Here is a 61,801-nt window from a genome sequence, read left to right as displayed (position 1 = left end):
AATGGGATTTTATTATTTTGAATGTGGTTTGTTAGGTGACTTAGTCGCTTGAAAAATGGTTAAGTCTAGGAATTTGAATTGGATTTTATTATTTTGAATGTCGTTTATTAGGTGAATTAGTCGCTTGAAAATGGTTAAGTCTAGGAACTTTGGATGAGATTTTTTATTTTGAATGTTGTTTTGTTTTGAGACTTAGTTGGTTGAAAATGGTTAAGTTTAGGGAGTTTAAAGGAGATTTCTTTGTTTTGAATATTGTTTTGTTTTGAGACATAGTTAGTTGAAAATGGTAAAGTCTAGGGACTTTAAAAGGGATTTTTTGTTTTGAATGTTGTTTTATTTTGAGACTTAGTTGGTTGAAAATGGTTAAGTTTAGGGACTTTAAATGGGATTTCTCTATTTTGAATGTGGTTTTGTTTTGACACTTAGTTGGTTGAAAATGGTTAAGTGTAGGGACTTTAAAGGGGATTTCTTTTTTTAAAATGTGGTTTTGTTTTAAGACTTGGTTGAAAATGGTTAAGTGTAGGGACTTTGAAAGGGATTTTTTGTTTTGATTGTTGTTTTGTTTTGAGACTTAGTTGGTTAAAAATGGTTAAGTGTAGGGACTTTAAATAGGATTTCTTTGTTTGGAATGTGGTTTTGTTTTGACACTTAGTTGGTTGATACTTTAAAAGGGATTTTTTGTTTTGAATGTGATTTTGTTTTGAGACTTAGTTGGTTGAAAATGGTTAACTGTAGGGACTTTAAGAGGGATTTTTTGTTTTAAATGTTGTTTTGTTTTGAGACTTAGTTGGTTGAAAAAGGTTAAGTGTAGGGACTTTAAAAGAGATTTTTTTGTTTTGAATGTTGTTTTGTTTTGATTGTGTAGATGGAACCTGATTATAGCTGGATATATCACCGGAACAATAATAATAGAATGGGTATTAGGGAGGAATTTGTTGAAGGTGTCAAAAGATTTGTTGAACATGCTAAGACACTTGATGTTTGGACATATTTTGGGGTTATTCAGTGTCCTTGTATTAGATGTGATGGTATAAATCTTCTAAGTGAAGAAGATGTAAAGGAACATCTTTATAGAAAGGGGTTTCACGAGAACTTTTTAAGATTGCGTGGTATTCATGGTGAAATTGCGCAAAATAACTTTGTTGTTGGAGAAAGTAGTAGGTCTGCAGGGCATAATGAATATCAAGATACTAGGATGACAGAAATAGTGCACGATACATTTCGGATGCAACAAGGGCTTGACTTTAGGGAAAATGTTGAAGATGTTCCTAATAGTGAAGTGCGCAATTTCTTTGAAGAATTGCAGGCTGCTAGTCATTCTTTTTTCACGGGTGTTCGCACTTTCATTTGTCTGTTGCTGTTAGATTATTTAGTATTAAATTTGACTTGAATATTGCGGAAGGAGGAATGGACTCAATTATAGACTTTACTAGAGAGTTAGTTTAGCCTGGCTTGGAGGTTCCTGATTCTTTTTATAAGGCAAAAAGATTGGTGTCAAAGTTAGGTCTCTCCTCGGTTAGAATCGATTGTTGTGAAAATGGCTTCATGTTATACTTTAAGGGAGATGCTAACCAAGAGTTCTATAAGTTTTGTCAGCACCCTAGATATAAGCGTGGTTCTACTGGGAAGCAAATTGTTATTAAGGCAATGCATTATTTACCTCTTCTACCAAGGTTGAAGAGGTTGTATAATTCCTACAGCTCAGTTTCTCATATGAGATGGCATAGTAAAAATAGAAGGCCCCCTGGTGTTATGTGCCATCCATCTGATGGATAGGCTTGAAAGCATTTTAATGCAACATATCCAGATTTTGCAGTTGAGCCATGAAATATTCGATTAGGATTATATGCGGATGGGTTATCTCCTTTTTTAGTTGGTGGTGCGCTATATTCATGTTGGTCTGTATTTATCACTTCTTATAAGGTTCCTCCTAAAATATTGATGACTAGTCCCTATATATTTTTGAATTGTGTTATTCCTGGCCTGTGTAATCCAAAAAGCGAAATAGATGTGTACTTGCAACTTTTGATAGATGAACTTCAGATTTTATGGCATGAGGGGGTTGAAATATTGGACATCTCTCTTAAATAGAATTTTAATCTGTGTGCATAACTAATGTGGACTATTAATGATTTTCCTGCTTATGGAATGTTGTCAGGGTGGATGACCAATGGAAAACTGGCCTGTCCATACTGCATGGAAAAAATAAAATCTTTCAAATTGAGATATGGCAGGAAAAATTCATGGTTTGATTGTCATCGTTGTTTTTTGCCACCTGATCATTAATTTAGGAGACTCAAGAATGCCTTCAGAAGGAATAGAAGGGAACATGATGGTCCACCTCCAATGTTGTCTGGTCATGACATCTGGGAAATAGTTCAGGATTTTCCTAAAGCCAACGAGGAACGATTGTACAGGCTTGATGGATATGACAATTCACATAACTGGACTAAGCAAAGTATATTTTAAGCGTTATATTATTGGCCAGATAATTTACATAGAAATAATGTTGATGCCATGCATACGGAGAAGAACTACTTTGACAACTTGTTCAACACAGTTATGGATGTCACCGACAAAATAAAGGATAATCCTAAGGCCAGACTTAACTTACCAGAATACTGCAACCGCAGAGAATTATACTTACAACAGTGGTCCAATGGCAATGTTCTTAAGACCAAGGCTAATTTTACATTCAAATTAGACCAAAAGCATCAAATATGTGAGTGGATTCAAAGTTTGAAGATACCCAATGGATATGCCTTAAATTTGGGAAAGAGGGTTGATATGACACAAGGAATCTTGCATGAAATGAAAAGCCATGATTGTCATGTTTTCATAGAGCAATTACTTCCAATTTCTTTTATTGGTTTACCTGAAAATATATGGAAACCAATAGCAGAGATTAGTTTGTTCTTCAAAGGCTTATGTGCCACCATATTAACAGAAGAAAATCTGGCGCGAATGAAAAGTAATATTGTTGTTATCACCAACGAGCTGGAGAAGATTTTCCCGCCAGCGTTATTTGATATGATGGCACATTTTTCCATTCACCTTGTGCACGAAGCTCGAGTAGGCCATCCAGTTCAAACTAGGTGGATGTATTCATTTGAACGGTAAGCATATGCAACATATTTAAATGCATACATATCTTTTTTAAATATATTAAACATCTAACCTTAAGATTGTATAGGGCAATTGAAAAATTAAAAAGGGGTCCCAAAAACAAATATAGGGTGGAAGGCTCTATAGTTGAGGCATATCTTGCAAGAAAAACTTCTCAATTTTGTTCATACTACTTTTTTGATGAAGTTGCTTGTTCAAGAAACCGATCGAATCGTCATCAGGACGATATGAATGAGCCTCATTTGCAATTGATATCAATTTTTAATCAATTTAGTTGTAAGTCTAAAAAAACCATACCTCATTGGCTCACTCCCACGAAGCGAAAATCAGCAACTTTGTATATCTTGCTGAATTGCTCCGAAATTGAGCCCTTTCTGAAGTAAGGAGATTCAAATTTTAACATATCTTGTTTGTTTACTCATTCCCTTACAGAAACTAATTGTGTATCCCATATTGGATGTTCAATTCATTTAACACTCAATTTCACGAAAATCAAATATATGTATCCTTTGCATCATGGTTTAAAAATGAGGTTCGTCAGTGTATTAATGTTTTTACAAAGTTTAAACATTTACATATTCCTCAACTAAAATATATATATATGTATGATATTTTTAGGTACACCATTCACCAAATACAGCCGCATATGATAATCTCTTGGGAGATATTTCTTTGAGTCCAGTCGAAGCTAATGCAATGTCCTAATACAAAGTAAATGAGTTTAATTTTTCCACCGAACAACACTCTAGGTCAAGAAAAACAAACAATAGTGGTGTTTGGGTTAAGGGTGATGATGATGTTGATTACTTTGGCATCATACACGAGATCTTAGAACTGGAGTATGCAGGTTTCCCAATAAAAAAATTATTCTATTTCGATGTAAGTGGTTTGATCCAAGCACAGCAGGCACAAGAGTACATAAGGAGCATAATATCATTGAAGTAAAGCACAATAGGTCGTATCCTATTTACAATCCATTTGTTCTAGCGCAAAATGCTAAACAAGTGTTTTATGCTCCTTATCCATTGTACAATGACAAGTGTGATTGGTGGGCTGTAATCAAAATAAGGCCTATAGGGTGGGTAAAAGTTGAGAATGTGCTGGAGACTGCGTATCAAAATGAAATGCGGATTGATTACCAGCTAGTGGATGTTCAATTAGTGGATGGTTTGAATCACCCAAAAATTATTTTTGAAGAAGTTAATATTGTAGAACAAGAGGCTGAGTGGGTAGGAGATGATACAAATATTTTCAAATTTTACTGGTGGGATGATACAAATACCTATAGCGTTTTGTCACGTAGGATCGGAGGTCATATTTGTGCAGTTTTGAATAGTTAAAGATCATATTTGTGCACTGTCAAAGTTTAAGGTCAAAGTTATAATTTGGTGTCAAGTTTAGGGTCATTTTTATGTATTAACTCTAAAATATACCAAAAATCAATCCACATCCATCTGTAGACCACAGTTTTGTGCGCCATCCCTTCTCTGTGATAAACAATTCACACAAATCATAATCCAAAGCTCTGAGATAATTAAATTTTTCCACAATTCTAATTGAGCAAGAAAATAAATTGCTCTTGGAAATTAATTTTTTTTCATAATCTTTCAATTTTCAACTTAATTAGGATGTCGGTAGAAGATAAATGTATTGTGTTCTAGTTAATGCTCTTGAAAATAAATCATTTCTTGCTCGGTTAAAAATGATCTTTCTTTTCACATAGTTGTTTAGTATAAAAGAATTAGTGTTATGTCAATTCAAAAAATTTTGAAGTGGATAATTATTGTGCTTCAAGTGCTAAAAATTCATCTAGTAATCATGTTGTTAGGACCAAAAATGAAGCATTAAATAGCTTCATGCCTTCATTTACCATGGAAGAAGTTAAATTTTTGGAAAATTAAAAATGGTGGTTGGAAATAGAGAAGAATGTGAAGAAAATAAAATACAAATCATTTAAATAAGTTTGTCACGCGCTTTAAGTGAGTGTATCTTTGTTATGTCAGCAAAAGATGTCAAAATGACATAACGAGATAGTAATTTAGATGTTTAAAATGAACAAAGATTAATTGAGGTACCAAACTGAAACTTCAATTTTAGGGGCCTAACAATGTGTTTGGCCCATAAGATCACTTATTTATAAAAAAATAAAAAAAATAAACCAAAAATATTACTTTTAGAAATAGAGGATGTATTTTCTTTTTCAAGTACTAATTTTTTAGCTTACTATTTAATGACACTACTTTAATTAATAGACATCCACGTTAGTATTTTGATCTTTGTATTAAGTCAATTACCTAACCAATTCCTTCCTCCATGGGCTAGAGGCAACCCTCCTGAAAGAGTTCAACCATGTCCTCACCCTAGAGACTAAGTTCTGGAAACTCAAGTCCAGAATCTCCTGGCTGTTAGAAGGGGACTCAAACTCTAGATTCTTCTATAGTTTCACTCTCAATAGAAGGAGAAGAAATAAAATCAACTCCCTCATTGATAATAGTGGCAATTGGAACTACCGTCATATTGACATTGAACAAATGGTGTCCTCCTATTATGCCTACCTCTACACTACTGGTCATACCCTAGGTTATCTTGCTACCCAGCTCAACCCTTCTACTAAGGGTAGTATCAACCCTCTCAACCATGAAGCCCTTCAATCCATCCCTTCCATGGAAGAAGTCAAAAGGGCTATCTTTTTCTTCAAACCCAACAAGGCCCCTGGTCCTGATGGTCTACACCTATTCCTTTACCAGAAATTCTGGGACACTATGGGTCCCTCCCTATTCAAATTTTATCAAGAAACCTTCACCTCCTGCTCTATTGACCCTCAAGTGAACTCTACATACCTTTGCATCATCTCTAAATGTAGGAATGCCACCTTCCTTAAGAACTTTAGGCCCATAGGGCTCTGCAATACCCATTATAAGCTCATAACCAAGATCATAACCTCCAAGCTAAAGCCCCCTGGCAAAGATCATTGGCCCTTTGCAGGCCAGCTTCATGGCCAACAGGATAGCCTCTAATAATGCCATCATTGTGCAAGAATATGTTAGTCAGTTCTCCAAAATGAAGGGTAAGAAGGCCAACATGCTCCTCAAAATTGACCTAGAGAAAGCCTTTGATAGACCAGAGTGGTCCTTTATCAGGCAAGCCCTAGTTTTCTTTAATTTCCCCCTAACCTTATCAAGTTCATTCTCTCTTGTATCTCTTCTTCATCCATCTCTATTCTTGTTAATGAAGGGAAAACAAGCATCTTCACTCCCTTAAAGGGCATTAGACAGGGAGACCCCACGTCTCCCTACCTATTCATTCTCTGCATGGAAATGCTTTCTAGAAGAATTAACCATGAAGTTGACATTCTTAGTTGGACACTTATTTCCATCTCCAAAAGGAGGCACCCTGTCTTCCATCTCTTCTTTGCTGATAACCTCACTCTTTTTGCAAAAACTGACCTAAAGAACTGTCACACCATCAATAGAATCCTTCACAGTCTCGTCTCTTATTCTAGGCAAAGGATCAACCTTTCTAAATCTAAGATCATTTTCTCTGCTAACTGTACTCTTGAAGATCAGGGGAACCTCGACAACACTTTGGGCATCCACCCTTTCTCTAATTTTGGTAAATACCTGGCTTCCCCATCTTTCATAAAAACCCTGAAAAGGGGGACTTTCAATTTCTTATTGATAATCTGAATAACAAGCTTGCTGGTTGGAAAACAAAGTTCCTCAACATGACAGGCAGGACAACCCTAGCTAAATCATCCTTGGCTAGCATTCCTAATCATGTTATGCAGTACATACACCTTCCCAACTCCATTCATAAATTCATTAACAAATCCCAAAGAAACTTCATTTGGGGCACCACTTATGCCAAGAGAAAAATGCACCTACTGGGATGGGACACTATCACTCTTCCCAAAAGAGATGGGGGATAGGTATGCAAAGTGCTAACATCAAGAACAAAGCTCTTCTTTGTAGCTTGGGTTGGAGAATGTAATCTGACCCCCACTCTCCTTTGGACCAGTATTCTCCTATCTAAATACAAATCTAGGGAAAATACCAGTGTGGGCTCCATAACTTGGAAAGGTATCACTAATGGCTGGAAGATATGCAGGGATGCCCTCTTCTGGGCCATCAAAGATGGCACAAAGGTGAATGGTTGGGCGATAGATGGATCCCTGGAATGCCCTCTCTTTCTTCCATTATCCAAGGGCCTATCCCATCACTCCATAATCATACTAAAGTCAAGGATATCTAGAGGAAAGGTAGATGGGACTTCATCCCTCTTCCCTTCCACATCCCTCCTAGTACTATCCACATCATAAAAAGTGTCTTTCTGCAAAGCCCCAACCTTAAGTAAGACACCCATGTTTGGAGACTTATTGGAGATGACACTTTTTCCTATAAAAGTACTTACCACCACATCAACAGCTTAGAAAAACATCCCTCCACTACTCACCAATTCTACAACTGGATCTAGAAGCTTAGAATTCCTAACAAGATCAAGACCTTCATGTGGCTCTTGCACCACAACAGCCTTCCCACTAATCATACTCTTGCTAAAAGAGGTCTGAACATCAAATCCTCCTGTCATAGCTACAATAATAGTTAGGAGGACCAATACCACACCCTCTTTGGATGCAATGTTCCCAAAACCTTTTGGCACCATCTCATCCAAAAATACAAAGGAGCCCTTCATCTAAATATCCACATGTTTGATACTAATAATTGGCACTCTACTTGGAAAACCCTTAGTAAAGAGGATTTTGACCTAAATACCTCCTAGAGCACCTTGTTCCCCTTCTGCTTCTGGCATCTATGGAAGGTCAGCAATGGTAAGAACATTCCAAATACTAACTCTCAAACTTGCTTCAGCATACCCCATGCTAAAGCAGTAAAATACTACCATCTAGGGGATTTTAGAAACCTTCACCCTAGGACCTGCATCACCATTAAATGGCAACCCCCCACGTCAAACCCCTACAAGCTCAACACTAAGGGGTCCTATCTTGGGAACCCAGGTAGGGGAGGGATAAGAGGGATCATTAGAAATAGTAAAGGGGATTAGGTGGTAGGTTTCAACATAAGCTTCACCCATGCCACCAACAATCTCAGGGAACTCTTAGCCCTTAAAGAAGGCCTCAACCTGGCCATGGACCAAAACTTAAAGACCTTGGATATCTGCATGGACTCTCTAGAAGTGATTAACATGTTGCACTATGAAAACTTGCTATATAACTCTATTATATTTGAATGCAAATCTCTACCAGAGAAGTTGGGGAATCCTCCAGTGCACTACTCATATCGGGAGCAGAATAGAGTAGCAGACTCAATAGCGAAGCTAGGCTCAAAGCAAGACCTGTTTGACAACTGTCATATTTTTGCTACTCTTCCAATTAGTATAGGAGTAATTTTTTGGAAAGACTTCAAGGGGAAATCGTTCTCCCGAGTTGTATCTAGTAATGATAGCTTTAACCAAAACACTCATATTTTTGTACCTGATTAGGTCTTGCTTTGTAACTAGCATTTATTTACATTAATGCACACCCACTTCTTCACCAAAAAAAAAAAGAGTCAATTACTCTTTTATAAAATGAATTCGAGTAAACATCGAAGGATGTGGCCTATAAAGTGGATTTAGAATTTGAGATCTTATATTCAAATTTTAATAAAGATAAAAAAAGTTATGTGTTTTTTTAATCTGTCTTAATCTTAATGGATAAAGTTAGTTGATATCTGTTACTAATAGAAGATGATAGATATCTCATAAATTTAATCGAGATAGGTAAAAAATAACCCAAACACTGTAATTATAAAAATAAAATAAAATGAATTAGAGTTGAAATAACATGCACTACTGATGTAAAGTCATATTTATGTAGAATTACTAGTATTATTTAAAAGTTATTCCCTCCGTTTAAAAAAAAATGACCTACTTTTCTTTTTAGTTTGTTTAAAAAAAATGACTCCTTTTCTTTTTTGTCAATACTTTAATTTCAACTTTCCACATGACATGTTTAGGCCCACAAGATTAAAGGACATTTTGGTACATTTGACACAACCTTAATTTAAGACCACAAGATTCAAAAGTTTTCTTTATTTTTTTAAATTTTGTACGAAGTCAAAGTAGGTCATTCTTTTTTAAACGGAGGGAGTACTAATTATAAGTGGACTTTACTCCCTTCATTTGATTTTATTTGTCACATTGATATACCTATTAATAAAATCAATTAATAACATGATTATTTTACCATATTACCCTTATTAAATGATGTTTCTATTGTATCTTAAAGTTAATTTGAATAAAATAATTAATGTTAAGGATAAAATAGGAAAACAAAAGGTATCTTCTCTTGATATATTAAAAATGACAAGTAAAAACAGAAATTCAATTAGAAAATTTATCAAAATTTATGACAAGTGAAAACGAACAAAGCGAATATTTAATACTAGTCGTGATTGGTTTACTTTGAATTCAGTTACTCCTATCCATTTCAATGGTATATTTATTTTTTTATTTTATTTTAAAATAAGTGGTATTTGATACTCACTTCATTTGTTCATTATATTTAAAATAAATATTTATTTTTATTTATTTATTTAAAAAATTAAGAAATAATATATCATTATATATATATTTATCATTATTATTATTATTATTATTATTATTATTATTGTTATTATTATTATTATTATTAAGTACTAGTTATTTCTAATTTATTTTTTTGATGGGTCATATAACTTATATACCAACATGGGTTGTGGTGTAGTGGATGGGGCTATTCCACCCTTAATCAGAGGTCGAGGGTTCGACCCTGAGTATGGAAAAAACTCTGTTGGGAGCGCTGTCACCTTAATGAGCCCTGCAACGCGCGATCCGGATTAGTCGGGGCCCCAATGTCTGCACCAGACACAGGATGAAAAACTAAACAAAAAAAACTTATATAATTAGGGGGTGATAAAATTATCATTTTATTTATTTCTTTTTAAGTAGTGTGACAAATCAAATACGAACAAGTTAATTACATAAATGGAGAGAAGATAATCAAAAAGATATTAATGATATTTTATTTATTTTAATCTTATTTAAATAAAAAAGTATACACAACAAACAATTACATCTTTTTTAAAGTACTTATTAAAAATAAATTAGTAAAAATATATTTTACTTTAGAAGAATAAATAGTTTTTTAAGGGGTGTACCCGAATTAAAATCACCACTTATCTAGAGCAAGTAAGATTTATTACTATTCTATGAGTGTATTCTTAGTACTTCCTCAGTTTATTTTTACTTGTCATTTATTTCTAAAATGAGTTTCTATTTTTATTTGTCACTTAACATATCAAGAAAAGATTAAAAAAATATATATTATTTTATTATTAGTATTAATTAATTAATCTCAATAATTTAAAATATGACAAGTAAAATAAGAAGGAAGCTAGTGAGTACTCCTTCCGTTTCGTTTTAGTTGGCCCTATTTCTATAAATATTTGTTTCAATTTAGTTGTCCCTTTTGATGAAATTAAGAGTATTTTGTTATGTTTTTCTAATACTATCCTCAATATTAAATGACTAAACAAAATACATTTACTCAAATTTATATTTTTAAAGCATAATTAATAAGATTAATTTGATAAAATAATCCCCTAATAAATATTTTCTTATGAAGAGTGTTAAATAAAAAAATAACAATTATTTTAAAAGCGACGAAGTATATTGAATAAGTAAAAATGAATTAAGGAGCACGAGGAAGAATATCAATTTGGGGAAGGTAAAAAATTGTGTTATGGTTACTTTGTAGGAGTATACCAGCTGTAGTATTTACTTTGTATTTAATGCCCGTGGCAACGCGTAAATTCTTCTTTATGAATGCAACCGCAACACAATGTCATTATAAATACAAGCTCAATTCCACAGTCCCACTGCATACATTCTCTTCTGCTAAACCACCTTGTCCTCGGCCAAAAGAAAAAATCTACATCACTTTGCCTTGTTTTCATATCATTGAGAAAAAAATGGAAGATGCCATGAGGAGACTTAATCAAGAATCTGATCTCCCTGTTCAAAACAGCAAAAACTCTAGTACCCTTACTAAGAGATCTTCCTGTGCCACAAACAAAAGACCAGTCAAAGACAGTACTAGTGGTTCCTCCGCGGTGAGGTACCGCGGAGTTCGTCGTCGTCCCTGGGGACGTTACGCCGCGGAGATTCGTGACCCTCAGTCTAAAGAAAGGAGGTGGCTTGGTACTTTTGATACCGCGGAGGAAGCTGCTTGTGCTTATGATTGTGCTGCTAGAGCTATGCGTGGTGTTAAAGCTCGAACTAATTTTGTCTACCCGACTTGTCCTTCTCCTACTCAACCAACTTCTACTAATGATTTTCTTAATATTCCTTCTTTTAACTATATTAAGTCATCATCTTCATCTCATCAGTATTTGGGTTCAACTCTTAAGGACTTGTCGAATAGACCCTTTTTTCACTCCTCGAGTCCTTATGGTTCTACGGTTAGGGGTTTCAATAGTACGATTGGTTCAATGTGTCAGAAAAGCAATGAGTCATTGAACATGCTTCTCTTTCGCGAACTCCTTAGTTCTAATTCTTATTCTACCAACAATGCTTGTTCAACCATTGGTAATTTGAACGTGACAAGTACTAGCATGCCTAATTTGTACGAACAGGCGCTTCCGAATTTCATGTTCAAACGGAATGTCACTAGTGGCCCCTCTCTTATGCCCACTAGCGATACTGTTATTCCCAGCTCCTCTGTTATGACTACTCATGTGCCCAAATTTGAAAACATTATTCATAGTACTGTCAACACTACTACTGCTGCCATAGATGATTCTGTAGGCATGGAATTTTTTCCATCTGAGCCATCTGATTCTGGATTACTAGAAGAGGCCTTAAATGGGTTTTTCCCAAAGCCCAAGCCCATTAAGTCTCAGCTAATATTGCCTAATTACTCTAGTACTAATGTTTCTACTAAAGGTGAACGTTTGTCTAATATTTTCCCTCATCAGCAACAACATCAGATTAATGAAGGTTTAAACAGTGATTTTGGATTCTTATCACAAACAACGTCGTCACCAGCGTCATCTTTTCCAGTGTATAATCAAGATTATTTACCAGCAAATCTTCAGGTGTCACCAGGAGACAACATGATGGGAGACATATTTCAGTATCCAGACCTTCTCAGTATATTTTCAGCTAAGCTACAAAATGCTTGAACTTTTTACTGCATGTTGCAGGACTCTTATCTATGCTAACGTACTGATTTGTATTTTATGGTTCTTAATTAGTAGTTATTTGCTTGGAAGAAAGTGTTTAGTATCGACTTGCTAGTGTTATCTGGATTATGCTGTTTCTGGTTTAAAGAATTAGGGTTATGAAAAAAAAAAAAAGGAAGAAAACTAGCTGTTTAATTCTACAACTCTCAAGTTGTATGCTTAGTTATTTGAATGTAAGGGTTCCAAAATATAGCAGTGTTATTTTGTTTTTATCGTTGTGACATGGAACATTCTCTAGTAGTTGCAGACTTTGAATCAATTGATACCAACATTTTCTATTTTCTTTTAAGTTGCGCTTGTTTCCGCTTCAATATTTTATGATTGTAAGATTTATTAATGGAATATTTGCTTGTTTCATTGTTTGGTGGTGAGCAAATAGACGTGTCACGTAGGGTTTGCTTAGATATTGAGTACTTACGCTCTTGGGAGTTCCATTGTGTTGACTTTCATTTTCCAAATATTATACTTTATGCTTGTTTCCTTTTTTGTACAACAATACTAGTTTTCTATTCCTTTGGCTTTTGGTGTGTGTCAATCTTGCCTTGGTTTGCCCGCATAAAAAGACAGAAAAAAGAAGAGCGAGTCACCTATTTGAAAAAACAAAAAGTAATTACTCTCTTGGTTTACAGAATAATAAAGGATTCAGAGTAAATATCAAATTTTCTAAATTTTATTTCAGCTTGTAAATTAATTCCTTAATCTTTTCAAAGTAAAATATGCAAAACTTAACAATAAAAGAAGTATTGGGGTTGAACAATGAGTTGTTGGGATCTCTCTAACAAATCATTTCATTATCTATCGAAAGATAGAATCCACTATTACACCCCTATTTGTCAAGTATATTAGAATTTTTTTTTCTTTTTATTTATTTCTTTTAATTTAGAGTGGGATTTAATTATTTTTCTCAATTTTATAATTGAGAAATAGTAACCTTTTATAAAATTAATTGAAATATTAGTAAATAAAATGATCCTTTTAGCTGATCATTAATAAGAATAATTTAGTAAGCTACATACTTGAATAATGCTTTTCCAAAACAATGCAAAATACTCAGTAAAAGAAATAGTTTGATGTACTAAAACTCTCACTATGTGTATGTTTTGTCATAAGAATCTATTATGCGCAACCTCATCGAACTACATAAAAAAAAATCAAAAGAGAGCAACAAATCAAAATTCTTTTTCTGACAAGAGTGGTTTGCTCAAAGATTAAACACCCATCACTTTCAATTTTGAGATTGTGATTTCGAATCATCAAGATAGCAACAACGTGGTAGCTCCTGTTGAGGAATTAAAAAAAAAATGGAAATGACCAACGTTCTTTTTCTTGATGATCAGCTTTTTGCAACGGGGGTTTGCACCCGAGAGGTGTGAATGTGATTAGTGTTAGCACTAATAGTGTTAGTACTATTTTCATAAATAAACAAGAAACAAGGACTGAATTCAAATAATCTCATTTATTCTCGACATTAAATGCGAATAATAGCTCTGGACCATCAAAAATTAATTAATTAATAATTATATCCTCCATTCGCTTTTATTTATCATAATTTAACTTGGAACACCATTAGGAGAAATAATTAATAACATGATTATTTTATCATAATATTTCTATTAAATGATGTTTACATTGTGTGTTAAAATTAATTTGAAAAAAAAAACAATTAATAGTAAGGGTAAACTAGGAAAAAAGAAGTTTTTTTTTTACATGTCAAAAATGACAAGTAAAAATAAAAATACCATTAGAAAAATTGCGACAAGTAAAAGCGAACGGAGTAGCTTTATTGAGAAGATTTGACTAAATGGATACTTTGAAAACTTATTTTGAAAAATAGACACCAATTTCTTTTTGAATTAATTTTCTAAGGTTTGGGAAGAAAAAATAGAAAAGGTGTGGGGTATGGATTAAAGTGTAAAATACGAAACGTTATTGACACCCTCAAATCCTTTTTAAATACTTTTCACACCCCACCTTTCTATAAAATATCAAAAATATTTTGTCTCTCCTCACTGTCACTCACAAAACCATAGATATTTCTCCTTCCTTTCCCCCCCAACCTCTATTTTCAATTTCTATCTTCTTTAAAATTCTAAGATCTTTCATCTTATGGGATTTTTTTTTTGCTTTTTTTCAGTTTTGGTTTATGGTGATTGGGTTGATTTTGGGAGAATTTTTTTCTTTTTTAAAGAAACGGGGGTTGATTTTACTGATTTTTTTTATTTTTAAGATGGTATTTATTTGATTGTTGATGAATATTTGATGGATTATGTTTGTCCTTATCGATTGCATGTGGTGAAATTTTTTCGCAAACTTAATCGACTAATGGACCAAGAAATTCAGATTTTCTTCAAATTCTTCTTTAATGTAATGATGTTTTAGATGCATGTTCTTGTGGGGGATAGTTTCATCATACTTTTTTGTTGTTCTATTAATAGACCGTTCGGTTGACTAGATATTTATTTGATTTGGATGGAAAGATTTAAAAAAAATAAAAAGTAAAGCTTGATTTTACTGAAAATCTGTGTTTTAAAGTTCATGAATTATGACTGTCATTGTCGATTGTATTGTAAAATTTTTTTTCGAATTTCATCGGTTAGTGTGTCAGAAATCTGGACAAGAAGGACAAGTTCATTTATGATCCTTGACTTAATAGACTGTAGTCGTCTTTTTCTTACCTGATTTTCGTGCAGTACTTGATATCACTTTTTCGACGACAATCGAAATAATGCAACGGATTAAATGAGAAAGGGAGATATTGTTATTGTTGAATCAAAATGAGAAAGAGAGGAATATATGAATATGGAGGAACTCAAAAAAGTCCCTTTCATTTATATAATAGAGCTACCAAAAAAGTGACCGTTGAAAAGGTCTAACGAATCTTTATATCTTCTATAATCGATTATTAAGGTTTACTATAAACCCTATCATTGTGTAGCCTGAAAGAGTTGTAATTTTAAATAATGTACAGTTGAAGCTTCTTAAAATTGCCGAAGTAAAAAAAGATTGAAGAAATACTAGACTATGCAAATTATTTATTATATACTGACGTCGTTGTTGATTTCTACACATGATTGATAGATTATCAAATTTTTGAGAAGTCAATTATTCACCAACTCATAGGTCCATGATCAACTATCTGAATATATGGACATCTTAAAATAATGATAAAAAAAATTAAATTAAATAACATAAAGTATGACAAGTAACACCTTTCAAACATTGTAAAGCAATTTAGATATATCAATTGTGACACCAAATTACTTTTGACCATGATCAAGTGATATTTAAGGCATGTTATAGTCGTAAATCTATAAGGTGAGACTAAAAAAAAGGAATATAAAATAAAATAAAATAAATAAGCACCATTCAAGCAATGAAAAACAACTAGATATCATCAAATGAGATTAGGCGTGTCTAATGAGTATAAAGAAGAGTGATGACTGTGATTGTGGGTATTCATGGGACAAGTAGTAGTTGAGAACAAGTAGTCCTTCTGAATGCAGACGTTTGTTATGAGTAATTGATTGTTACTATCATTGCTCTTTCTTATACTCATTTGATCTAGTGTTCAATTATTTTATACTCTCATATGATGATATTTAGTTACTTTTCATTGCTTGAATGATGTTATTTTATTTTATTTATCATCTCTTTAGTCTCACTTACTTTCCACTAGACTCAATTGGTCGATACATGACTGTTAATTTAGTCTGGTATAGATAAATATATTTATTTATAATATATGCACAATATCTTCATAGGTCGAGCATCAATCACCTAATTCTATTGACAAGTAAGACGAGACTAAAATGGGAGACGAAACTAAAATGGGAGAAATAAAATAAACTAAAATAAAATAAATAAACATCATTCAAACAATGAAAAGTGACTAAATATCATTATATGAGAGTACAAAATAATTGAACACTCGATCAAATGAGTATAAGAAAGAGTAATGATAGCAACAACTAATTACTTAGAACAAACGTCTACATTGAGAAAAACTACTTGTTCTCAAACACTACTTGTCTCATGAACACCCACAAGTCACAACCATCACTCTTTCTTATGCTCATTAGATACATCTAATCTCATTTGATGATATCTAGATGTTTTGTACTGCGTGAATGGTGCTTGTTTATTTTTTTTTTTAGTCTCATCTCACAGATTTACAACTATAGCATGTCTTAAATATCACTTGATCTTGTTCAAAAATGATTTGGTGTCTCAATTGATGTATTTAAATTGCGTTACAATGTTTGAAAGGTGTTAATTGTCATACTTTAATTTTGTTATTATTTTAACGTATTCATATATTCAGATGGTTGATCATAGACCTCTGAGTTAGTGAATAATCGACTTCTAAAAAAATTAATAATGTATCTATCATGCATAGAAATCAACAACGACGTCAGTATATAATAAATTTTTTGTCCTTGAATATTTGTCCTACACAAAGATCGGTGCCATCCGAGAAAGGGTGATTTGCTTGTGGTCTGGACTGTCCCTCCTCACCTCCTCCATACTCCTCTTCTTTGAAATTATTCAGAATTATCCAATTCATGATCATTCATGCACTCGTATTCTATTGACCTATCATCCATTGTTAGGGGTGAGGATGGAGATGGGGGTGGGAATGATATAGAAGCTTCTTCCCGGGATTTTTCAACAATTTTAACCCACAATATAGGCCTGAAATTATCGAAATCAATGCAAAACATATACAATTCCAAGTGGCTATAATTCCTTATGAACGTTGGATAGATTATTTTCGCTCGTTCATCAAGTAACTAATGACCACATCGCTTGGATCGCAACTTATTTCTCAGCTTTCCATTACGCTTTTAAATATATCGGCGTACGAACCATTACAATGAAGGGCAATCAATGCTATCTCCTTAGACGTAGTTTTCAAAATCCAACATTTAGGAGTCTCCTTCCATTAGCTAAAAAATTTACCTCCAACAATTACGTATTCTATAATAGATATGATATACCTCGATGATAGTATTTAATAGACCCAAACAGTGGTTTATGATCCTAGACTTAATAGACTATAGTCGTCTTCTTCTTACATGATTTTCGTACAATACGTGACCTCGCATTTTTTAATGACCACCAAAATAATGCAACAGATTACAACTTAGAAACAACCTAAGGAGTGTTGGAATGTTACTATTGAGCCTAGAATCGATTTCAAAATGTGGAAATAATTTTAAGCTTTTTAAATGAAAATAAATAAAAATATAGGGCTAAAAATATGAGAAAATGGCTTAAAACAATGGAGGTAATGTCACTTACCGATGGATGCTGTAAAAATTGATGAAAAATGATTGAAAAATGGCCGAAATATTGCGAAAAAATTGACAAATAGTGATTGATAGTGGAGCTTGGTTGAGAATCTTGAACTTTTTATTTTTTTAATTAAATATCTAATATTATATTTTTGGACATGAAATAAAATGTAGTTTCTAAAAAACAGGGGCTGAAATGGGAGTGGGACTAAAGTGCACGTTTTAAACTTGTATGTTAGGATTGACACTTTTTTTAGTGGATCCATTAGGGTGTCTATTTTCTCAATTTTTCAACACTTGTGTCTATTTGTCAAAATAAGTTGTCAAAGTGTCCTTTTATCAAATTGTCCCAGCTTTATCCGACACAAAGTATGCACACGCTCAGAATGCATCAACCGCTAATTAAGTCACAAATCTAGACCATAATACATAATAATCTTCTATAATCAATTGACATGTATATTTTAATATGTAGTAAGAAAAATCTAAATGCATTATATCAAAATGTATATTTTAATACATCCTATGTCTCAATTCAACTAATATATATTTTTTTTAATCAGTTCTAAGAAAGAATTGACACTTTTTGTTTGATTAATATTTTATAACATTATCAATATTTTAGTCATGTTGAATTTCATTTATTTGTCAAAAAGTCTACAAAGGATTACTCTTCTATTTAAGATTTATTTTTTAAAGATAATTTAAAACATTGTGAATTAGGGTAGAAGGTTAGGATGAGTGTGTGGATCGCGGTAAGGTGTTAGGAGATCGATTGGGTAGCCGGTCAGTAATCCTAGACTTGTGTCCTTGAGTAGGGGTCTTTAGTCAGGTGAGTTTGGACGGGGTGAGTGAGTGTTTGTTACTAGGACTGTGTCCTTGAGGAGGAGCCTCTGGTTGTGAATGTAGGTTTCTACTAGGTGGTGTCCTAGTGCTTATTTCTTATTTCAAATTGCTCGTACTTCTCTTTTTCGTACTTCTCTGATAATTATATGTATTATATCTTGTTTCTGTATGCCATCTTTTCCTGTTACATGTTTCTTTACGAGCTTGGTGTACTATTCTCCGTCTTGAGCTGGGGGTCTATCGAAAACAGCCTCTCTACTTCTTCGGATGTAGTGGTATGGACTACGTATATCTTACCCTCTCCAGACCTCACTTTGTAGGAATACACTAGACCTGTTGTTGTTGTTGTTGTTAAAACATTGCGAAGTTTTTCCATATATCTCAAATTCAATGCCTAATAAAAATGTTATAAATTAAAATAAAGGGAGACGTAGGTCATAGGAGGATGTGCAAATACTCATATATGTTTCATAAAAGATAAAAAAGTGAAATTAATTTTGGCCACATATTTAATTGCATAAAGTAACTATTACTATACTATAGTAAGATAAGAAAAAAATACTCATAAATATTGAATAGTTGTTCATCTATCAAACAAAATAAATGATTCCTCCATAATTTCAAAACCTCACATGATACATATTATTACGAAGATTTGCACTTCATATGATTTATGAAAACATAATTATTTATTAAAGCACCATTAAAATTATTTTAAACAACTTATTTAAAATGTAATATTAACTATCTCATGTTAAATTACTACAATATATATCATATTAACTTTTATTAATTCTTTTGATTCTCTTTATTTGAGGTAGTAAATTTCCACATTGGGTAGACAAATCACTTAAAAAGAAATTTCTTACTTAGTATATTAAATTGGTTTCTTATTTTTAACGTATATAAGATAAGATATAAAGACAATCCTTTAGCATTATGATTCATTAGAATATTCATCCAGTAGGTCCTTATTTTCATTTGTTAGACACTCATAAAACAAATTTAAATGTATTTAAAATCAATTTATGTATGAAATCCTTTATTGCTTCATATGATTTTATATAAAATTTAACAAATAGATATTTATAATTTTTATCTATTCTCTTGTATAATTTTAAAATAAAATAGAAAAAGAAAAATATTACAATTAGTTGTTTAATCTAAGAGAATGTGTTTGACTTGATATTAAAACAATCATTAGAGTAAATATTTTAATGTTAATTATGAAACCTTAAATAAGTTGTAAGCTATTATTGAATTTTATAAAAATAATATAGCGTGATTTCTACTTACATTACTATTGTGTTTATTCAAAAATATTAATGATCATTTTTTTATGAAAAATTAATTGAATAGCTATAATATATTTAAAATTGTAATATTAAACCCATAAACGGGCCCTTCATTATCTAGTTGATAAGAAAAGGATAAATACAATTACGACCAGAATTTCTTTAAAGGAAACTAATTCTAGATTTAATTTACAAAGTCTTGGCTTTTCTACAATTACGACGAGAAAGTTTTTTTAAAGGAAACTAATTCTAAATTTAATTTACAAAGTCTTGGCTTTTCTAGCTGCATCCTACTGTATCTGTAAGACATTCAATTTGGAAGACAAATCGTACCAAATTTATATGTGTGTCGACGAACAAATTAATGACATAATTTAACACGAGCCCAATGTGAAGAAAATGACATAATTAAAAGCGATTAACTAGTAAGTGCAGTCCATATATATAAGCTTTTCATTTTATAATTTGATTATTATTTTAAGTAAAATTTAAATAAATCTCAACAAGTTTACCTTTAATTATTCTTTATCACTATTTTTTGGTAACTTACAAATAATTCCTTATTTTATAATTTTCAAATATATAATTAGTATTCGGATACATAATTTTGAAGTTGAAATAAATAATTTTGAACTTAAAAATGTAACAGTTAATTACTCCATTTTGCTCAGACACATAATTAGCACCCGGATACATAATTTTAAAGTTGAGATACATAATTTTGATTACTCAGATACATTCATTTATGCTACTATTTGGTCGAGATACATAATACATTAACTAGACCAAAAGAAGATACATAATTAAATTTATGTATCTAAAAATTTATGTGTTTGTAGATGTATTCGAATGTTTTAAAAAAAGAATTTAGGTAATTAATAAAAAAGATAGAAATTTTATGTAATTTAGTAAAGATAAGTTGTAGTGTTACTTAATTTTTCCTTATTTAAAAAAAAGCTGAAATTGGGAATAAATGGATAAGAAAATTAGAGGAGATTATAAAGTAGGAACTGAATGAATAAAGATTTTCACTAGTTTTAAAGACTTGATTGATCTTTGGGATTGAATTTGGCTAGGAAATTCCCTCATAAACACTAAAATCTCATTACACCAAAAAATATTCAGATCGCCAACGAAATTGAGCTTATGACAATACCCTCTGTTTGGTATTAACATTAGTTCAAGTAATTTTATTTTAATAGTAAAAAGCAAAAAAAGAAAATACAATCACTTAATCATAGTTAATTACTAATAGAGTTTAAATTTGAGTTGATTCCACTAATGACCATTGAACATATTATCTCATAAAGCTATTTATTTATTGAAAAAATTGAAATCAAGAAGAAAAATATTATTTTGAGATATTAACTGATTATATATAGGAAAAATCAACTCATTTCTATAGTTATTACTATTTGCTAGTGCAATTAAGTTTTACGCCAAGAACTCATCTTTATTTGTAGGTTATCTTACAAATTTCACATTCTTTTTTCATATATATTACGTTTCATGCATTTATGATTTGCTATAAAAATCAAAATGTATAAATTTTTACCTCAAACATCTATTGTTGTTTTTTGGGTATAAAATTTGTATTAATAACAAGAACTTCAAACACAAGTTCAAACAAGTTATGAACTATTAAAATATAATTTCAAGAACTTCAAACACAAGTTCAATCAATTTATGAACTATTAAAATGAAGTTCAAACTATTTTCTAGAAAATAATAAAGCCACCGTTTAGAAAAAAGATGAAGACAGAAAGAATCAAGTTTATGTCCATAAGAAATTTATTCCCCTCAAATATCTGAGGTTAATGGAATATATCCTTCCACAATAAAATGATTCACTTCAGCAAGTAGTGGTACCTCAAATTTACTAAACTTCGAATACACTCAACGATTCATAAATCACACTTGAGATCTTAGGAAGAATAAGATATTTTTCACTTTAAATTTTTGTGCTTTTATCTGAGGAAACATTGATGTATTTATAATCAAAATATGGTGCTTTAGAAAGAAAGCAATGGTTCTTGAAAAGACACACTGTTTAAAATCATCATGTCACCTCGGAACCACCTATGATCGCAGATGGATCACACGCGGTCATAGGTCAACTTTTAGCTCAAACCAGAATGTTCTGGATTGACATGCGTTGGTTCATGTATCTGCAGGTCGCTAGGTGCGCCCGCAATATTAAAACATCATTAATTATTAATTTTCAAATGAATTTTGTTCAAAAAGGAAACCTCTCTCTCGATCATTTTTCATATTCAAATTTGAATCAAAATTCAAAGTCTAAGACGAGCCAAACGAGTAACAACGACGACAATGCGAAGCTTGTCTTGTTCTTGCCTCACGATTCATGTAAAGGCATGCTTCTATATTTAGCATGAAGAAGTTCCTTTCTCCCACCAATGTGAGAGAACATTTCTTTCATAAAGCGAGTACTCATTTTCAATTCCCTCCATTTTTATTCACATTTCATCACTTAAAACCCAAAAATTCACCACATGATTGGGTAATGACTATTTCATCAAAAAATATATGAACAAGTGTGTGATCTACAAGCAAAGACTAATTCCATCTAGATAAGTATGTTTCCATTGAACTTACCGTTGTGAAATTGAGTCGGACGCACTCAGTAAATCGGTAGATATGATATCTTTGAGCCGTCGAACTTTAATGTACATCTAGACAACACAAGTCACAGAATCAACCTTTTATCATTTATGGTTCTTACGACTTTGTTCTTTTAAGTCATGAACACGACCTGATTTCATGAGAGCTTAGAGAATAGGCCTTTACTATCAATATCCTAAAAATGGCTTCCACTTCACCCTCACATAAATGATTCTTAAACTTTAATCTTATATATCAAACTATTTGGTCAAAGCTTCTAAATTAGAAATCATTAAAAATATTCAAATCATAAGCATTATTTTTATTTTCTGAACATTGTCTTCATCATGAGAATGAATTGAGTTAATTGACAATGTTGAATCATCAATCACAATTTTATTTGATCTTCTTGAATCTAACTCTTGGAAACTCCAGTCCAATAGGTAGAGTTACCGCTATGATGATTTGTCCTAGACTGTAAATTTATTTTCTCCGATGATCTCTCAATTTCCTCTTTAGTTAGGGCTTTTTTAAGTAGATCTGACACATTATTCTTTAACTTCACATAGTCAATCGTGATAATTCCATTAGAGAGTAGTTCTCTAACGATTTTATATCTTTGTATTATAAGATGAGATTTGCCTTTATACATCATACTTCCTGCACTACTTATTTCCACTTGACAATTACAATATATGCAGACTTGTGCCAAAAGTTTGGGGTCAATAAGAAATATACAAGTTACACTACCCAAATAAGTAAGCATCTAGCAATACAACCCATGTACCCTTACAACAAAGGAGTCCCACTCACTTATATAAATTAATGCATGTCAATGCTAGGACGGTCAAGAGACACTCACACCCATAAAAGAAGCTCCAATTAGTGTATGTCAAATATCATAGACTTGCCCTTATTTTTTTTACCTTAGCTTTTAGAAAGTCAAGTTAGGATCACTATATGACTTTTCTCGACTCGTAATGTAGGCTTGGGGATGGTATGATATATATGGACATTTTAAGTGACTAAGACTCCTTAGCGCTACAATAACTTTGGGGTCTCACTTATTAACCATTTTCACTTTATTTTCGCCCTTATTTCTCTCTTTTTATTTTAAAGAATATTCAGGCAGGGTGTGGTTTCTATTATTCATTCTTTTTATTTTTCTTTTCTTACATACCCAACCCTACTTTCTTTCTTTCTTTCTTTCTTTTATTTTTCCTTCTTCATACCCACTAACATCACACACCCCTATGATAGACACCCTTAACTTAGGCGATTTGCGTAAGTTGAGGTGCACAAGTTCCAAGGAGAACCAAACCAAAATAGGTTCATTGTAACACATATGGAAAGGTGAAAGGTATAGCAAGAAAAATAGGCATTTGGGCTCAAAATTGGGAAAGGGATATAATTCACACATGGAAGGTTAGGTAGGTTAAAAGTGGACTAAAATTAAAAATGAACTATGATGCTTTCCTAACCAACTATCCTACGACTTAGGCAAGATTAATCGGGCAAGTTCTGAATTTAAAACACAAAGAAAACTAAGTAGCATCTCACACACACATAGCACAGAGTCAATATTACAAGATACAACCTATCTGGTTTATACAATTGTTAGCAAGTGATTATCATGTCCCTAATTCTAATGCCATAGAAAAATCCACAATATTCACACATATATATGCCACAGTTCAAAAACAGACAATTGGAAAGGTATTATCATTTATCTAAAAAATTAACCAAAACATGTCAACTATCCTAGATACTTATTTTTCTCCAAGTTAAACACAAAACATCATGAAACAAAATACAGTATGCCTAAACATGCCGATTCTACTCAGAATAAGACTATAGGGAAAAGAAGCACAATAATTAAAACCCCAAGAGGACATCAAGACCCACCAGTAGCCCCACCATATTCTCGGTTAGGCGTTATACTTTCCTAATTAACTATCTTTCAACCTAAGCAAGACTAACCGGACAAGTTCTGAATTCAACACACAAAGGGAACTAAGTAGCATCTCACACACACATGGCAGAGAGTCAATATTACAAGCTACTACCTATCCGGTTCATGCAACTGTGAGCAAGTGATGGTCATATCCCTAATTCTAATGCCATACCAAGATTAACAATAATCACACACATATATACATGCACACAGTTCAAAAACAGACAATTGGAGAGGTATTATTATTTATCTAAAAAAATAACAAAAATATGTCAATTGCCCTAGATATTTATTTTTCTCCATGTTAAATACAAAACATCACAAAATAAAATACAATACACCTGAATATATCGGTTCTACTAGGAACAAGACTCAAGGGAAAAAAGACACGTTAACAATAACCCCAAGAGGACATTAAGGACTACAAGTAGCCCCACCCCAAATTTTAAATCATGCATTGTCACCAATGCATCAAACCTCTACAAATAAAGAGTGTTAGGAACATACCTATGGCACCGTAGGTACGGAGATCTGACATTAATCACGTAACATGAATACAAACAACAAAATACCTTGGATTGCTTCTCAAGCAGCGCCTGATTTAACGTCGCGGGATAACGAGACTTGGTTGGGTACTTAGACTTCCCTGATAAGCCCATGGGTACCTTAATTACTCAGACTTTATCAAGGTAGCTCAATAGTTGGCCCTCAATTTTCTCTTTCTACTTTGAACTTATAAACTGGACCCCTAATTATTCTTCTGATTTCTCATTTTGCTCATAGGGTGGAGGTAAAAAAAATAAAGGATACAAGAAATAAATGTGGCATATTGTACTTTTTGTCCTTTACGCGAGGAGTGTAGTTCTTAAGTGGGGGTCAGTCGTGCCCCCGGGATGGGATTTTGTGCAACTTAAGTAGGGGTATTCTGGATATTTCCCCATTTACCCTTATAAGGTCCCATGAATTCTAACCTACTTGGGAGGTTATTTACCCTATTATTCCATTCATTAACACTTAGAAACTCTTCTAAAAAACTCTATAATTCACACAAAAGGTTTTGGGCAGAGAAAGCTAGGGTTTTAACTAGAGGATTAATTTAGGGCTTGTTTTTTTTTTTCATTATTAGCTTGATTTAAGGCATGTTATCTTTCCTCATTGTTAATTCTAACTAGAAGAATATTTTTTATGAATGTTTTCATGACTTCATTGATTGTATGATTTTGGTTTTCAAATATGAATTGGGGGTTTTGATATTAAATGGTTGGGTATGGTTTTCCATGGTTTTAATTATGCTTTATGTGAATTAATAGAGGTTTTGGATGATTGGATTGCATGAGAATGGTTTAATGATAATTGAAATTGGTTTTGGTTATATTATGCCCCCAATGTGTTTGACAAAATGCCTATAATAATATTTTCATTGCATTAAGTATTTTAATGGAACTCTTGCTTGTTTTAAACTTGGTAAAGAAATTATGCATGGTTTAAATGGATTGGAAATGTAAATGGATAAATGGTTCTACTTATGGGGTACATGAAATCCCCGAAGTGCTTAAATTTGGTAAACGAAAGGGCACTTTAAAGTCCCCTTAAACCTATATATGGTTGGCTATGGATAGTACATGCAAGTATGGTCGGTATGGTGATACCACCAATAAATGGCCTTGGTTAATAAATGGTAAATGGATTATTTGGTTTCTTGGTAATAGTTTTAATTTGTAAATAATTGCACGATGTGTAGTAAAGCCGTGGAAGGTGGAGGTCCGAGAGGGGGAGGGACAAAAATTGAAAACTCATATTTGCCGATGTGAGGATGGTCTTGGTGATCGTGTGCATGATGTCACACTGTATTTTGGGGATGTACTAGTCATCCCAAGTTTTCTTCCCTGGTTCTGTGGCTTCACGCACTATGGCATTTTCAGCAGGGGGAACTGAACCATTATAGCCCAAGGGTGGTTTAGGAAATCAAAGCTACACAGCCTAGGTAAAGATTTTAAAGGCATGCTAAACCCGGTCCCCTTTCCCAGTATGGTTGTATATATGTATGGTTGTGTGCATATCGATGGTTTTACTTGGTTTTATAAATGGCATTATTTTATCCTTATCCTGATATTATGCTAGCGTTCACCCATTAACCCGTCTAGTGGAGTTTGTATAACCACGCCATACAGGAACCAACTGTTATACTCCTCTTATATAATGATTGACCTGGGGATCAGTATTTGGACTGAAGTGGTGAGCTTCCATCCTTTCAGAAGGATCCATTTCATGTGTGGATACATCTAGAAACTTGATTTTATTTTGGATATTGGTTTTGGCCATGGTTAGGGGTATGTCCCAATCGAGTTTTATTACTCTTTTGGTTAGAGTCTTTATGGAACTACTACGGGTTGGAATGGGCAGGATCGATATAGGTGTCAGCCTTAGCATTAGTATTGGTATTGAGGTTGGCATCATCAGACATAATTTTACACTGTTCTATTATCTTTCATTTTCGAATTAGTTATAATATGTTTTGGAACATCTTTGGTTATGGCCTGGTTTATGGCCCTTGTTTTGGTATTGGTTTAGTATAGTTGGATTGTTGGTATAGGATGGTTAGCCTCGGTTGGGTCAGTCATGATTGTGATACTATCTCAGAGTTTTCATATAAGCTGTTACACTATCTTGTTAAATGCTCGAAATTCAACCAACTCAGGGAAGACGACTGAAGGTTGGGTTGGGTAACGGGGGTGGTTTTTGGTCCTGGTAGGACTTGGGATGCCCATTACGACAAGGCGCCCGATCAGGTCGCGTTAATTGCATTGTTGTCTTTGTGATTTATTTCTTTTCTTTGATTTAGTGGGATCATATTCCATAATATTTGCTCCACTTATTTCAAAATTCCCTCAAGACCACTTTTCTACTGCCTGTTGTTCTCTTCAAACCTTAACCTCACATGAGATCTTTAATAGATATCTTCTTGTGCTTATACTTAAAGTAGTATTTGAAGTATTTAAACAAATGTGGTAACTTTTTGATTATTGAAGCCACTTGAAAAGCCTCATTCACGATCAAATCTACATCAAAGATTATGTGAGTATCAAGAACAAACTTAGTTTGTTCAATAAAGGTATTATCTAAGATTACACCTTCATAACGCCCAAACTACCCCTCCTTAGAAGGATAAAGTGGTCGCTGTCAAAATATAGTAACCCAACTAGGTTGAGGTCGATCCCATAGGGAATAGGACAAAAATCTGTCTCGAACATCCGTAATTGCCCATAATTTTTCCCATAATTAGACAAAATCACCTTTTTCATACTTTACATAAAATTATCATTCAAAACATGATTTCCTACAAAACACTCCAAAAATACCTCAAATCCAACAAAATAGCCCTAAGACCATGCATATTCTCATAGTTTTAAGCATCATAAATGCTATATTTCTATAGCACATCATGCCCCTCAACTTAGAATATTGCATGTCCTCAGGTAACATAACACAATAGAAAAATACGACGATGCTTAGCCAAGAGAAGCCTAAGATACCTATGGCAGTCAATCATCATTTTAGGTCAAAATCCTTACCCTATCTAAGTTTAATATTTTAAAACCCAACTGTGTGTATTAATGAAACACAACAATGTGACAGAAAGAAATCAAGCTATGGTATTACATTAGCAATCAACAATCATGCATATATGCAAGTTACATAACCAAAACAAGTAAGCGGCTAGTAATAAAACCCATGTGACCTCAAACAAAGGTGTCCCACTCACTCATATGAAATTATGCATGTCAAAGCAGGGACGGTCAAGAGAAACTCACACTCACAAAATAAGTTCCAATCAGTGTATGTCAAATGCCATAGACTTGCCCTTATTTTCTTTACCTTAGCTTTCAGACAGTCAAGTTAGGATCACTATAGGACTTTTCTCTGCTTGTAATGTAGGCATAGGGATGGTATGATACTTATGAACATTTAAAGTGACTAAGACTCCTTGACACTACACTAACTTTGGGGTCTTACTTATTAACCATTTTTTACTTTATTTCCGCCCTTATTTCTCTCTTTTTATTTTAGAGAACATTCAGGATGGGTGTAGTTTCTTTTATTCATTCTTTTTTTTCTTTTCTTCCATACCCAACCCTACTTTCTTTCTTTCTTTTATTTTCTCCTTTTTTCACACCCACTATACATCATGTACCCCTATGATAGCCACCCTTAACTTAGGTGATTTGCCTGAGTTAAGGTGCATAATGTCCAAGGAGGACCAGACCAAAATAGGTTCATTGTAACACATATGGAAAGGTTAAAGGTGTAACAAGAAAAATAGGCATTCGGGCTCAAAATTGGGATCAAGGGATAAATTTACATATGGAAGGTCATATAGGCTAAAAGTTGACTAAAATTAAAAATAACCTATGATCCTTTCCTAACCAACTATCCTACGACTTAGGCAAGATTAATCGGGTGAGTTCTAGATTTAGCACACAAAGAAAACTAAGTAGCATCTCAACACTCATGACACAAAGTTAATATCACAAGATAATACCAATTTGGTTCATGCAATTTTTAGCAAGTGATTATCGTCTTCCTAATTCTAATGTCATAGCAAGATCCATAATAGTCATATATATAGACATGCACACAGTTCAAAAAAGAGACAATTGGAGAGTCATTATCATTTATCTCAAATATCAACAAAAACATGTCAACTATCCTAGATACTTATTTTTCTCCAAGTTAAATACAAAAGATCATAAAATAAAACAAATATGCCTAAACATGTCGGATCTACTAGGAACAAGACTCTAAGGGAAAAGTGGTACGATAACAAAAACCCCAAGAGAACATCGATACCCACAATTTACCCTACCCCAACTTGAAATCATGAATTGTTCCTAATGCATCAAGCCTCTATAAAATAAGAGATTTAGGAACATACCAGTGGCACCATAGGTGCGTAGATCTAATGTCAGTTAGGTAACACGAATATAAAAAATAAAATACCTTGGGTTGCCTCTCAAGAAGTGCTTAATTTCACATCGCGGGAGGACGAGACTTGGTTGGGTACTCAAACTTCCCTAACAAGCCCATGGGTACCTTGATTACTCAGACTTTATCAAAGTATACCAATAGTTGGCCTTCACTTTTCTCTTTCCACTTTGAACCTATGGACTACACTTCTAATTATTTTTTAATTTCCCATTATGCTTATTGGGCGGAGGTATAAAAATAAATGATCCAAGAACTAGATTTGGCATGTTGTACTTTTTGGTCCTTACGTGAGAAATGTAGTTCTTTTATTCTAACTCAGTGAATTGAAGAATATAAACATATATTTTCTCTTCCTTTTACTCTTCTTTAGGCTTGGATGGCTCGATCAAAATCTGATTACCCTAACATAATGTGAAAAAATTCTTCAAATAAGGTCCAACTCACTCCAACTCAGGATTTACAGTCTTCTTTACATCCCCAAATAACTTTAGTATGCTCTCCTTAAGAGTGACGCTATCCATAAGAGAATGAGCAATTTTAGACTCCTTTAATTTCATCTTCTTAAGTTGGATTTTTAGAATTCTTTTAGTCTCACACCACGCATAAATAGTTTGCTGGGCGTTACATGTAGCAACTTTTGCATCCAACTCAACTTGTTAGCGGTAGATATCCAAGACAAACCTATCAACCTTTTGAATATGATCTTATCTTTCTTTTTTCAAGAGTGCTAATGTGTCAAGCATGCTCTCATTATATTCCAATAATATTTTTATCACATTGCTACTGTAATGCACCATATAAAAAGGATTAAGATCAATAAATAAGGAGTCATCAACATTTCATACTTTCTCTAGCCAGGTTGTCATCTCAAGAAAAGTAGGTCAACAAAACAAACAAAACAAACAAAACAAAAGAAAATAAAACCCAATAACTCTAATAACTTCAATAAAAAATTTTGATACTGTATTCCCCAACAAAAGTGCTAAAATTTAATAACACCCAGATTATACCTTCTTATAAGGATAAAGCGGTTGCTATTAAAATATAGTAACCCAACTAAGTTAGGGTCGATGCCATAGACCATACCACTACCTCAGGTGAAGTAGAGAGGTTGTTTCAGATAGACCACCAGCTTAGGACCAATAGCAGCCATAATTGCTCCTATAAGTTGCCAAAATCACTTTTTTTATCTTTTTCATAAAAGTAGCATCCAAAACATGATTCTTTGCAAAACATATCAAAAACACCTCAAATCCAACAAAATATCCTTAAGTACATGCATATTCTCATGGTATTAAGCATCAGAAGTGCTAATTTCTATAGCACATCATACCTTCAGCAAAAAGATCATGGATTATAACTTGTAACTCTTAGACTTGGGTAACTACAACTTTACTATCTACCATCTTAAAGTACAAAATCTTTTAATAATAAACTTTTTCATTCCAACATCCTCTATTTTATACTTTTTTTCTAGAGCAGTCCAAATTTTCTTTGAGGTCTTCATATTACAATACACATTGTACAAGTCATCTTGTAGGTATCCACTAAGGTATCCAAGTCATAAGCAAGGATATAAGTCATATAGAGAAGTCGTAATCATAAAAACACCTAAGCTATAACCCAAAAGCTAGAGTCTCAGAAGTATACGAGTTGAAAGTCTGAGTACAACTCGTTTAGGGAAGTCGTACACAAACCAGTATTTAGATCTTGGAAAGATCAAAGTCCCAGGTTAATATGAGTGAAGGACACGAGTCGTACAGAAAGGTATGAATCGTAAGAAAAAGTTGTATGCCGAACCAAAAGTTGAAGCCTTGGGAGAACAGACACTGGAATGGATATAAGAAGGCAGGGTACGACTCGTATAATGCCGGTACGAGTGAAGACTATGTCGTACCGACTATCGACTTAACTTTACCTTTCCTTTTTTTATTAAGATTTTTATGTTATTTTGAGATATTATAAATACCCTAGGGTTTGTCTTTTATTATGTTACACATTCTTATCATAGGATACAACACTTTATAATACCTTTACTGTTATTCTTGTGATTTTAGGTTTTTATTCAATTCAAGACTTTGGAGTTTATTCACCTTATTTCTTGTGCAACTAATTATATGTGTTCTTTATTGAAAATGATGGTTTCTTACACACACATGAGCAGCTAATCTCCTTTACTTGGGTTGTGGGAACCTTTGAAGATTAGATACATAAAAGGGAGTGTGATACTCAACTGTCCTAGGGTTTATGCAAGCATCTTAATCTTCTTCACGATAAATAATCTCAAGTATCTGCAATATCTTGGGATAGCCTGTATTTTTATCCATCCCTAATAAGGAGTTTGTGATTGGGAAAAGATGTTAAGACTGTGATTTGGTATCCTTCTACCTCCATCTTTTAGTCCCCATATCCCATCTAATCACCAGAGACCTAATAAGAAAAGGTGAACTGTGGTTGTTGCAAGGGGCAAGAAGGTGATGCCGTGAGACCAAATAAGTAAAGGGTGAGATTTATCTTCGTTCATAATAAGCGACTGGTAATACATATCTTATAGATTTTGCATGCAAAATAATAGAATAGTTGGGTTGATCATGAGAAAATTATGAAGTTAAGAAGCCAAAGGGAACATAAACCTAGTGTTTATCTACTATTGTCCACAACTCAAAAGAATTAAAGATTTGGTTACTATCTGTAATTGATACTAAAACCCCCCATTTACTTTTCTGTACACCTCGTGGACTACATCAAGTCAAATAACTAATTAGTATTCCCTTGGAATTTGACCCCAACCTAGTTGGGTTATTATATTTACAAGCAACCACATTATGCTTGTAATTGGAGTGTAGTTTTAGGCAACATCTAATTTTGGTGTTTCTACTGAGGAAGATAGTTTGAGTAGTAAATTGAATTGGTGAAGTTTTCAATTTTTATTTTCTATTCTTAATATGGCATACGCCGGTGTATTCCAAGTCCTAGGAGTAGAGGCAATCCGTTAGTCCTATTTGATCTAAAGCCAGAGAGAATCCTTCAAACACCGAGAATGATATTCAAAAAAGTTCTTGATGAGGTTCAAGACCCCTCACCTATGGATCCAAATGCAACACTCTCGTGTGATCCATTAGATCCACTGAATATTGTAGATATATAGACTTAACACCTTTTGGAGCTAGAACGAAGAAAGTTCGAAGAGGCTAGAATTGCTGCAGAGGCTGAGTTAGCTCAACAGGGTGGATTAGTCAGGCCTAGACAGGTTATTGATCATGGATTTCAGAGAGACAAAGCTCCATTTATTCCTGCATATCAATACTTAGACCCATATAAGGAAGATGAAAAAGATATGGGCGATGTTGAGCCTACTGAGTCTGGAACCATTGTTCCTCCTGTGTTAGCCCCTAATATGAAGTTTGATATTACTAGTGCTATGATCTAATTATTTAATTTGAAGGGTGTATTTTCAGGTTAAGCTAAGGATGATGGAAATATGCACCTTGCAAAGTTTCTTGGGATCTGCATATCCTACACTATTTTAGGGGTTTATCAGGAAGCATTGAGATTGAGGTTGATCCTATTCTCATTGACCGGTGAAGCTTCACTATGGTTATGGGAACTTCCAAGAGAATCTATCACTACTTGGCACTAGTTGAAGAAATAGTTTTTAAGCAGATTTTCCCTTCTGTACGAATGCTATAGTTGAAGGATGAGATTTATAATTTTAGATAGTTACCTGTAGAATCTATGTATGAGGCACAATTTTGATTTAAGAAGAAGCTGAGCATGGTACCAAATCGCAGAATCAGAGGGCCTAACTTGTCAAAAATCTTTTATAAATAACTAAATAATAGTTCGAGTGCTATGGCAGATACTATTTTAGAAGGAGCATTTATGCATCTTCGATGGGATGCTACACAAGAAATACTAGATGATATTGCGGTGACTAATAGAGGCTGACACGTAAGAGATTCAGAATATATCGGTGGTATATATGCTATTGGAGTAATAAATACTTATGGAGCAGGTAATGATATGGTAGCACAAGAGAGTGCTCAGCTTCGTATAGATATTGGGTTACTGATGAAACAATGTGTTAATGAGTGCTGAAAAAGTGAATGCAATAGTAGCACAGAGGTCTACTTCTAAACCATTTGAGATTGAATCTGAAGAGGAGGCAAAATATCTTGATCGTAGATTGGTGGATTTCCTAGCCCAAGGGCAAGGGAATCAATGATGGAACTATTATAATGACAGACACATAGACAAGAGTAGAGAGAGATATGGTGATTAGTGGCGTTAACATAACTATAAAGAGATGAGTGACAAGTACATTCCACTAGGTCGTCGTGAAACAGAGTCTAGAATGGAGGCATTTTTTTTAAACTGGTAAAAGGGCAAGAAAGTCAAGAGAGATGCCTGAAGGATATCAAAGAAGATTTATCAGTTTTGAACAAGAAAGTATAGTCATATGCGACAACAATCAAGTAGTTGGAGCAATAATTTGGTCAGATGTTGTCCATATTAAATTAGAGATTGCATGACACTCTTCCAAGAAACACAGTAGTGAATCCAAGAAATGATAATCACTGTCATGCCATTACCATTCGAAGTGGTAAGGTCATTACAGACCCACATGTACCCTCTTTTGATGAGTAGACGAATGATGAAGAGCCTATTAATATAGAGAATAGTAGCATGCATGATGTAGGAGAAGAGGAGGTTTTAGAGACTGTATTAAAGCCTCTTCCTAAACCTTATTCTCCTTATCAACAAAGGCTACAAAAGAAATAAGAAAATGGTAAGTAGCAGAAGTTTTTATCTATGCTAAAAGAATTGTCACTCAACATATCGCTTGTAGAGGCATTGAAACAAATGCCTGGGTATGCAAAATTTATAAAGGGTTTGATCACCAAAAAGAGAGCAGTCAGGTATGATCCAGAGGATAATGTTCATCATTGTAGTGCTTTAGCTAGTAGATCGTGAGTAGAGAAGAAGAATAATCCTGGTACTTTCACTATACCTTGTACCATTGGATCTTTCAACTTTGCTCGTGCTTTATGTGATCTGGGTGCTAGTATCAAATTTATGCCATTTGCAATATTCAAGCAGCTGGGGGTTAGGATCTCCAACACCTACCACCATGGGACTAGTGATGGCAAACAAGGCGATGAAAAAGCTAGTTGGTATTTTATATGATGTATTGGTGAAGTGGCTTCTTTATTTTTATTTTTGATGATTTGTGATCTTATATTGTGAGTGGACTTCTAAGTCCTAATTATTCAGGGAAGATCATTTTTGGCCACAGGCAAAATATTGATTGATTTAGAGCCGGGGCATCTGATGCTGAGATTAATGATGAACAAGTAATATTCAATGTATGTAAATGCATGAGACAGCCTGATGAGTTGAGAGTGATATCTAATATTAATGTGTATGATAGAGAGACAGATTCATTCCATGATGTTAATGTAGTTACTCTTTGGGATAATGGTTCTGATGCAATTGTTCCTATTGAAGAGAGACTAGGTGTTGAAGCACTTGCAGTTGTGATCATGAATTTTAATTCTAATAGTATTGAGAAATATAAGGATATAGTGGGTGCACAACATATAAAAGGGTTCTTATGAGTTTGCCAAAAAGAAGCTTGATTTAGATCTGAAAAAGAGAATGATTCCACCTGCTCGTCCATCCATTGAGGGGCCACCTATGTTAGAGTTGAAGGCCTTCTCATCTCACTTGTGGTGTGCCTTTTTGGGGGCTAATAATACTTTGCCTATTATTATTGCAGCTGATTTGAGATAGTTAGAAGTAGATACATTATTGTTAGTATTACAGATATTTAAAAGGGCCATCAATGGTCCATTACAGATATTGTGGGTTTTTCACCTGGTTTATGTACTCACAAAATAAAGCTTGAACTAGATTGTGTTCCATCTATTTAACATCAGTGTCGACTCAATTCTCCTATGTAGGAGGTAGTGAAGAAAGAAATAATCAAGTAGTTGGATGTTAGTGTGGTATATCCCATTGCTGATAGCAAGTGGGTCAGTCTGGTATAATGCATTCCAAATAAAGGTAAATAATTGTTGTGCCTAATGAAAACAATGAGTTAGTGCATATAAGTCCAGTCACTGGATGGAAAATATGCATATAATACAAAAAATTGAATGTATGGACTCAAAAGGACCATTTTCCCATGCCTTTCATGGATAAGATATTAGACAGGTTGCAGACAGAGGATGATACTATTTTTTTGATAGGTACTCAAGCTACAATTAGATTAATATTGCACCTTAGGACCAAGAGAGGACGACTTTCACATGTCCTTATGGGACTTTAACATTCAAATTCATGCCGTTCGGGCTATGCTATGCTCTAACTATGTTTGAGAGATTTATGATGTCAATTTTCTCTGATATGGTAGAAGACACTATCGAAGTATTCATGGATTATTTTTAGTTGTTGGTGATTCTTTTGAAGACTGCCTAAAGCACTTGGTAAATGCACTGCAAAGATGTGAAGAATGCGACTTGGTACTTAATTGGGAAAAATTCCATTTTAGGGTTAAATAAGGAATTGTGCTTGGGCATAAGATTTCAAAGAGAGGCATAGAGGTTGATTGAGTGAAGCTTGAGGTAATTGAAAAATTACCCTACTCAATTTCTATAAAGGGGTTTCGAAGCTTCATAGGGCATGCAGGATTTTACAGGCAATTTATCAAGGACTTCTCAAAGATTGCTAATTTTCTTTGCAAGCTTCTAGAGAAGGAGGTAAAATTTAATTTTGATGATGCATGTAAAAAGGATTTTGAAAACTTAAAGGAGAAATTAGTGACTGCTGCAATCATTGTGTCTCTTGATTGGTCTTTACCTTTTGCGATTATATGTGATGCTAGTGGATTAACCTTAGGGGCTGTACTAAGGCACTAAATCCTACTCAAAAGAACTATATCAAGATGGAGCAAGAGTTATTGGCAGTGGTTTTCACCTTTGAAAAGTTTAGATCTTATTTAATTGGGACAAAGGTGATTGTGCGACCTGATCATGCAATATTGAGGTACCTGATGGCTAAAAGATGCAAAGACTAGGCTTATTAGGTGGGTGCTTTTGTTGAAAGAATCTGACTTTGAGGTAAACGATAAAAAAGGCACAAAAAATCAAGTTGCAGATCATTTGTCTAGACTGGAGGAGGAAGCTATGCAAAAGATTGCAGAGGGATTAAAGATTGATGACAGTTTTCTAGACGAGCATATATTAGCAGCTTCCCAAGATTTAATTCCATGGTTTGCAGATTATGCAAATTACTTAGCCAGTGATCTAGTTCTAGAAGATCTTTCCTATCACTAAGAAAGAAATTCATGCATGAGGTAAGTAAATTTTTTGGGTTGAACCTTATTTATTTAGGATTTGTGCAGATGGAATCATTCATCGGTGCATACCTAAGGTGGAGATGATGAGCGTACTCAAGGCTTGTTATTCTTCACCAGTTGGGTGTCATCGTAGAGGAATCCACACCGCTTAAAAATTGTTTAATGTGGCTATTATTTGCCAACTATATACAAGGAGGCTCATAACTATGCTTCTGCAAGTAACCAGTATCAGCCGCAAGGAACTATTACTAGAAGGCATGAACTTCTTATGACTCCTATTTTCTAAGTAGAATTATTTGATGTATGGGGCATAGATTTCATGGGACCATTTTTGAATTCATGTGGCATGAAGTATATACTTTTGGCAGTTTACTATGTCTCAAAGTGGGTGGAAGCAATTGCACATCCTAATAATGAAGCATGTAGTGTCACTGCATTACTGAGAAATAGTATTTTTCTCAATTTTGCATGCCACGGGCTATTATTAGTGATGGAGGGTCACATTTTTACAATAATCTATTCAAGAGTCTGCTTGAAAAATACGAAGTGCAACATAGGGTGGCAACACCTTATACCACAGAGTAGTGGATAAGTTGAAGTGTCCAATAGAGGAATCAGGTCCATATTGGTGAAGACTATGAATGCCAATAGGACTAATTGGGCAAAATATTAGATGATTCTTTGTGGGCTTACCGCACGGCTTATAAAACCCCCATAGGTGCTTTACCTTAACAGCTAGTGTATGGCAAGGCTTTCCACTTTCTAATTGATCTTGAGTATAAGGCACTATAGGTGTTGAAGAAGCTAAATCTAGATTGGCAGAATGCAGCTAAATAAAGGTTGAAAGAGATCAATGAGTTGGATGAATTCCGACTCTGTGCATATGAAAGTTCAGCACTTTACAAATAGAAGATAAAGTTGCACCACGATCGCAAGATTGAGAAGCGAGTATTCGAAAAGGGTGATCAGGTGCTTCTTTACCAGTTTAAACTTTATTTGTTTCCAGGTAAGTTAAAGTTAAGGTGGTATGGTCCATTCAAAGTTATAAAGGTTTAACCCTGTGGTTCTTTAGAATTAAAGAAGGATGGTGAAGCCCCATTCAAGGTAAACGAACAAAGAGTAAGCACTATGTGGAGAATATTGAATAAGTGGAAGAAGTTTCCGAATATGAACATGATAAAGACTGAGTAATCAAGGAAACTGCATCATACCTTAATGTTAAATCAAGCGCTACATGAGAGGCAACCCATGAGGCTAGTTGGTGAAATCCAAGTATCCAACTTAGCCACGTTATGTCACGACGTTAAATCAAGAGTTTCATGGGAGGAAATCCATGTTCTTGTACTTATTCATTTATAGGATAATATGTTTGTTCAGTGTGTAGGAACAAGGAAGGCAGAAACTAACAGAGAAGGTAAAGAGTGTTTTTGGTCATACGGACTCTTTACGAGTCGTATCTGGATGGTACTACTCGTGAGTAGGAGTCGTACAGACCTGGGAGGAAAATCAAAATTAGACAAATTTTCTAGAATATATACGATTCTTAGAACAAGTTGTAACCTCAGGGTACGACTCATTACCTTGAGTTGTATTCAGCCCAGAACCCAGGTAAGGTTCCAGGTCTATACGAGTTAAAGAAATTACCCATAATCCAGGGTACAAGTCATATACACAACTCGTACCAATGCTTACTAGGTCAATTCGTGGGTCGATCTGCCCCAGATCTTTAATTAAAAGGCAAAGGGACACCCGACAGGCACCCGATAGACAAGAACTCAGATCCTTTTCAAATTTTACCCTAATTTCAAGCTTTAATCCACAAAATCACTTGTAATTAACTTGATTAAACTACCATCAACTTTAAATTTCTCATTCTTCTTGATTTAAACTCGAATTTGGGATAAAATAGAATTTGAAAGTAAGAGTTCAATATCTTCAAAGACCAAGTAAGTTCTTAAACCTATTCTCCTTATTTTTCAAGTCTAAACGAGTAGTGGTTGATACTATAAACTTGTTTTGAGTAGGAGTTATACAAATGCTGAATTGTTAGTAACCTAGCTTAACTGTTCATGTTGAAATTAGAAATTAGGGTAGAACTAGGTTTTGGGAAATAGATTTGGTATATTTGTGTGGACTAAAATGATTGATATATTTGGAAATAGTGGTGGGAATTTTGGAAAATTAATTTAGAGTCAAACTTTAAAGTTGGACTTTTATGTTTCAGTGGATGCGAGGCCTCTTACAACTCGTACCCACTGGTATGAGAGTCGTAATAGGACTCGTACCTACTGACAACATGGATGTCTAACATATTTAAGGTTTTGGAATGGATATGACTTGACCATACGACTCGTACACTCTTAGTCGTACCCATCCGGGAGGATGTAAGTTAGAATAAATATTTCTGATTTACTTATAAGTGTTGGTAATTAGTCATACCTTTTTGGTACAAATGGTTAGGAGGAGTCATAAGATAACCATTGAACAAATATCATACACTATATAAGATACGACTCATTCATATGAGTCGTACCCAGTAGGTACGATTGGTACCCACCACTCGTACCCTAACCAGAACAAGTAAACTGAACTTTAGTTTTAAATTTTTGTTTTCTTTTCTTTACTTATTTACTAATGATGGTATATTTGCAGGAACCATGCCTCCGAAAAATGCGTCCTCATCTAAACAAGCCAAAAAGGTAACTAAGCAAACACCAATTGCAAGTGCAGAATCCAACAATTCCGAGTTTGAGGTTTCCACTGCTAGTAGGAGAGAATTATATGAGGAAACCATCGCATGAAAAACAACAAAAAAAGGTAAAGCAACTGAGAAAGCAAAAGGCAAGAAGGTTGTGGCCCAAGAGTCAGAATCACCACTAAAAGGACCGAGGAGAAAGAATCCTATTATTTCTTCTCCAACACACCGCAGCCTACTGACGATGATGAGGATGATGATGTTGAATCCAGTTCAGCAGAGGCTATGACTGATTAAGCTCAGGGGTAAGAAAAGGTAGATGTGACCCCGATAGACCGACAGAATCCCCAACTTGCACTGACCACTGAACTGATGCCCATCATTGAATGATGGGGGTACCCCGATATGGAGGATACATTCAACAGTGGGTTTTTCTGACTTCCAGATGGTAAAATAAGAAGAGTACTATATCCAGAGCGAAGATTGACTATCACTGGAATGAATGAATTACCTGTTTTTGAGGAGTACTTCCGACAATACGGATTTGAGTAGATGATGTGAGCACCCTAAAGATATAGTGAGGACCTTGTCTGTGAATTTTACATTGCATACAAAGGTGATCTTTAGAGGCGATACCTACAGGGATAACTGTGGAAGGGTGGTGAGCCTATCACTTCCCTAATAATTCGTGGTGTATAGGTTGATATTTCCTCTCAGACCATTGGAAGATTCTTGTACGGACCAGAGTATCAGGCTCTGGTCAACACTAGTGAGATGGACTACAGAATGGAAGAGATGAGAAAGATAACTTATAGAATGCTAGGGTCTAAGGATAAAATGGTAATTTTTTAGTAGATAGCAGAGCGTATATCCTCGAATGGGCAAAATGTTGTTTGGGTTGTTAGAGGCTCCGAGGTGGTCTCACAGAAGATAAAGAAGAGTATCCTCAACTTTGAGGGTAAGGATTAGTGGATACTAGCCCAACACCGATTGTGTCCAACTACTGGTGATGATGTTCTGAGCATAGTCTGGGTGGCTATGATAGCTAGTTTCATGGCCGTCTATGGTTAGACGTGGCTGAATTCTTATCTCGGGAGATACGAGATTATGTTGTTGGGGGTGAGAAGGCATCATTGGCCTACCCTTATATTATTACACAGTTATGTCTGGTCGTGGAAGTGTTGGAACTCTCTAGTATGGATGAGATACTTGAGGACACAAAGAAATTTGACTTCAACCTAATTAGAGATGCGACCAACCCTTTAGCCCGACAGGCGAGACAAGCAATAGATACTTTGGCAGGGTTGTTTTCTCAGGATGGGTAGAATGATACTGCAGCTGCAGCGGAGGTTATCGAGGAAGAATCACAAATAAAGGGCTCCCATACTGACTCAGCGGGCACTTAGAGTGCCCCACCACTAGTCTAGTCGATGCCATCTAGACCTCAAGGTATGCAATTTGGTGTTATGCTTATTTTGCAGTCACTTTGGAATCAGGTCATGACACACTAGCCTTGCTGAAGGTTAAGGTCGGGCATATGGAAGGAGGCGTGGAGACTTGGATTGATGCACAGTTTGAGAGCCAAGATAGATGGGTCCAAGGTCACTTGGATGCTTTTGAGTCAAGGATCACTCTACAGCTGAGTGGTGGGCAGATACCCAATGTCGCTAAAATTCAGATCTGAGTTTGCAGAAATTAAGAAAATGGTCGTGGAGCTTTATGAGAGATTGGTGGTTGTTGAGCCAGTTGTTGAGACAGTGATTCCTACTGTCCATATGCCTAAAATTTGTCCAGTCCCAGCAGATGCACCAATTGAGGAGACTAAAGAACAAAGAAAAGATAATAATAGAAAGAGAAATAAAGACAACGCAGCTAAGAAGAGGGTCAGAACTGAGAGCATTCCAGATAAGCGGTATCAAGAGTCACGTGTCTGCGAGATAGCCATGGGAGATGGTGGATCAAGAGCTTCATTTGATGATACTGTGGGGGTTTATGTTGTGCCCTCATCTATTATTGATTTATTCTTGGTTGATGGGACAGTAGCTGAAGAGAGTGGGACCCAATCTGAGGGCCAACATGCTGATATTAATGAGCCGACACCTTGAGCGCCTATTATGACTTTTATCCTTACACTATTTTTTTTTTCATACTGGGGATAATGCAATGATTTTTAGTTGGGGTAGGGGTTATTCAAAAATATCTGCGGGCAGCTAAGATAGGAAAAAAATCAGTGCGTGTATGGCAACAGATTATTTTTTATTGAGGATTTTGAAAAATTACATTTGTAATGAAAGATTTTGTTTTTGATTTCTGATGTTGAATTTTGATGTGTGGTTTTTGAAACACCACTGATTTGAAATGAATATGATGGAATTTGTGGTTAATAGAATTCTGTTGAAAAATTAACCCCTCTGAAAAAAGTTTTTTTATGACTGTGTGATGAGCATAATTATGTAAAACTGTTGTGAATCTGGAAATGGCATTAGGATTAGGGATAGAAAACTAGGGACAAATAGTTGGATAGCTAGATGTGTAGTACTTGGTAATGTAGCCCTATGCAAGTGCGTGTGAGGTATACTGAGTTCCTGGTGTGTCAGAATCTACCCGGTTGCTATTACCTAGGTCTAGGATAGTAAAGTAAGAAGTGATCATAGGACCTTTTTGTGTTAGTTCACCTGAGCGTAAAATTCCCGAACCAAATAAATGAATCCCTTTGATCAAAATATTTGAGCCTTGATAGACTAATTTGTTGTTTACACCACTTTCACCTTTCCTTTGACCTTATAATGAACCTATTTGGACATTATAGGGGAGCATAAGAGAAAACGAGTATGAAGAAAGTGTGTAGAAGGACAATAAGTGAAACTTGAGAAGGTGTGGTGAAAAGAAAAGAGCAATGAAAAGCAAAAGAAAAAGAAAGGAAAAATAAAAGTTATAAAACCACACCTGACTATCTTGATACGTTGAACATTATTATCAGAGGATACAACACTTTACAATACTTTTACAATTATTCTTAAGATTTTGGATTTTTATTCAATACAAGACTTTGGAGTTTATTAATCTTATTTCTTGTGCAATTAATTATATGTGTTCTTCATTGATAATCATGGTTTCTCGCACAAATATGAGCAGCTAATCTCCTTGACTTGGGTTGTGGGAACCCTGGCGAATTAGCTACGTAAAGGGAGTGTGATACTCAATTGTTCTAGGGTTTATGCATGTATCTTAATCTTCTTCACGATAATTAATCTCAAGTAGCTGTAGTATCTTGGGATAGCCTGTATTTGCCTTCATCCCTAATAAGGAGTTTGTGATTGGGAAAAGAAGTTAAGATAGTGATTTAGGATCCTTCTACCTCCATATTTTAGTCCCTATGTCCTATCTAATCACTTGAAACTTAATAAGTAAAGGTGAACTGAGGTTGTAGCAAGGGGCAATAAGGCGACACCCTGAGACCTAATAAGTAAAGGGTGAGATTTATCTTTGTACTTAATAAATGGCTGGTAATACATATCTTGTAAACTTTGTATGCAGAACAATATAATAGTTGGGTTGATCATGAGAAAATTACGAAGTTAAGAAGCCAGGGGGAACACAAGCCTAATGTTCTTCTACTATTGTCCATAACTCAAAAACACTCAAGATTTTGTTACTACCTACGATTGATACTTAAACCTCCATTTACTTTCCTGTACTGCTTATGGATTACATCAAGTCAAACAACTGGGTTATTATATTTTCAATCGACCGTATTATGCTTCTATTTGGTGTGTAGTTTTGGGCTACATCATTGAGTGCTCTAAGTGTTAGTTACTATGAAGCCTTCTTTTTTGAAGTTTTTACTGACAATTCAGAAATGCTTTCCGTGATGAACCTTTGAAGACTCAAAGTAGTCAAATAAAAGAACATCTTCTCCTTCTAATGTTTAAACTCAACACTAGCAAATTTTCTTAATTGTTCCACAACTATCATGGCAGGAGAAGCATTTGAACGATTTGAAGTAGCAATGTTTATTGTTCAACATATGCTATTCCATCAAACTTGATTTTCAATTTTATTTTGTTGTCACAGAGATACAACCAATTTAGTATCACAAATACTAATAACAAAGTTTTAAACTTTAAACAACTTGTTTCTAGTTTGACGATGCAATTTTTATATTCTTTAAATCGTCAATCGAATGAATATTTGACTCGTGATGAAGTTTTTATATCTTCAAATCACTATCAAGTTCAAACTGAGTAGATAGCCAAAAGGCTTTAATCTTTAGAAACTAAAATACATATTATGGTAAATTCTGTAAGAATGTTGTTTTCTGGGTACAAAATCTATATTAATAACAAGAACTTCAAACAAAAGTCAAACAAGTTATGAACTATCAAAATAAAGTTTCAAAAACTTTAAACACAAGTTCAATCAACTTATGAACTATCAAAATGAAGTTCAAACTACTTTCTGAAAAATAGTATAGCCAACGTTTAGAAAAAAAAAAGATGAAGACAGAAATAATCAAGTCCATTGAATTCACAGTGTGTCCTTAAGGAATTTGTACCCCTCAAGTACCCGAGGTTAATGAAATATATCCTCTCAAGATAAAATGATTCACTTCAGCCAATAGTGGTGCCTCAAATTTGCTGAACTTCGAACACACTAAACAATTCATAAAGATGTTTTTCATTTTAAAATTTTATGCCTTTATCTGAGGAAAAATTTATGTATTTATACCCAAAGATAGTGCTTCATAAAGGAAGCAATGACTCTTGGAGAGACGCATTGTTTCAGACCGTCATGTCACCTGCGGACCTACCTGCAGCCGCAGGTCTACTGTTGGCACAAGTAAAAATGTTCTGGCTTGACCAGCGTTAGGGTCATATCCCTTCCAGGGGCGTTGGATTAAAACATCACTAATTATCAAATTTCATATGAATTTTATCTAAAAAGATAATCTCTCAATCAATTTAAAGTCGAAGTCGATTGAGCAGCGATGACGCAAGACTTGTCTTGTTCTTGACTCACTATCCACATGAAGGCATATTTTTATATTTAAGCATGAAAAATTCCTTTCTCTCACCAATATGAAAAAACACTTTTTCCATAAAGCAAATACTCATTTTCACTTTTCCTCCATTTTTCTTTCCTTCATTATTCATTCGCATTTCATCACTTAGAAACAACACCCACGCCTCCGTAACAAAGTCGTCAAAACAAGGTAAATGAATACAAATATCCTGAAAATATTCAGCCAGATATCTCTCCACGTATACTTCCTTTCAACTTACTGATCAACTAATATCAGCTATTCTATTTTATATTCTTTTGAATTTACATGTAATTTGATATTACATGTTATGGACTGATAATTATTATTTACTTTTCAAAATTTGCCTCAAACACTTGCAACCGAAATCAATGCAATCAAACATTTACTTTCAATAACCCATTTAATGGGATAATCAACATTTATTTTAGGAAAAACTATATAACATCACAATTTATTTTTACTAAACTACATAAAACTCTTACTCTTTTTGTTAATTACCTAATTTTTTTTCTTAAAAAAATACAACAAATACATCCACAAATCCATAAATATTTTAATACATAATTTTAATTTTGTATCTCTCTTTGGTCTAGTTAATGTATTATATATCTAGACCAAATAATTCTCTTTGATCTAGTTAATGTATAATGTATCTCGACCAAATAGTTTCAGAAATGGATGCATCTCAGTAATCAAAATTATGTATTTTAACTAATTATATATCCAAGCAAAAATGGAGTAATTAATTGTTACATTTTTAAGTTCAAATTATGTATCTCAACTTCAAAATTATGTATTCAAATGCTAATTGTATATCAAAAATTACAACATAAGAGATTATTTGTAATTTAGCAAAGAGTAGGGGACAGAGAGTAATTACGGGTACACTTGTTGAAATTTATGTAAGTTTTACTTTATTTTATTGGAGTCGACGGATAATTTAGGCGTCTGCCCTTATATTTTTAGAATAATACTCCACTTATTTAATTTAAGTTTCTGTGTTTTACTAGGAATAAAATTTCAGAAATAAGAAAAGAATTTTGGATCTTGTGATCTTAAACTTGTCACTGTCACGTAGAATAGTTAAATTGAAAAACTCATTAAACACAGAAAGAGGAGAAATTTTATTTTGTGAGTAACATAACCAACATTACTTATGTGAGGCTACTTTACTTCTTGACCGGTGGACGCTTTCTTGGTTTAAGCATAAAATAGAAAAGACAATGCTATATTATATATTTTTTTCCTAATTAAATGCTTAGTTAGGAAAAAAGAAATAAAAAAATATTAAAAACTAAAATTATATTCCGAATCAACTATTAAGAGAATGCTAACAACGATATTATTATTATTATTATTATTATTATTACTTTTTGAATGTAATCATCAGTCTTCTTAGGAGAAACCAATTTTTCTAAATAATTATTGTTAATTTCTCAAAATTTGGCGTTGGACATTATTAGCTATGTACTTTTTTAAAAAAAAAAAATCACCACTGTGGCATAATATTGTATTCGTAAATTTATATTATTAAGTTAAACTTTAATTGCTATACCATTTTTTTTCTTTTGATAAATGTTAAAGTATATAGAATTTTAGTTGAATAATATTATAACTAAGAACATTTACATGATCATGATCCAACAATAATTTATAAATATATAGATAGATTAAATTTCTATAGTGATTGTTACTATTTGGTAATTGCATATTTAATCAAATAATAAAAAAATTTAGAAAAAATAGTCTATTTTGATTTTTGATTAGACATAAAATAGAGAAAGCAAAGATTTTTTTTTTTTTTTTGAGAAATATTGGAGTGAAAGTCAATTTTCTTAACCATTATCTAATAACATATTTTAAATATATTCTCTATTATATTTTTTTCTAGCTACGAATTTTAAATAGGGAAGGAAAATATTGAATTTAAGATTATCTTTTTGGTTTTATGTTTTAAAAAAATAAGTGTCTACTTGTCAAGAAATAAAATAGCCTTTAGTAAATAGTGTTGGTTATGTGACTCACAAAATAAAATTACAATCTTTTGGGGACATACCAGAATGAAAATAAAGACATTTAAATTAAGATGGAGTTAGATGTCATCCAATGTACTTTTCAAGTATTATTCTTCTAACATTGAGATTATTAGTTGCCCTTTTACTACAAAGGGACCACACTAATGAGTCGTTTAATTGGAAATAAGTTATTTCGAAATTAACTGTCACAAGATTAGTTTTCATCTTTAAAGTGGAATAAAAATAACAGTACAATCTCTGGTTGAGTTATTCCATGCATTTTATCTCAATCAAATATGGAATAAGCTATTTTAATATTAATCATAGGATTAAGTTTCCCCTATCGGCCTATCCCTTGTACCAAATGACCCCCACCAAGTGTAGACCTTTGCTACAAAAAAAAATGAAAATAAAATAGAGAGATTATAAGTATTGCTGCCAATTTTCTTTCTGTGGGCAAACATGGTTAATGTTAATTACTCGATCGTATTTATGGGTGTATATATTTAAGCGTCCTTACAATGAACATGATCCTATGTAAATTAGGGCATACAGTAATTCAGTTGTCACAGGTAAATTAAAGTTGGGTGGATATATATAGCTAGGGGAGTGAAACAAGCAAAACGAAAAATCAATAAAGCAAGCTGTAAGTTGGAGACAATATTCATTAGGATGCAAAATAATGTGACCTACATGACCTCAGCATAGACAAATAATTATCTATGTACCACGTACTCAACAGCTATTTAATAGACATCACTAATAACAATGAAGAGAAATATGTAGTATATCTCCCAAGAACTAAACACTACAATGAATGCGCCCATAGTAGTGCTGGGGGGAATTAAGGAATTGCTTCTGCTGCATGCCATCCTACGAGGTGACACTTAGAAACCCTCTTACATCATTGTGTTGTAAGTTGTACATGCCAAGGATGGAGATGGGGGATAGGGACAAGAAAGGATTTTGTTTAAGCCGTAATCCATCTCCAATTCTAAGGTTGCCGAGAGAAAAAAAAGCTAGGGGGAAAGGATTTATCCACATATATTTTAACGAAAAATTATACTATATATACAAGGTTAATTTTTTATCATATATAATAGAAGTTGAATTCTTCAAACATATGCCTTTTTAAGTTTGAATACCTAAAAAAATTCTCTCTTTGTATTTTCACTCCACATACAATTAGTAGGTAATGGTGCTCATATAATATTATTATTATATAAATACATTTACGTGTTGTCACTATATTGTATTATACCATATATTTGTTTTCGATCGAATAAATGTTGGTAGATATATGGAATTAAATAAATCACTGCCCGGATTTAGTGATATAGAGAGTTGGGTACTTCAGTTATGTTCCAACAATACAGTTGGTGTGGCTTTTGTCCCTCTTAAATTTTGCAAGCTGTGACATAATGCTGAGATATTATTATGCATACAGTACTGACAAGAAAAGCCATGAGTAATATTATGTTGAGGTTTCTTCTACACCATTCATAGTTTCGGGTATGTCGTCATCGTCCCTCTCTATTCATTAAGAATCCCCCAGATAACTGAACATTACTAATGATTGTCTTCCATGATTTAATACCCTGACAAATATCACTTACGCCTTATTTTGAATTGGTCAAATAGACTTATGATTAGTTTCTCTGATTTAAAAAAGATTTAGAATCACCACTTAAGTTCTAAGTTAGTAAGAAATTTATTTGTCTTAAAATTTGAATTCCGGAATTCTGTAAAACCAATGGAATTCAAATAAGAGCTTTACTTAATATGCTAAGAAGGTGTTCGACATATCTTAAAATCTACCCGAATGTAGTTTCTTAAACTTAGTCTTATTAAACAAAAAGGGGTCTATCGAAATTCAAAATAAACGTTTTACTTCATATTCGAAAAAGATAGTTTCAAACGTAGTCTAATTGAACTAGAGGGGGTTTATCTATTTCATCTCTAATAATTATTTGTGAAGAAGAGTACAGAAAAAAAAAATGATTTGATGAAGTGAAGTGCAAGAGATGAAGAAAACAATTTACTGAAATCAGGAGAGTAATATATGGTACATAAAGGGTATATATGTAAAGGATATACTGATATGTCCTAGATTCAATTTCACGATGATTTGAATATGTTTAATAAATATTATATGATATAAATATTGGCATCTAATATTTTTTTTCATAATTATATCAAATTGTTTAACTTATATGATAATATCCTTGATATATATATATATCACTACAAGAAAGTACATAATTGTCAACAATATTTTAGCAACAACGCTGATATTGTTGCTAAAAGTGGACAAATAGTAATAATTTTATTTAATTGCCGCTATATCATAGAACTTTTACCCACAATTTTTATTTTGGTTCGCAAATATTTTAATTTTGTTGTCAAATTTATAGTTAATATAATAAATTTTAAATATAAATGAATTTGCAAAATTATTTTGCCAACAATTATACTATTGTTGCCCAAGCTGAATAAATGGCGACAATTAGATTCAATTATTGTTACGTTGTAGGACTTTTAGTTACAATTTTTTTTGTTACCAAATACTTTAGATTTTGTTGCCATATTTTAGAGGTAATTTAATAAATATAAAATATTACATGAATTGGCAACTATAATTTTTATTGTTGCTATACTCTTAATTTTTTTAGCAATTTATGTGGGTTGTTGTCTAAAGTTTACTTTAGTATTTTATTTTTTTAATTTTTCACCAAAAATCAAGTGCAACAAATAAATTTCTCATTCAATTATTTTTCACAAATTCTCAGCGCGCTCTGTAGTTTCTACTAACATTAGGTTTTTCCTTTTTCATTCTTAGAACCAAGTTTTCCTTTGTTGTGTTTGTCCCTTTCATTGCAAGTTCTTGCTTCTAATCTGTTTTCTACACAAAATTTGATGCTTTCTTCCTTCTTATTTAGTTTAATTTGACTGTGAAAATATTTGAATCTTTGAGGGTTCTTTTCAATTGTTGCCGTAAGTGAACTCGTGCCGAAAAATGATAAGATTTTATTCTTATTTATCTATATTTTGAAAAAATTGATTTTGAGCATTATCTTTGATTCTTTCCTTAACTAGAATTATCCCCAAATTTGGATGAGAGGGGCTCTGGATTACTTTGGATTTCATTTTATTCAAAACTTGGAAGAAATTATTTACTAAGGTGCCGAAAATTTGGATATTAAATTTTGTGGATTAAAAATGATCTGCTTTGTTCTCTTGTGTTATGCTCCACAAATGATAAATTGAATATGATTTCATATCTTAAACTTTTTATATTCACTTAGTTCTTTATATCCCGAAATCAAAATTAGTGAAGTGATAATAATATAAGTACATACGTATTGTGAGAGATCAGTAAAATGCTATCAACTAAAATAGATATATGTTATGCATAATCCTGTCAACTTTGCTCATAGTGGAAAGATATCAAAACTATGACAATAGATGTACAATATGCACAATACTATCTAATATCTATTTTGCTCATAATGAAAAAACAGCTAATGTGCCATCAGATAAGGTCTTTGTTAATTCAATGTGTCTAAATGTTGTGGTGGAATTGTAAGTGCTCATTTATTTTTGATCAAAGTTTTAGGGTTCGAGACCTAAATATAAAGTTATTTTTGGTAGAACGCGTTGTACCTCCAATATGGATCCCCTTTCCAGCTAATTTGAGCTAATCCAACTCCAAAATAGATACTGACTATAGAATTAATAACAAAAAAAATATGTCTAATTATTGGCTGAAGTCTATTTTTTCGTGTTTAATTGAAATAAAACTATTTTGATTGATGATTCGGATGAAAAGTTGTTATTATGAAGAAGTTAAAAATGAATAAACATTTTCATTAAGAAGCATAAGAAAAGAATTTTCAAGTTCAAGCTGTCTGCTATGATTATGTAGGACTCCCCAAGATCAAGAGAAATTGCACTGAAAAAAATATGAGTCTAAATAAGATTCGTGTCTTAGATATTTCTAACCTACAATTGAGGTACATTATAAGTATACTTTTCACAAGGTAAATCATAGCCATTGAAGTAATTTAGCGCGTATAGTGAATTAGTGACAATTAGAGATTAGGGACGCGACCTATAATATATTGTTTGATGATTTTTTCTGAGGTAAGTGAACTTATAATGTGTTACATTTTTTGCCGTCTCACACATGTTTTGATTAATATTTTCACTATTTTTGTATATAAAAAGACTATAATATCTAGTATTGAACACTTTAACAGGGATATGATACAACAACAACAACAACAACAAACCCAGTGTATTCCCACTTAGTGGGGTCTGGGGGGGGTAAGATGTACGCAGTCCATACCTCTACCTCTGATGAAGTAGAAAGGCTGTTTCCGAAAGACCCCCGGCTCAAGTCACGAGATATCACACAAACACATAGTACAGCACAGCAGCAGATGACATAACATAGATACGGCACCCATAGGGAATATAAAACAGAGTAAAGCAGGATTGCAGGAATATAAAGCAGAGGAAAGCACACAGATTCGTAATAAACATGGAACACGGAACACGAAACACTGAATACAGAATCATAACAGGAATACACCCCCACCAATTAATTCCCTACACTAGCGACCCGAACTGGCCCTAATCCTCTGCCGTAATTCGCATCTTCCAGACCTTCCTATCTAGGGTCATGTCCTCGGTGAGCTGTAACTGTTCCATGTCCAGCCTAATCACCTCACCCCAGTACTTCTTCGGTCTACCTCTACCCCGTCTAAAACCATCCAACGCTAGCCTCTCACACCTACGGACCGGGGCATCCATGCCCCTCCTCTTCACGTGTCCGAACCATCTCAATCGTGCTTTCCGCATCTTACACTCCACTGATATCCCAGTAAAATAATTTTGAATCAATATCTGGCATAAAAAGTATCCTAATTTTTCAAACTTAATATAGTGATTGAGTGTATAATGGATGAGTTCTAATTCATCACAACCTTTATTCACGCTTTCAATGAATCTTTTACTTGAAAGAAGAACTTTCTTGAGTATATGTTTGAAGCCTCTCTTGTGCTTATCAGAAATCTTATTAAGTAAAAATAAATACAAAGTAGTGAAGAAATTCAGTTTGATCTTATTTTCGTATTTTATGTGAATTTACCCTTTTATTTTATATTGAAAGCTTATTAATGATTGAATTGACTTTTCGTATAAAGGATTAACAATTTTTGACACTTTCATTCAAATATTTTGATAGTGATTACCATTACTGAAATTAGAATTTACTTTTTCGAAGGGTAAGCTTCTCCTACCCCATTTTCATCCTCCTTTATTAAATCTAACTTGGATTATACACTTGCTATAAAAATCAGGAAACACACTATTGACATGAGGGATGAATTAGGAGTCCGATCAATACTAAAGCAAAGATAAGGTCTAAAAGCATTGTGAATAAGTCAATTGATGCATTAGTCTGTTCTATTTTTGATACCTTTGAAGTAGTGAAACTCATTCTGTATAAGTTCTATGATAAATGTTAGCCTAAAGACTAAAGATTGTTTCCTGAATAATTGTAGCATATGAACCTTTCTTAAGTGAAATGTCTATAAGAGGTAATTGATATGTGTGTCTCATATAGACATATTTTTTTTTTTTTGAGTTAGGCTTTGTCCAAAATTTGCAAAGCCCGTAGAATAGAATGATAGGTTGTTTAGAGGTTTACATTATTGCTCACCAAAATGTTTGTCCAGTTACCTTTGGCCACTTAACAAGACTTCTTTCAAGGATAGATTGATTTTGTGGCTATATGCAATATTTGTAGTAGGTACTTGATTTTTTTGTCATATATTTCATGGTACAAAGTGATACTTAGCTTTAGCTTGAATATAAATATTTTATTATTATTTATTAGAGCTCACTTTTTTTTAGTACATACTTATATACTTTATATTATCCTTAAATTAAAATGTAATTATATTTATCTTTTTTTATAGGATGAGCGTAGTAAATCAACATTATTGGCATTGTAGTTCACCTAATGCACAAGTTAATGGAACAACTCTCTATTTGAGTTATGATTTTCCTCTCGTTGGTAGATCGAATAGGAATGAGAAAACAATCAATACAATGAATATAGAATTAAGACCCCATGGAGCAGCTTAATAAAGTTTTTCAGGTAAGATATTATTTTGGTCAAGTAAGGAGCCTAAACCAATTGAAATTAAGACTATGTTAACATGTTCTGTGCTATACCCCAACTATCCCATTCTCTAGAATGAACTGTCTCAAAATGACAAATTTCATGAGGTAATACAGACTAACGTAATACAACGTCTCTTCTCTGGTGGTTGATGATACGAGTTTGAGAACTTATAATACTTTTGTTGCATGTGTAACTTGGTTATTTATTTACCCCTATTAGTTAGATTATGTTTGGTTTCAAATACACAACACCTAAGTTTACTTTGATTACCCTAATCTGGTATTCTTGGTGATTAGACAATGCTCTTGCATTTAATTTTGGTATTCAACTACTTTGAAATCTTAAGCTCATTTATCTTTTTCGTATTTGCAGGTCAATAAGAAAGATAACAAATCTAGATGATCATATTGCATTGGCCTATTGTGCTTAAAGCAGATGCACGAGTCCTCGTGAATAAGGTACACATTAATTATCAAAATCATTGGATAACAAATGAAGATTATGTATCCTGTTACCTTTGAGTACATAACTTTTTACATTGTTAGTCTTCAGCAAAATTACACTCAAGTGCTAGTCTTTTTAACAACATACTTTAAAAATATTTAATTATTAGAAGTGAATAAATATTTGTCCATTACTTTTATGTATTGACCTTTGTAAATATATGTAAAATTTATTAATTTATCTATATATTTTTTAAAAAATAATATGGAAAGATATTTATTCACATATAACTCAATATATATTGTTGGCAAAAAGTGATTTTATGGCCACAATAACAATTGTTGCTAAAAGCCTTTATAACTGATTTATAACTATCTTGCCTGCCAACTTTTTTTTTTCAAAAACTAAAACTGTTAGCAAAAAATCAAATTTGTGGGATAATAATTTTTGGTGCTAAAGATTTTCATAAGCCATAACTACATGATCTTTTACCAACAAAATGTAATTTACTGCAACAGTATTTCTTGTTACGTAAAGTTGGCTTTTGACAATAAAATACTTTTATTGTTGCATAAATTTTTGTGTCGGCGATTATTGCAACAACATGCAACAACTCTTTTATCGTTGTCAAAAGTACTTTTCGCAATAATAGTCAATATAAGGCAATAAAAAAAATTATTGGCAAATGACTTCTTTGTTGTAGTGAGTTTTGAAATGTGACATCATGATGGATATCATGATAATGAGAGATTCTTGTTTCTTATAACTTAATCTAAAATTGTTGTTTATCGTAGAATTATTAATTAGGACATTAGTGATCCGCTCAGATCAATATGTGTGTGGTGGTCTCTATAATATAAAGATTAGTTGATCTCATTAACTAAATCACATACATAGATAATGCATATGGAGATATGATCATTAAACAAACTCATCGGATAATTTCTAATGGTTAGAATTACCATAAACTATCATTAGGATATTATCTTGAAGAATGTGTTGTAGGAGTTTTCTTTGACCTGAGATCATTATAGTAATTAATAAGTTATTTATTATACTTTGATACCGAACATTCATGTCTATATGAATGATTGAAAGGATATTGGGTATGATTAAATGCTTGTAGAATTAATGATTGATGAAACATGGAATCTGTCAACTCTTGGTATTGAGTTTAAACTCTATGTTGTCATGTATTATAAACGACTAATCAAGACCTTTGTCAGGGCAGTTGAATGAAAGAAGAAAGGAGTTTCTTGGATTATTAAGTAGTTGATTATAATCCGACATTTACACATAGTGGATAACCTATTTGGATTTGACAATTAGACCATATCCAAGGATAATCTGTACCTATACAGACATAAGAAAATACTACGTTATTCTTCTACAGGTTTGTAAGAGTAAACTATATATCTAATGCTATCCGATCACTAAGGAGTGTTTTTAGACCTTAATCTTGATTAGAATATTGATATAATTTATTTACTATCAATTTAGTTTTGAACCTATGGGATCGCACACTAGCTAGTGTTTCGATCTTCGTTAATGAATTAATTATTTTATTGCTTGATATTTGTTTAGAGAATTTAGCTAGTCAAGAAAATAAAGTATTAGCCCAAACATAATTTTATTATATTCTTCACTAGCATCGAGAATATAAATAATATTATGAATAAATTATTTTTTTCATTAAGAATAGAAAATTAAATTATCTCTTAATTGAAATATATGTGATACACACATACAAACACACACACTAATCTCGCCACACGTGCCTCACATGTGTAACTTTGGATTATTTAAATTTAGAGGATTTTGTGTTTTGCAAAGATTTTTAATGAAGTGCAAAAAGTTAAAATCACTTCTCAAATATCCTTCACACTTTAATACAATAATATAAACATAACATATATTTTATTGTAATCACATATATATATTTTATCATTAGAAGTTTCAAGTGGTTGATGGATCGTCACTTTTGCGTATGTCATGCAATACCTTTTTTTCTTGCTATTAGAGGCTAAGAGAAATGCATCGATTTGGACCATAATTATAGTATGTTTTTTTTCTATATTTAAAATCTTTTCTTATTCTTAAAGTTAAATCTTTAGAAAATCTTTGATTACTTACTTAAAATTTTTAAAAATTTGGTCATTCTTATATTTTTCTTATTCTAATGCTTTCATATTTATTTCTAAATTTTTTGAATCTTCTAAAAATTAGTTAAAGTTGATTTAGAATTCTTAAACTAATGAAAAAGACATTAGTTATCATTAATTTTGATGATTTCTAATAAGAAAATATTTTACTATATATATTTAATTAATTTTCAGCACTTAAATATTAGGAAAATTGTGAAAAGATGATTTCGTCTAAAGCAGTGACTTTTAATGAAAGACAAAAAGTTCAAATAATATTTTTTAGGCCCTTCACACTTTTAATATTATATTTATATATGTATAAATAATATTTTGTTATATAATATATAAATTAAATATCAATTATATAGAAGAGCAAGTAGGATGATCAATGACTAACATGTAATTATACCCATTTGCACGGCTAATCATCTAAATGTCTTCTAGATCACTTTTAACAGTTCTATCCAGTATCTTTTGATCTCTCAGATCTATCCAAGTTATCAAACTGGTTCCACCCACTTTCAAAATTTGAGAGTTTTTCAAAGAGTACATCGGCGATACTTTAAAACAATCACTTGACTTTATCAGAAAAAAATTAGATATGTGTCACTACCTTTAAATAAAGTTTTTCTCGATAATCTGACTTGGTGATAACAATTTAAGATTATTTGAAAAATTTCAATATGAAAAATCAAAATTTGATACTCAAGCTTCAACAAAGGTGCATTTCGAAACTTTTCACCAATTTTTTTTTTTATTCAGTATGTTAATTTCTATTCCAACCTTAAAAAGATCATATAGAATCAAAATTTCAGCTTTCAATTTTGTCTTCAGAAGTTTCAACATTAAAGTCTCAGAAATGACTACCGACGCCAAGCATCTTTGTTTTGCTCTTAATACTTTTCTACCTTTTAGGGTACACTGATTTAGTTGTGCATAAATTTATGAATGTTAATATTCGATGCATTTAGTGTTCGTTTAAGAACCTAATAATAGCACAAGTGTACTAATTAGAAAGTGAATAGTTTTCCTACATTATAAATTGCATGAATTCATAATTCATTGTATTAAGACATTTGGTTCAATTTTTCTATCCCAACCTTTTCTCATTCTTATTTACTTTTTTTATGATAGCATAGAGGTGATAAATAATTTTTAGAGCCATGAATGCGTGAAGAACTCAACTACTTAATGATTAGTCTTAATTTATAGTATTTTAAAATTTTACAAACAACTTATTTAATACACATCTACTTCTTATTGTGTGGAGGTCATGATAGTTTTTAACAAAAGATTGAGACTTTATTTTGTTGCTCATTCATAACTGCAAGATTTTCATTCTAAACTTAATTCAATTTTCGTATTAGTATGTAAGCATATTCAACTTAAGTAGATGTATTGAGGATGAGAAAGGTTGAGTTACGTCTTGTTATATGTAACTTACTGCAGTAGTTTTAACTATTTTCTTTCAAGGACATGAAACGAGATGAACGAAAAGATAATTTTTTTTAGTTCTTTAGGATCCAAAATTTTTTTTAGTTCTTTAGGATCCAATTCCTGCATCTATAAATTTTATTGAAATTTATATAAAAACAACTCAGTTGGTCTATTTTTTAACTTAACAAAAATTTCAATGAAAAATAAATTTTGAATATTCAAATCAATTTGGTTAGTTGAATGATTTTAGTCCTATATTGTCCGATAGGATTATATTAGTTGCAAACAAATTGAAAATGCTTTTATTGTAAATTTTCTAGTCTCCACTTGTGAGAATTGTTTGGAATAGATTATATCAAAGATATGGTTATTGTCAAAGTGCTCACAATTGCAAAAAAAAAGATTGATATTTTACTTAACAATCAATAATTTTCACAAAAGTTATAATATTCTCAATATGAGAATATTGATGCATTTCAATAGTAAATGTTATTAAACTGATTGTACGCTCATAATCAATTTATGTTCTTCTATTCATAATCAGTTTATGAGTCTAAGAGTATGTCGACACTTAATTAAAGCTTGCGAGATTCACACTGCACTTAACTTTAAACAATTTTAAGTAGTATAGGTATTTTACAACATTCATCATTTTTTTTACAGTAAAAAAGATGACAATGATAGGATATTAGGTATTGTTTCTATCTGAAGATCTACATTGAACAAACAGAGAAATTAGTGATTGGTCCATATTTATTTCACATTGAAATTCGATACAAATTAATACTACCTTTAATCCCGAGCTTCTTGATTTAATAAAATCAAATAAATATTTATCCAAATAAATTAGTTTTGAGAGTAAATTATATTTAAACCAAGACTTTATCCTTTCGAATTGATTTTCAAGTTTATCTCCGTAAAACCTCAAACTTTGATAACAGCATTCATTCAAGTAACAAAAATTGTACAATCTCGTATATGTGAATACGAAAAAAATATATAATTTTCACTTAAATGACAAAATTAACCTAAATAAATATTTTAGAGCACGTTTTTCTGGATAAAATAAATATTTCACTTTTATTTAAAATTGAAGAAATCCAAAATTAAATTTAGTCGTGGATGGTAAAAATTAGGTGTTAATAATTTTCAAGTAACCCTGGATAAAGGGAGTTTGACGTTCCTAATTTTTGTCTGACCACAAATTCATTTCTGAAAGAGATTGGGGGGAGGTTGTAATGCAGTTGAGTTTTCAACATAGAGCCTAGCCGACATATCCTCGAGCCTCAGGGAATCAAACTGTTTGTAGTTCAACTCAATTGATAAAAAAAATAGTCTTTTATTTCAGACAATCTTTGGCTCAGGATGAGTGATAGGTCGATCGAGTTGCGAAAAAGAGGTTTGTAACCTCTTAACCATGAACGTGGGATCATCCATAGGCAAGAACTTACTCAGATATAATTTCCACAGCTCTAGGTGTCCTATCACTCGATTGAGAAAAAGAGAAAGTTACTATTGGTATTAGTGTAGAAATATCCCAAAGGTGAAGGTTAAATAAAAATATCCCAAGGTACCCACATGACTTATGATAGGGGTGTGGTTTGAAGGCAGTGACAATCATCCTTTAGCTCGCGTCCAAAAAGTTTGACGTCCCTCTCTAGACTACGTCCCATTTTGTTGCTAAGAAAAAGTTTCATATTATGTTGCACCCTTTATGGAGTCGTCCACTCCTGTGGATTTTATTTGAGAATTTCATCCTTTTGGATGCTCTCAACTTCAACTCAAACAAATGATTAGTTGTAAATATAGTGTAATACCCCATAAAATTTTTCGTTAAAATTTTGTCCGTAAACGTGTTGGGTTCTATATTCTAGAATGAATTATAAATTTTTCATGGGGAATATCTTAGATTATGACCCACCATTGCGTAGAGTATAGAATACGATTTCCAACGATAAGTGGATCATCCAAAACAGACACCCGAGCGACGAGTTATGAACATTCCGATCGAACCATGGATAGTAGTGAACAGTAAAACGTGCAGGAAAGAGTACTGAGGCCTGACGTATTTTTGCTCCAACTTTAAACGATTATAACTCCTTGTACATAATGATCTGGGTGATCTACTATATATCAACGGAAAGCTTTGCGAGTCCTCTTTTCAATGAAATTGATTTTATCCAATTTGTCTACCGAAGCAAAAAGTTATGGTCGATCTACTTCAGCCTATCAAAAGCAAATTTTTGGGTCAACTTCAAATGATAATAACTCCTCGTACACAATGATCTGGGTGAGATACTATATATCAACGGAAATATATGAGAGTCCTCTTTCTAATGAAATTGGTTTCATCCAATTTGAATAACGGAGTAAAATGTTATGGTTGATCTACTTTAGACTATCAAAACAGTCCACCAAAGGACAAATTCGAGAATTATTTAATTTTTAGGGGCGTTTTGGTCATTATCCCTCACCCAAAATCCATCCAAACCCTATATTAAAGCCTATTAGAAGCATTATATGTTATATTTCATCAAATTCCCTCAAAAAGAAAATCCTAAGCTCCTACATCCAACTTCAAGAACCTACAAAGTTCACCATTAATTCTGCAAATTTATTCAAGATTTCAAGTTCCTAGTTTAAGAACTCCAAGAACCATCATTCAAAGGCACGATTAACATCTCAAAAACGAGTATCAATCTAAAGTTCATCATTCAAGGTATGTGGGTTTTTTCAATAAGAACTCTCTTTCGTTCTTGTGTCCAAAAGTAATTTTCTTTACAAAGGCATGATTTTTATTTGATTTTTATGAATTTGAAGCATGGACCTATATCTTATGATAATTATTATGAAATATTGATGTTTATGATTTTGAAAGATTAATTTACATGGGTGGAGATATAAAGCATGAATCTTGAACGATATTTATCATGATTTTGATATTTGGGTCGTGAATCCCCATTGGAAATTATGTTTTTTTGAGAAAGTGTGTGTTATAAGCACGTTGATGTTGAATATTTGAGATATTTTGAATGATTTGACCTTTTGGTCTTAATGGAGTTATTTTGAATTCGAGTGTGAAAGAAATCCACAACGTGGTTGATTTTGATAGATGGGAAGCATGATGGCTCCCGATGTATATTTATATATTACTGAAATTATTTTATTGTGGATTGTCTTTGAAATGATCTGAGCTAAGTCCGGGAGAAATCTTTAGCACCGAGTGGGAGGTATAAAGCGACCTTACTTCCCTAGAACTACGTGCCCCCATAGGAGTGAGCCTGAGGCTGATTTATATAGTGATCACTAGGTTACGTGTATTTAATATCGGTAGACCTACTCTGATGGCAAGGATAGGATGGCTCTCCCCAACATGGGTTGTACGTTGGACTCCATGTAGCTCACATTGTTTATGTCGGTTATAGGATCTCCCAGAAATATGCCTCCACATTGAGCGAGAAGAAATAATGATGGTCGAGCAACCTCAACCCGCTGACCCATTGAATGAAAACGTGTCTCATGCTAAATTTTGGGCAGCCTTTCAGGCGTTGGCCCAAGCTATTACTGCAAATATTCAGGCCAACTTGGCCCCGGCTCCACAGCAGCAGAGAGGTGATTCAGCTGCTGCTAGGATCCATGACTTCATGCGGATGAATCCGCTGGAATTTTATGGGTCCAAGTCTAATGAGGATCTACGATTGTTTATAGAGGAGGTGCGGAAGATTACTCAGGTGATGTATGTATCTGAGGAACATAGTGTGGAGTTGGCTGCGTATTGGTTGAAAGACCTTGCTTATGCCTGGGTTGTTGCTTGGAGGAAAGGTAGAGGTGAGGGAGCTATCCCTACAACTTGGAAAGAGTTCCAGGATACATTCCTGGATTCCCTTTGGAGATGAGGGAGGTGAAGGTAGAAGAGTTTATAAACCTGCGACAGGGCTCTATGACTGTTAGGGAGTACTGTCAAAAGTTCAATCAGTTGGCCAAGTATACTCCTGACTTAGTGGATGATAATCGGGCTAGTAGGAGTAAGTTTGTGATTGGACTGTCTAGTTATATGGTTAAGGAGTGTAGGTCTGCTATGCTGAATAGTGAGATGAATCTTTGTAGGCTGATGACTCATGCCCAACAGATTGAGGCAGACAAGATTAAGGAGAGAGATAGAATAAGAGGGAATAAGAGAGCTAGGTCTGAGTAGCACGGACAGGATCGGACTAGATCACAGGGAGAGAGTCACCCTCAGTATCAGGATCGTTCATCTATGCCAGCACCGTCATCTGCTAGTGCTCCCGTGCCTAGAGGTAGGCAGGAGTAAGGTAGCAGGTCATATGCATCCAGGTCCCAGTATAGTGCTAGCAGTAAGCCAAATCGTCCTCTGTGTCCTAAATATAGTAGGGCCCATTCAGGTGAGTGTTGGGGTGAGAAGAGGGGTTGTTTCCGATGTGGTGACATGGGTCACAGAGTTAGAGATTGTCCACAGGATGGACAAGGGCATTGTGACTATCGCCCTCAGACCCAGACTCAAATTGTTAGTGCTCTAGTTCCAGCGACTCGCCCAGCCCCAGCTCAGGGCGCCTCTTCTAGCAAGCTGGCGAGCAGCGCCAGAATAAATTCTATGCTTTTCCGTCCCGCCAGGAACAAGAGGACTCTCCCGATGTTATTACTGGTATGCTTCATATATTTTAGTTTGATGTGTATGCTTTGTTGGATCTTGGATCCAGTTTCTCATATGTTACACCTTTGATTGCTGTGAATTTTGAAATGAGTCCTAAGATTATTCCTGAGCCTATCCTAGTTTCTACCCCAGTGGGTGATTCAATTGTTGCCCAGAAAGTGTATATAAAGTGTCCTATTACCGTTCTTCATAGAGTCTTATTAGCTGATCTGATTGAGTTAGACATGGTAGATTTTGATGTGATTCTGGGTATGGACTGACTGTATTTTTCTTATGCCTCTATTGATTGTCGGACCCGAGTAGTCAAGTTTCAGTTTTTGAGTGCATCCGTGTTTGAGTGGTCTGGGAATTCTGTGTCACCCAAGAGTCATTTTATCTCTTACCTCAAAGATA

At 33.2% G+C, this 61,801-nt stretch overlaps 1 protein-coding gene across 1 annotated transcript; it reads left to right on the top strand.

Annotated features, from left to right (window-relative positions):
* Window positions 1–11,053: 11,053 nt before the first annotated feature.
* LOC107852175 (ethylene-responsive transcription factor ESR1-like) lies at window positions 11,054–12,617 on the top strand. The gene has a single exon (XM_016697235.2). It carries the CDS (start codon window positions 11,136–11,138, stop codon window positions 12,345–12,347), a length of 1,212 nt encoding a protein of 403 aa, XP_016552721.2. The 5' UTR covers window positions 11,054–11,135; the 3' UTR covers window positions 12,348–12,617.
* The last annotated feature ends 49,184 nt before the right edge of the window (window positions 12,618–61,801 follow it).

The sequence above is a fragment of the Capsicum annuum genome, chromosome 11 (assembly GCF_002878395.1).
Source record: "Capsicum annuum cultivar UCD-10X-F1 chromosome 11, UCD10Xv1.1, whole genome shotgun sequence".
Classification (NCBI taxonomy): Eukaryota; Viridiplantae; Streptophyta; class Magnoliopsida; order Solanales; family Solanaceae; genus Capsicum; species Capsicum annuum.
This window is presented reverse-complemented; position numbering and strand designations above follow the sequence as displayed.

Bases quoted from the DNA above. Each gene is read 5' to 3' on its own strand.
- LOC107852175 (XM_016697235.2), top strand. From the start codon at position 11,136: ATGGAAGATGCCATGAGGAGACTTAATCAAGAATCTGATCTCCCTGTT.